The 70,556-nt window shown below is 31.5% G+C and overlaps 10 protein-coding genes and 1 non-coding gene across 15 annotated transcripts in view; 6 read left to right on the forward strand and 5 right to left on the reverse strand.

The window, feature by feature from the left end:
• The first annotated feature begins 2,026 nt into the window (after positions 1-2,026).
• LOC108458319 (BTB/POZ domain-containing protein At3g56230-like) lies at positions 2,027-3,673 on the forward strand. Of its 2 annotated transcripts, none has more exons than XM_017757668.2 (5): positions 2,027-2,216; positions 2,298-2,358; positions 2,637-2,716; positions 2,808-2,954; positions 3,042-3,673. In XM_017757668.2, exons 1-5 carry the CDS (start codon positions 2,103-2,105, stop codon positions 3,486-3,488), a joined length of 849 nt encoding a protein of 282 aa, XP_017613157.1. In that variant the 5' UTR covers positions 2,027-2,102; the 3' UTR covers positions 3,489-3,673. The 2 variants fall into 2 exon arrangements, with proteins under 2 accessions (XP_017613157.1, XP_017613158.1); XM_017757669.2 differs by having other exon boundaries at positions 2,683-2,716.
• A 3,288-nt stretch (positions 3,674-6,961) lies between these two features.
• On the forward strand, positions 6,962-8,122 carry LOC128291817 (uncharacterized). The gene is made up of 2 exons (XM_053027238.1): positions 6,962-7,276; positions 7,377-8,122. Exons 1-2 carry the CDS (start codon positions 7,241-7,243, stop codon positions 7,905-7,907), a joined length of 567 nt encoding a protein of 188 aa, XP_052883198.1. The 5' UTR covers positions 6,962-7,240; the 3' UTR covers positions 7,908-8,122.
• Positions 8,123-18,354: 10,232 nt separating this feature from the next.
• LOC108458413 (U3 small nucleolar RNA-associated protein 18 homolog) lies at positions 18,355-20,701 on the reverse strand. The gene has a single exon (XM_017757802.2). It carries the CDS (start codon positions 20,334-20,336, stop codon positions 18,660-18,662), a length of 1,677 nt encoding a protein of 558 aa, XP_017613291.1. The 5' UTR covers positions 20,337-20,701; the 3' UTR covers positions 18,355-18,659.
• A 1,161-nt stretch (positions 20,702-21,862) lies between these two features.
• Positions 21,863-21,935, forward strand: TRNAR-ACG (transfer RNA arginine (anticodon ACG)). The gene has a single exon. It is a non-coding gene; the product is annotated as a tRNA-Arg (tRNA).
• A 4,392-nt stretch (positions 21,936-26,327) lies between these two features.
• On the reverse strand, positions 26,328-26,714 carry LOC128291895 (protein CYSTEINE-RICH TRANSMEMBRANE MODULE 11-like). Its single transcript, XM_053027389.1, has one exon. It carries the CDS (start codon positions 26,636-26,638, stop codon positions 26,396-26,398), a length of 243 nt encoding a protein of 80 aa, XP_052883349.1. The 5' UTR covers positions 26,639-26,714; the 3' UTR covers positions 26,328-26,395.
• Positions 26,715-33,747: 7,033 nt separating this feature from the next.
• LOC108457954 (protein CYSTEINE-RICH TRANSMEMBRANE MODULE 11-like) lies at positions 33,748-34,289 on the reverse strand. Its single transcript, XM_017757174.2, has one exon. The coding sequence runs from the start codon at positions 34,216-34,218 to the stop codon at positions 33,982-33,984; it is 237 nt and encodes a 78-aa protein (XP_017612663.1). The 5' UTR covers positions 34,219-34,289; the 3' UTR covers positions 33,748-33,981.
• A 1,789-nt stretch (positions 34,290-36,078) lies between these two features.
• On the forward strand, positions 36,079-39,480 carry LOC108457953 (F-box protein SKIP5). 2 transcript variants are annotated; one of them, XM_053027296.1, is made up of 5 exons: positions 36,079-36,360; positions 37,272-37,416; positions 37,502-37,580; positions 38,670-38,728; positions 39,040-39,480. In XM_053027296.1, exons 1-5 carry the CDS (start codon positions 36,222-36,224, stop codon positions 39,428-39,430), a joined length of 813 nt encoding a protein of 270 aa, XP_052883256.1. In that variant the 5' UTR covers positions 36,079-36,221; the 3' UTR covers positions 39,431-39,480. The 2 variants fall into 2 exon arrangements, with proteins under 2 accessions (XP_052883256.1, XP_017612662.1); XM_017757173.2 differs by having other exon boundaries at positions 36,080-36,360; positions 39,085-39,480.
• Positions 39,481-40,567: 1,087 nt separating this feature from the next.
• Positions 40,568-41,201, forward strand: LOC108460048 (protein CYSTEINE-RICH TRANSMEMBRANE MODULE 11-like). Its single transcript, XM_017759428.2, has one exon. It carries the CDS (start codon positions 40,706-40,708, stop codon positions 41,009-41,011), a length of 306 nt encoding a protein of 101 aa, XP_017614917.1. The 5' UTR covers positions 40,568-40,705; the 3' UTR covers positions 41,012-41,201.
• A 553-nt stretch (positions 41,202-41,754) lies between these two features.
• LOC108460567 (probable mediator of RNA polymerase II transcription subunit 26c) lies at positions 41,755-46,871 on the reverse strand. 3 transcript variants are annotated; one of them, XM_017760099.2, is made up of 10 exons: positions 46,142-46,871; positions 45,988-46,056; positions 45,816-45,898; positions 45,614-45,687; positions 45,443-45,492; positions 45,321-45,354; positions 45,092-45,213; positions 44,648-44,741; positions 43,096-44,545; positions 41,755-42,291 (listed from the first exon to the last, which is right to left on the reverse strand). In XM_017760099.2, exons 1-9 carry the CDS (start codon positions 46,514-46,516, stop codon positions 44,436-44,438), a joined length of 1,011 nt encoding a protein of 336 aa, XP_017615588.1. In that variant the 5' UTR covers positions 46,517-46,871; the 3' UTR covers positions 41,755-42,291; positions 43,096-44,435. The 3 variants fall into 3 exon arrangements, with proteins under 3 accessions (XP_017615588.1, XP_052882993.1, XP_017615585.1); XM_053027033.1 differs by having other exon boundaries at positions 44,648-44,735; positions 45,443-45,495; XM_017760096.2 differs by having other exon boundaries at positions 45,443-45,495.
• A 15,817-nt stretch (positions 46,872-62,688) lies between these two features.
• On the reverse strand, positions 62,689-63,953 carry LOC108459929 (uncharacterized protein At5g39865-like). Its single transcript, XM_017759326.2, has one exon. It carries the CDS (start codon positions 63,718-63,720, stop codon positions 62,923-62,925), a length of 798 nt encoding a protein of 265 aa, XP_017614815.1. The 5' UTR covers positions 63,721-63,953; the 3' UTR covers positions 62,689-62,922.
• Positions 63,954-65,718: 1,765 nt separating this feature from the next.
• The window catches only part of LOC108460782 (protein ACTIVITY OF BC1 COMPLEX KINASE 3, chloroplastic-like), a 7,679-nt gene continuing 2,841 nt past the window's right edge, over positions 65,719-70,556 (forward strand). Inside the window, exons 1-5 of the mRNA XM_017760428.2 lie at positions 65,719-66,430; positions 66,534-66,761; positions 66,980-67,315; positions 67,653-68,208; positions 68,666-68,852. Coding sequence (XP_017615917.1) covers positions 66,149-66,430; positions 66,534-66,761; positions 66,980-67,315; positions 67,653-68,208; positions 68,666-68,852 — 1,589 coding nt within the window. The 5' untranslated portion in view covers positions 65,719-66,148. The remainder of the gene's footprint in view (positions 66,431-66,533; positions 66,762-66,979; positions 67,316-67,652; positions 68,209-68,665; positions 68,853-70,556) is intronic.

Genomic DNA, 70,556 nt, shown 5'->3' on the forward strand with positions numbered 1-70,556 from the left:
TATATTCATCAACCTCGTGATCAGAAGAATCATTATTATCATATTCATTTTCACCATCTACATCGATCTCAATCAACGCTCTCGGAATCTTTGTACACGGATCTTAAACTTTATATTCTTCACTTCATTGAGTGAAATCTTCACCTGGCCCCACATTAGTTAACTCAGCAAACAACTAAATTAGTTCAATATGGCCACTTCGATTCTAGCAATAAAGTGCGACCATTGTCTTCACATCTTCATCGTCTATAAGTTTCATTTCGATAAATTTGATGGGATTTGACGAAACTGAGAATTTGTAGAATAGTTTTGAGATACTTCTCCCACAACGTCTAACAATTTTTGCATTGATCATTTCTTTTATATCATCAACCAACACATTTCTATTAAGTCTTATTGCTATTTGTTGGCGACATTCAAATATACAATCAACTGTTGTTGTTAAAATTACTTAATTGAAATAAACACATATGAAGAATTGATTATCCATATTCCATACTAAATCAGTAAAAATTATTAAATTTCTCAATAATTATTTGAAAAACAAGATTCTACTATAAAAATTATAATAAAATAAAATTAATGTTATACTAACCTTGTGAATTCTTCTTTGTTTTCTCCTTTTCTACAAAAAAAATTTCTCCTTTTTCTTATCAAGAACTGCTAAACCATTAAAAGACATCATTCAAAATTGAAAATAATAATTATTTAATATTAAAATTGTCTTTGATATACTCACGATTGAAGAAATACTAATTTTTTAGTAAAAAATTCCTTTTGAACTCCATCAAGTTGAATGTCACTAAAATTTAAATTAGGTCTTGATAGACACAAATTAATTATTTTATAATGAAATACTTAAAAATATTTAAATTGAAACAAAAATATTAATTTAAATTTAAAAATACCTTCTTCAAACCCAAACCTAAATTACCACATAGACAACACTACTTTTAACAAATCCCCTTTCTTTTCTTTTCCTGCCTCTTTCCAAAGAAAATGTACGAAAAAGCAATTCCACTAACTTTCTTAGCAAGGAAGGAAATGTCTGAGGCACGTGACAGCGTTGCCGCGGTTCAACCCAAACGGTCCGGTTTTAAATCAAGGTTTATGTAATTTTTTACCCTAAAAATTAAACCTAAACTCAACTTTCATATATATATATATATATATATATATACATACGGGCTAAACTATTAAAATAATTAATTTTGTTTGTCTCAGATTATATTTTAGTTATTTATGTTTAAAATGTTACGTTTTAGTTATTTACATTATTACATTATAACATTTTAACCACTAAGCCGTTAATTTTGTTGATTTTTGTTAATAGCATGCAAATTAGTTCTTTAACATGATTAAAATTTTAAAAGTTACATTAAAATTAGAAAATAATATAAATTACTCAGGATATATTTGATTAAAAAATTAATTGTATTTATGAAACTAAAATTATGATAAATATATGTATTCTAATTTAAATATGAAACTAAAGCTATTAAAAGATGGTGTTGAGTATCATTTTGGGTAAAATGTATAATTGAAATTAATCCAATCCAAATATATATAACGTGATCAAATTTCAAATTCGTGAAGAGTGCATTATTGTTAAGTATCTGCATTAATGTGCTTCAGCGTATTCAAACTCACGTTCTCCTATACGAATAATAATGATGATATCAATTATGCTCAACACCCATTAAGGTGACTCAATTGGCATCAACATTATCGTTAGTATAAGAGAATGTGAACTTGAATGCGTTGAAGCACATTATGCTTCTTTTTATATAAGGTGAGTAAATTTTAAATTTGTGAAGATTACATGCACTTTAAGACATATTTTTAGTTTCAATATAAAATCAAACAAAAGAGGTTAATAGTTTAACCTAAATTTTGAAATCTGAAAAGTAATGGGAATAAATTTTTAAAATTAAAAGCATAATGACTAAATTCTAAATTTATGAAAAATACAAAGACTTATTTTATATTTTAACCGTTTAGGAGTTTCACCTATAAAACCCCCCACCACCGCAGTAGCCACTGCAAAGATTATTGTTTTTTAATCTAAAGCGATCAGAAGGGAGTAGGAAATAAAAAAGAGAATGAAATGTTTTCTCCTCAATTATTCGGCTCTTCATCTTCTGCCTGCTCCGGAGCAAGCATATTCAGTTCAGCATTCGCCTCTGGACCCCCTTCATCAACTTCAAGCTTTTCTGGTTTTGCCTTACAACCTTATAACATGTCTTGCAAAAATTTTCATCAACTTCTATTTTAGCTAATGTTGTCTATGTCTGTAGGAACAACTGATACTTTTGGGTTTGGGTTTCGAGATTCTTCCCAATCATCACCCAGTAGAAGGTATTTATACCCTTCTTCTTTCTAACTTTCTGCTGCTGCATTTTGTAACCCTTCGCTGCTGCTTTAGTCACCCTCTTCTTGTTGCCTTTTTTTTTTTTTTGAAAGAAATAGAGAATTACATGCATATAAGGGGTTAATAAGCTTATGTTTGTTGAATTATCCATGTCTGTTGTCTGTTTTTTTTGTTGTTGCTATATTTGATAGTCCCCATGTGTTGCTTGTTAGCTAACACAAATGTTAACTAATTGCCTCATGACGTCCAAAAATGTGTGTTTAAGGGATTTCCCTCCTCGATTCACTGTTTTCTTTCTTTGCTTATATCAGCGCAAAGTCAACTGTCACTACACCCGTGAACGAGGTAATAATGTCTTCTTCTCTTTTCCAAATTTTGCGACATTATTAATATCCTTGTCAATCTTGTTTTACTCTGTTTCTGTCTATATTTCAAGAAACCATTGACGGATACTGAAGATGATTTGATAAAGAGAATAAGTTTCTTAAGTGGATTTATGATGGCTTTCAAGGACCAAATTCACACTGATATAAAGCTTAAGCCTAACAATGGCCCCTGCATTTCAGCGCACAAATCTTTACTGGTAAACACTAAACAGGCCCTAACTATTTCTTTCTCAGATTATGTTACTTTGACTCTGAACACTGATCATGGATTGACCGATGTGTAGGCAGCAAGATCAGAAATCTTTAAGAACATACTAAGCTCAGACAACTGCAAGGCTCCACCGACCGATACTGATACGATCACTCTATCAGAGTTAAGCACCGAAGAGCTCAAGTCCTTCCTAGAGTTTCTTTACACTGGGGATTTGCCTGCCGATAAGTTTAAGAAGCATGTTTATGCGTTATATGTTGCAGCTGATAAGTATGAGATTCCGTACTTACAAGAGTCGTGCGAGCGATACATGCTGAATTCCTTGAATGCATCAAACGCTCTCGATACTTTAGATATATCGAATTTGCATTCGAAGAAGAAACTGAAGGAAACAACTTTGAACTTCATCGTCCGGAACATGAAGAGCATAGTTTCGTCGCAGAAGTATGAAGAATTTGCATCCAGCAACCCCCATCTTTCTGTTGAGGTTACAAGGGCGTTTGTTGAGGCCAAATTTTGATGGAAGAGATGGGAACGGTAATAACATGCAGCCAATGGTATGGAAACAATGTCTAAACATCAATGTAACTATGACTTTTAGAACAAATTTTCCTTTTCGATGAATCGCAGTATTAGTATGTATGTCTATATTGACCAAATACTTTCATAAACTTGGTATATATACAAAAAGGAATGTTGTTGGAACTCTACTATAAACAACTAAGGTAGGGATTATACTAGTAGTTACATATATGGTTGGATTTGGATGGGAGAAGTAATGATTACATCTTTTACTTGGTAATTAAAAGAACAAGTAGATGTCTTCTCCTTTAAATTTAAATATAAAGCAAGTGCGGGGATGGTTGACAGAGAGCATGAAAAGAAGAGCAGAGCAGTTTAAGGCGGCATGCATGCATCAAAACGAGAGCACCGTAAATCCTATGGTAGCAGAGGCGATGGCCTATCTACAACCGTAAGTGTGATTAAGCACTCGCAGAGCAATCATTCTTGCTTCATTAGTCAGTTACTCCTCCCTCTTCAGTTCTCAGCATAATAATTACAATTCTCGCCCTCTTTCTTTTCCTCGGCCTCCGGCGTTGTGACTAGGGTAGTTTTTATCTTTTCAAGCTTTGGTTCTGACCTGTGTAGATTCCCAGTTTCGGCTATTAACATTTTGTTTTTTATAAGATAATAATATTATATTTCAGGAAAGTATGCTATCTAAAATTACTAGTATTTTCATTTCATTTAATATATCTTCCGATAGGCGTACAATTGTTGTTCGAGAATAGCTATGTTTAGAACAAGGCTTTAGTTAAAACGATTGTCATCCAATGTAGTTGTTATTTGAAAACACCTCTTGTTGAGAACAACTGAAATTTGAAACAACCTCTACATAAAAAACAACTATGTTGAAAACAATTCACTTTTGGAACAAATCATAATAACCGTTATTTAAGAACAACTCTCATCTAAGACAATCATTATTTTGTGTTTCAAGAGATGTTCCACGAAAGATGTTTCATATGGTATGTTTCACCAAAGTGGTTTCAGGGAAGACAGAAGTTCGGATTTATAGATTTTTTAATGCTCCTTCACAAATAAACCATTTTAGGTTCAGAAACTAGGACTAATAGCATCTAGCCACTTGCATAGTGTTAGATACTCCTCATCATGGTTATTCTTCCCCAAAACTTTGCATTTATGATAGTTATTCTAGAAGGAATGTAACGCTTCTTCATCTTCTCCAGTGGGGCAAACCTTCTCCCATCATCAAAATTCAGACCACGTCTCACAGAAAGTCACTTTATAACCTCATGTTCGACTTGAGAGGGGGGCTATTGTTATACCTCTCTATCACTAGGACATGTGTCAGCACCAAACACATCGTTGACCTCATCATTGACTCCATCTAAAGTAATACCTCGGTAGGCCACTTGCCCTTAACGCATTTGGGTAAGATCACTCGTTCTTCTCAAAGGGAGCCATCCACCTGCTTTTAGGTATAAACACTCTCCAAGTGTAAAGGCACTCTTGATATGATAAGGAGTCCATTTAGGCATAACAACCTCGTACTGATAAGGTCTCGTGAATATCATTTATGCATTTGGTAGGATTGAATGCTTATCCTACAACGTTATACCAGTGAATAAGAGGACCTCTCTTATAAATACCTCGAGGAACAATGAAAAAGGGATTGATCTTTCAGCATCCTAAAATTACTTTGAGCAATTTTCTTAACCGTTCTGTCTTATTGTCCTTATTCCAACTCTCGACCTCTTTAAATAAATCAACCTCCACTGCAGCACCATGATCTTTTCCCTATCTGTCTCCCTTATTTTACATTATATCAACCCTTAGCATTTAATCAACGTCACTCTCAATATATAGCAACCTAGCCCTTTAGAGGCTTGGATAGAATTAAAAGCTTAGCATGTCAAGATTGAAATTTAAAAAACCAATAGTCCTACAATGTTTATAAATTGCCAACTTTTTAAGTCGGTGGAAGCTGACCAATAGATAAGTTTTATGGAATTTTCTTTCTATAAAGTCAAACAATAAAAAGAGCAAGTTCGTTCGATGAAAGAAAAGATGTCTACATTAAGACCTTGTTCAAGTGTTGAATTTGGGATTTTGATGGTCAACCTTGGCATTAACTCCTATTTTTCTTTTTAATTTTTAATACCCTTTAAAAATAAATACACCATCCATGGGTAAGTAGGAAACTGAAAGCACCGAACACCAGTCTACTTGAATTAAATAATAACGTGGAAGTGAGAAGTAGGTCAACCAAATGGGGGTGTAGTCAAAATATGAGTTCCAGTGGAGGCGTCGGCTACAAGTCAAACAGGCCAACCTTCCAATCTTCTTTCTCCCTATGTATATACTATAAATCCACCCTTCCTTTCCATTTTATCTTCACCTTTTCCAACTCTAAACACCTTGTAAAACATCCCAATTCCACATCACCACAAATCCTATTAAGTTGTTGAAGAAACCATGGAAGTAGAGGTGTCAATGGCAGATTCATCATCACTCAAGGTTCTCATGTTCCTCATTGTTCAAGCGCTGGTCTATCTCATCCTTTCTAAATCCTCCAATGTTTTCTCCAATAACAAGTTGATGATGACATCATTAAGCTTCAAGCCCCCTCGTTCCTTGTCCATTCGTCGTCTTCTCGCCTCCATTTCCGATTTACCTCAAGGTGTTGAGCCATCCCCATCTTCGTCTTCATCGCCATCCTCAAGGGGCTTGTAATCATCACCCATTCTACAACAACTCGCTCAACACTATCAAACTTAGATCTATTTGCTTAGTTTGTTTAACTATTCTTTTATTCTTTGGGTATTTGTAATCCCCATGAAAAATCTTTCTTTGTAATTCCTTATCATGTGACAAATTTATAAATGATTTTAGATTTGTTCGAAGACTAATAAAAAAAAAATCAAATACTAATTTTTTATTACACACAAATAACCAGAATACAAATTCTTTTTTTTTTTCTCTATACCAGCTATGGCTAGTTTTTCCTTTTATAACTCATAATTTTTTTTTTCATCCTCATTAATATTTTTAGTGCGCACACACACACTTTTCATAAGACTCTACTTACATATTTATAAACATAGTAAATCGATAAATTTTATCATGCCTTGTCTTAATTTGTAAAGTTGTAGGTCACTTTGTAATTTAATGTCAAGTCACGTTTCTATGAGATGAAAGATAATTTGGATAGAAATTCTTTGGTTGCAATTTTTGACTTTGAAAAGTTCAGTTTGATGGAGAGTGTTAGAAAATAAACTGACTTTTCAAAGTTAAAAATTGTAGCCAAAGAATTTCTATCCAAATTGGCTTTCACCTCATGGAAACTGGCTTAACATTGAATTGTAAAGTGGCTTACAAATTTGCAAATTGGATCATGCTGGAAATTTCATGAAAAATCAAGGACAAAAGATAATGATGATGACAGGGCAAGGTATGATAAAGTTTGTCGGTTTACTATGCTTATAAATATGTAAGTAGAGTCTTATGGAAAGTGTGTATGTGCGCGCTAAAAATGTTAATGAGCTTGAAAAAAAAAAGTGTTGTGAGTTATAAAAAGAAAAACTAGCAGCAGCTAGTATAGGGAGAAAAAAAGAGTTTGTATTGTGTTTATTTATGTGTAATAAAAAATTAATGAAATGGTTACTTTTTCTCTTATCAAAAAAAATTGTTAGAAGATAAATTGACTTTTCAAAATTAAAGATTGCAACCAAAGAAGGCTTTCACCTTATGGAAACGTGGCTTGACATTGAATTTGTTTCCATGGTAAAAGCCAATTTGGATAGAAATTTTTTGGCTGCAATTTTTTACTTTGAAAAGTTTGGTTTGTTTTCTAACACGAGTTTGGTTTGTTTTGTAACACGAGGAACTAGCCATTTCCAAAATTGATGAGCATTTACTTGAAGCAAAATCAAACAACGGTGTACAGGATGAGAAAGAAGTAGAGATCAGCCAGAAGGAGGTGGACGATTATGACAACAAATGCAGAATGTTCTTTAAACCGGAGGAAATCCACTCAACAATAGGTGAAGAAAATAATGAGGAACTGCAACGACATGAGGATGATTCAGGTGTGATTCCTGTTGATCATATGGCATCATCAGAATCAGAAGCAGGAAGCGAAGCAACGCAGGAGAAACTAGTATTGTTTGAGGAGATGAAAGCTGCAGAGCAGCCAGTAGGAAGTGAAGAGAAGGAAGAAGCAAAGCTGGAAAAGGAAATGAACATGCTGCTTCAAGCCGATGCTCCTTGGAAACCAAATGTAGCGAAGATTGGAGAAGATAATAAGGTGGTTGAAGAGAACAAGAAATTGAACGAAATGATGGAGAAACTCATGGAAGCTGGAAAAGATCAACTCACTGTCATATCCTACTTGACTGAGAGTGAAGGAGCTTGAAGAAAAGTTGGGTAAGACCAAAAAGTCAAGCAAAGCAAAGTATAGAAAAGTAAGATATGCACCTTCTTATTACAAGCTTGGGAAAATCAAAAGGAAGGCTAGTGAAGTTGCAATGTGAAATTTAATGTTGATTAGGCCTAAAAGTGAGGTTTAATGTTGTGTTTATGTTTAAAAAAAATCAATAATAAAGTTGGTTTTTCTCTTCATAAAAAAAATTGTTAGAAAACAAATCGATTTTTTAAAGTCAAAAATTACAACCAAGAATTTCTATCTAAATTAGCTTTTGAAACGTGGCTGACATTAAATTTGTAAAGTTGTAGGCCCATTTGCAATTCAATGTTAAGCCACTTCTCCACGAGGTGAAAGCTAATTTAGATAGAAATTTTTTGGCTGTAACTTTTTACTTTGAAAAATTAGTTTGTTTTCGAAATTTCAATATGATCCAATTCGTAAAGTTGTAAATCACTTTACAATTCAATGTCAAGCCACGTTTTTACGGGGTGAAAGCCAATTTAGATAGAAATTCTTTGATTGCAATTTTTGACTTTGAAAAATATGTGTTTTCTAACAAGATTTTTCTAAATAAATTCCTCATCATAAATATTGTATGATAGCAAGAAAATAGGGCACCCACTTTGATGACGCATGCTCATGGATGCTTAGCAGCAATGTCTATGGTTGTACGTGGCATAGGGTATCCTATCACAAACAAAGGATCACAAATCCTTTTTTTTTTTTTCTTTTGACATAAGAACATCTCCATTAATAGGTTAGAAACAAGAGCATCTCTTTCCAGCAAACTAGAAAGAAAAGACGGTACAAAAAGAAACTCAGTCTAGAGGGCAAATTCCTTCTCTAGTACATTGAGCAATCCAATCTGTCCGAAATTATTTTTTTGAAAAACGGGAATCGACTTTGTTTGAAAGTGAAAATTAAAATGGGAGTCGCCACCGATCTTTATTTGGTGTGATCAGATCACATTTGTTTTAATAAAACAATTTTAGCTTACTAAAACGACATTTTGGTCTACGAAATTCAAGAGAACAAGTTCGGGAGTCGGTTACGTGTGAAGAAGGATTAGCACCCTCGACACGCCTAAAAATTGGTATCGAGTTGATTAGTTAGTGTCTTAATGTCGAAAATTAAAAATCGGGAATGGATTTGAAATACGATCTTTTTTATTAACATCGACTTTAAAATTCTTGAATTAGCTCAAAACTATTGCTTAAAGATTTCCTTATCCCGAGATATCGGAGTATCACATCCCGTAAGTTAGGACACAATACCATGAATTCCCGAGTGCAAGGTTGTCTTTAATTTAAATTGAAATCCCATTTATTTTAAAACTCGAAAAGAATATTTAGCTATTTAGAAACAACGAGAAAATCGAAACCCCGTAAATTAGGGTACAATTTCTCGATTTTTAAAATGCAAAACATTGCCTTATTTAGAAATTTTCATTTTTGAATAATAGCGAATACAATATTTAAAAGACGTGTATTATTTATTTAGGTTAAAATAAAGCGATTTGTTGGATAAATGTATTGGGGTCTAATTTGAGGCAATGATATGAAATGAAGTATAGTGCGACATGGAACAATAATTCATGCATAAAATATTCCACAAGCACATGGCAATAATATGAACACGAGTAAGCAGATTAACATACACGCAATAGCAATAATTTCACAACATACATTATTTAACATTAAGCTTAATAAACATAGAAATGAAGTAATAGCATAAAACAACTTAAATCAAATAATAAGATAATCTTAAATATAAAATATATATGTAAAGGGTTTAAAAATACTTGTAAAAGCAACTTAAAGTGAATGATAAAGCATAATTTAAAATCATTAAAGAAAAGTCTAAAGTAAATGATACGTAAAAGAAATTTACAACAAATAATATCGTAGTATATAAAAAACAACTTCACATAAATATATATATTTATAAAAAAATAATGTGTAAAGAGTTTAAAATAAAAACATATGAAAATCTGAAAATAAATAATCCATACAAAAGAAAGTTTAAGACTAAACATTCTATAAACTTAAAATAATAAGCTATTCAAAAATAATATATAAAAAGGGTTTAAAATAAATAAATAAAAAGAAAATGTAAAGTGATTAATATATATATAATAATTCAAAATGACTTATGTAAAAAGGGTTTAAAATAAATGATATGTAAGGTAATTTAAGATAAATAATGAAAATAAGTTTAAAATGAATATTATGTAGTGAGAAATTTAAAATAAGTAATATACAAAACATCTTAAAAATAAATGGTATATAAAAATAGATAATACATATAAAAAATTTGAAATTGATAATATATGAAAAAAAATTAAAGTAAATAATAAAACAATTTAAAATGAATAATACATAAAACAAGTTTAAATAAATAATGTATAAAGCATTTTAAAATCTATAATACACAAAGCAAATTTAAAAATGACGATATGAATCACTTTAAAATAAATAATATATAAGTTAATTTAAAAATAATAAATAAGAAGTTTAAAATATATAATACGTAAAAAGAATTAAAAATAGACAATATAAATATACTTTATAGTAGTAACAATTCAAAGGTAATACAAAGAGAGTCATTTGAAATATATAATATACAATAACTTAAAATATAAAATAATTTGAAATAAATATATAACAAAACAATTTTTAAAGAATTATAAAGATATAAAAAGCTTGAAATAAACTATATGAATACATATATATAATGGGCAAGAAATAAAAAATAAATGATACATATAAAATAGATTAAAGTGATATATATACATAAAGTAAGTTAAAATAAATAATAAGAATTTGAATAATCAGTACATTAAAATAAGTTAAAATAGATGTAAATAAGTAACATGTAAAATATTTGAAGTAATATGTAAATGAAACATTTAAAAAAGGTTAATAAGTGAATTAAATAGATTTAGGTCATGGCTAAAAATAAATTAAAATTCGAGGTATAAAAGTATAAATACTGAAAAGTTAATTAGGGATCAAAACGAAAACCAAATAGGATCTGAGAGCTAAATTTAAAAAAACAAAAGAAGACAGAAAATGGGGCTGATTGAATGGGGGTTGAAAAGAGGAAGGACTAATTGCATAAATCTCCCTTTTACCAACAACATCATCATTTAAACCAAAAACCTTTTTTTTTATTTCATTTCCAGCTTTTTTTTTTTTTAACAGAAAGCTTTTTGCTTTCTCTTCTTCCCCTTTTCTCCCCCCATTTCTCTCTTTTTGGCTAGGGTTTTAAGACCCATCCTCGCCGCCCCCATCCTGACTCCACCATGGGTGGTGGTTAAAACTGCAAGGGATGTTTTTTAGCCCCGTTTCGGAGCCATTCAAAGGCCACATTTCCTTTAGCCCGAAGACGAGAAGGAAGGAGATTCTTTTACCCCTTTTGGAATCGACTCTATCGACGAAGATGAGGCTCCGACGGCGCGACTCCGATGCGGTCCAGGTAAGTGTTTCCTTCCTTTTTGTTTAGAGAATAAATGTCTATAAAAAAATATTGTAAGACCCAAATTTTGCCGGGCCCAATAAAATCACAGCCCAAATACCAAAACTCAACTAAAACCCAAAATACCCCAAGCCCAAATATAACCCAAAATAAAAAATAAAAAAAAGAAAAAAATGAAGAAAAAGAAAAAAAACCTAACCTCTTCACCTTATGTGCCGCCCTAAGCGCCGCCCTAGTCCTCTTTTGTCTACCAAAAAATGTTGTAACAATGCTATAAAAGCCATCATAAAACCAAATGTAAAGGAGAATGAGGGATAAAAAAAAACATTATATTTTCACATAGAGATCAAAAATCCAAAGCATAAAAAGGTTGATTTTAATTTCTTGTATTCCCTTTGTTCATTTTTCATTTTTGTTATTTTATTTTATTTTCTTTATTATATATATATATATATATATATATATATATATAATTTAATTGAATTACTTATTTGAATTCCTTTGCAAACATGTTTATATTTTTCCCTTTAAATCTATTTATGTATACTATTTATTCCCCAATTTTAAATTATACATTGTTTATTTCAAACACTTGCCTATATTACTATTTTTTTATATATAATGTTTATATTAAGTTTTATGCTTTATGTATCTTGTTAATTATTGGTAAGTAAATCTTGTTTCAAATTATTTTATATAATTATTGATTTATATTATATAGTATGTCATTCTTATATTCTTTTGTATATTCTTACATGGTTGCATTTATATAATTCATCTATGTTACAACTTGTTAATATGTATATTATTCGTTTTAAAATTTTATATAAGTACACATTACTATTGCTATGCACATAATATATATTATATACATATATACATTTTTGAATCTTGGTTTTAAATTATTTTGCATAACACTAACTTTAAATTTCCTATTATAATACTTATTTTGAAGCTCATTTATATGTTAAACTTTATATACTTTATGTATTATTTATTTTTATTTTTATTTATTTTACGATCTATTGTAAATTTTTACATGTATTATCTGTTTATGTATATATATATATATATATATATATATATAATTTAGCTACTTTTAAATTGTTCATTCCAAGTTTATTTGTTTTAACATTTTTATTACCTTTTAAAATATTTTTCTTAAAATAGATTTTTATTTAACCATTAGTTAGAAACGTTAAATAGTGTATGTGGTAAGATTATTATCATTGGGCATGTTTCAATTTTCGTGTTTGTACTTTTCAAAAAATTGTATAATATATTATTGATATATGTTTTCCATATTTGTTACTTTATTTTGCATCCCCATGTATTATATTATGATTGAGATTGCCAACCTATTTGCCTGAAATTATTCATTTCATTTTCTTTGCTTCAAATGAATCGAATAAATACATTGCAAGTTTGTTTCCATAATCACTCCCTTTTAAAAAAAATAAAAAAATAAAATTTCAAAGCGAGGTAATATTTCGTGTTTGGTAATTCGAGAAATTGTGCCCTAACGTGTTGGGTTTCGATTTTCTGTTTGACCAAATAAATATTCTCTCGAGATTTAAATCCATGTTTTTTCAAATTAAAAATAAGGCAATATTTGAATTTAGGAAATTCAAGAAAATAGTACCCTAACTTACTAGGTTTCAATTTTTCTTGTTTAACCTAAATAACTAAATATCCTTTTGAAATTTCAAAATCATAAGTTTTGGAAATTATAAAATGATCTTGTATCGAGGATTTGAAATGTTGTGTCCTATCGTCTTTGGGTTGCGCTTTTCATTTGCTCAAAACAATCGAAGATCCTTTGGAATTTCACTCACGTTTCTAAAACTCTTTAAAATGAAAGAAATATTCGATGTTTGGCAATTAGGGAATAGTGCCCTATCGTGTTGGGTTGCAATCTCCCATTTGTTCAAAATAATCGAATGTCTCTTCGGAATTTCACTCATATCTTCCAAGGTGAGGCAATGGTCAATATTTGGAAATTCGAGAATCGTGCCCTCTTGAAATGGGTATCGATTTTTCGTTGGACCAAATAGTTGGGCATCCTTTTGTTATTTTCAAATTATAAATTTTGAACGTCGAAACAAGAATATTTTGGCAAAGGACTCGGGTTATTCAAATGTTATTAACAAGAACCACATTTCAAAAACATTTTTAATTTTAGACAAAAGGACATGATTTAATCGATTTGGTACCAATTTTGGGCGTAATGAGGGTGCTAATCCTTCCTCATACGTAACCGACTCCCGAGCCTATTTTCTCATATTTTCGTAGACCAAAATCATTGTTTTAGTAAACCAAAATGTTTTATTAAAACAACCCAAATTTCTAGGTGATCCGATCACACCTAAACAAGAAAAGATTGGTGGCGACTCCATTTTCGCTTTCCAAAAAGTTGATCCATCATTTTTAAATCGAAAAAAAAACGAAAAAAAAATGGTTTCGACAAATATGATATAAAATGTAAAAATACAAAAAGAACATAAAAATAGAAATCGAAATCAACCTTTTCTTTTTGCTTCTATTTTTCTTTTTGATTGCTTAATATGCGTAAAAAAAACTACAAAGGGATGTTTCGGTTTTTATAACCGAATTACATAGATCCATTTTGTTTTTTTGCTTGTTGTCTGCTACTACTTCTTTTGTTTTTTTCTTCCTTGTTTCCTTGTATTTTGCGTGTTAGTCTCTCTTTGCAGGTGTGTCAGAGGCATGCGAGGCCGGTGGTTGGTGCCCCGAAAGGTAGTGGTGGCGCGCGTGATGGCCAAGGGCAGAGGGAGGAGTGACGGCTGAACTTTGGTGGCTGCATCTTGGGGAAGGGTTTGCTGCTGAAAAACCTTAAGCAAGTGGGCTATTATTTGGGCTAGAGTTTGATGTAAATTGGGCTGTTTAATATTGTAAATGGGCTATTTATTTTGGAGTCTTTTTTATTGTTTTCGGTTTTATTATTTTTTTGTTTATTTGTCTGGGCCAAAATTGGCTACTACACAATCCACTGCTTTATTAGCAGTCCATGGAATGAAAGACAAGCAAGCAGAAACAGAATTTATCAAAGAGACAATATCTTGTTCAATGATGAGTGATCCCCAACAATTAAAAGATTTGTTCTTCACAGAGTGATCCCCAACTGTTATTGTCATCTTTTTGCAAGAACCGAACCAAGCCTTAAAGCCAAGGCCTCAGGTACTTGTACAGATTTAGTTCGAACAAGTGCGTTGATTCCGTCAAGAATTTTTCCATTAGAATCTCTTACAATTGCTGCAATAACAGTCATTTGAGAACTCGAATCCCATTCCAAGTCACAACCGGATAGCAAGCACAGTTGTCAAAGATCAACTCATTTCATGCTTTATAAAGGGACCAACAAGTTTTAGCAATCAAACCAACTTCAGATCACAACCCATTTTCCCAACCAATTAATCCTTTAAACCCCTCTTTACTTGGACTGTAACCCAACGTTGAAACTCTCCAAACAGCTTATGCGTAAGGGGAAAAAAACATAACATGTTCAAGTATCTCATTCTCCGACGGGTAGACCACGGAGTCGACTCCATGTCTCTTCCTTAAGTTCTCTGGAAAATTTCCCAACCAATGATGTATTACAACAGGAGCAACTACTATGGCCTAAACCGATTCTCAAAATTTTTTAGCTAGTATCAAATGCATGCAAAAATATAATTAATTGTTATCAAAAGATCAAAATTAGCATTTATTTAAACATGCAAATACCATCCTTTTGTTAAAAGAAAAAATCAAAAGAGAACTTTCTCTAAAGTTTCAAATTGGATAGCTACAAAAGGAATTGATGTTTCAAATTTAGAGAGTGGAGGAACAGCATATAAAAGAAGTCAAGCGTTTAGAGGAGCAAAATAAAAGTAATTTGAAATCATGAGATATTTTGATAGGTTTACATATTTTGGGAGACCTTTAAAAAATTGGAAATTTGAAAGATAGGAGATAGAGAGGAAGCTTCAAGAGGTGTTTTCTGAGTTTGGGATGGACGACAGACAACGGATCACAATGAGGTCACGGCGGCTGGCGGCAAATAACTTGGTTAATGGCTACTTTTGGTTTTTTTTTTTTTTAATGAAGCTATTTCTAGGTTTGTTCTTCAATTTGATGGAGAACAAAGGAAGAAGATGAAAAGATAGGAAGACGTGAGGTAAGTAGAGAGAAGTAAAGGATTAATGAGAACAAAGAATTTTGTAGGTGTTATACACAATTTACATCAAGACATGTGCTAAGCCATAAAGGCACCCAAACAATAAGCTTGTCACCAATGAATCTGGAGGTCACCTACAAGTTTTCCCTCTTAGGATGATCATCTGAACAAGTGTAGACTATTTCAAGTTTTAAATTAAGTCTTCATCAGGAACTTGCAGTTGTTGGTTACCAAACACCACGTAAGCTCAACTGTATTATTTCATCAAGTCAAAATGAATGACATGATTTGTCCCGTCATAGATATCCTCGTCCCATCAAAGACATCTCCACGTGTTTCGTAATGATGACTAAATAACAAGTTTGACACATTAACACCATCTTACACAGAACCCTCAACTAGAAATACTTTCAAGAATGATGAAGAAGAGATTGACTTTCTAGGATACCGAGCCTATATTCTTGCAACTTGCCTTTAGTTCTCAGCTTTCATACTCTCTCGGACTTTGTTACAGTAGCCCAGTTAAACTTTGTTGATGTTGTTTTTTTGGCTTTTCCTCACCTCTCCGCAAAGCACGACCAATATGATCATTATCCTTACCTTAGGTTTTGCCAGACCATTCATCTCCCCTAATTATTTTTTTCCTACAAAAAAGTAAAAAATAACTCTAACGATGGCAAAGAAGAAGCACCGCAAGGCGAATCGAAGCAAACAAACCCTTGAAATGCAGAAATTGTTGCAGAAAAGCAGCAAAAAAAAAACAATTCATGTAGTTGTAGAAATTTCAAAATAAAAGGAGGCAAAATAAGCTCGAAGAAGAAAACCCAAAGAATATATAGACATGCCTCCTAAAACGCATCATTTCGAAGAATAAGCAACGTTCGATGGCAACTCACCACATGTTCCAAAAGGTTGTTGTTTATCATTATCACGACTCATTAGAAACGCTGTCTTCAAAATACATTTATTGCAAAATCTAAAAGGTTTTGATATAACATTTCACTGTAAAACAATGTCACTATCCGAAACATCCTATAAAGGAGTAAGTTAATGGATTAAAGCGTCTCGAGGAAGGCCACTTTATAACTCTCCTCTCGACTTGAAAAGGGGAAATATTGTTATATCCTCATCCGCGTTAAGACATTTGGCAAGCCAAAAAGGCCCAAAAAAGTAAGTCCGCCACTAATGAACCAAAAGGTCACCTACAAATTTTCCCTCTCGGGATGACCATCTGGACAAGTACAAGTCATATGTTGTCTGAGTCTTAGAGTCTTCATAAAAAACGTGAAGTCTTTAGTCACTAAACACCACGTAAGATCTACTGCCCTATTCCATCTAGTCAAAATGAATGACAGGATTTGTCTCATTATAAACATCATCATCTTATCGAAAACACCCCCTATGTGTTCCATAATGATAATTAAATATTAAGTTTGACACATTAACACTATCTTACACGAAACCCAAGCCTATAAATACTTCTAAGAATGATGAAGAAGGAATCGACTCTCTAAAATACCAAGCCTATACTCTACGAACTTACCTTTACTCTCTTCATCTCCACTTGGGTGAACTAACCTCTATTGCTATCACCACTCTCTCCTCCATATCTTTTTGTCTTATCACTACGTCAACCGTGAGAATTTATTTAAAATATAAAATAAAATAAATATTATGTTATAGTTATTATATAATTTTAATATTTTATATTAATTAAAAGATGAAAAAGTAAAAATAATTTATATTAATTAAAATTAAAAGATTATTTAATTTAAAGGCAAATTTTATATTTTATATTTTTAATTTATTATTCAATATAATTAAATCAAATTTATATAATTGAAAAAATAAACAAATATCATTTATTTAAGGGTAATAATGTATTTCTATACTTATTATTTACTTATTCCTTTAACTTTACATTATCCGACTATTCTATTCAATCAACCAAACCATGTAATCCATATTATCTCTCTATTCCATTTTTATCGAATAATTATTTAATTTAGAGTTTTTATTTACCCTATTTGGGGATATTTTTATTCTATTACTTTTTATTTAAATTATTTTATAAAAATATAATTAAAATTAAAAATCAATATAGTCAATCATTTCTTTTAATCAAATAAAATTGTATTAATTTTATCTATTCAAACAAAATAAATATACACATTTTTAAACCTTCATTAGTTTTTCTTCAGTCTTGCTTTATATAATTATTTGCCCAAGTATAGAAAAGCACAGGTTACCTTTGCATAAGCATTGGAGCAATGTTGAGTTCTGTATGTATTGGATATCACATGTTAAGAGTCACTACATAAACCATTTTTCTCCACAGAAAGAAAGAAATTTACTTTTATGCTCGGGGAACTCCCAAATGTCATCTTGGATGAAGATTTTGGCTTTTCTTTTTACTAAACAATACATATCCTAATCAATTATAATCAAAATAAATTCGTTTATCCATACTCGAGAGCATGGTTTGATCCGCAACTCCACCTGTATAGTAGTGTAGTGTATGTATGATTGTGTATTATATTACAGAGAACAATCATATTAGTAAGCAAGAACATAGCTGATATATGTGAAGTTTAGACATCAAAAACCCAATATTAGATGATTCCAAAAAAAAAGATTATCAGGCAGATTAAGCAAAAAAAGTAATCTCCAAATCTTGCCAAAACTTGCTTGGAATAATGATTAGAGCTTTAAACCCTGTCATCCCCCTCCTCGTTATGACCCCAATATCGTAACGATAAAAAAAAAAGAGTAGTCTCCAAATATTCAATAAAGCAAGGCAAAATTGTTAAATAAGATATCACTGAGAGAAATTACAACAAAGATCAGAAAAAAACTAGAACAACCAAAAAGTTCACACTAAGAACATGTTTGAAGCTACTGTATCCAAAACTTAAGCTCTTTGATCATTCCTTATAAGTAAAGGCAAAACTCAAAAGATCGAATTAAAGAAAAGAAAGGTTGTTCACCCACCAGAGAGGACGATTGAAACTATACTGCAGCTGAATGAACTCACCTTACAAGAATACATGATGCTTCAAACAAGTTAAGAGGGGTAAAGATCCACTCTATGCATGATTGTAGTGATGCAACTTGTATAGTAGCACTTTGCCGGCGGCATTTCCAACAGCCATGAAACCACCACCAGGGCTGAAATCCTGACAGCGGGGATGCTGTAAGTTCTTATTCAGTGGAGGCCAATTAGAGTAGACTGTAAATGATGGGACATGTATCAGCTTTAAACTGTTTTTCTTCATGGTAGAACAGATAGCTAGTATTTGAGCATCACTATTAAACTTCATAAAATCGACTTTGGTGGTTAGATTCTCGACTGTCTTGATTGGTTTCCTTTTACCTCCCAAAAATTCATCCCTATTGTAAACGTTTACTATCCCGCTATCAGAACCAGCGGCAAACATTCTTCCATTTGGTGATGTACAAAGAGACGTACCATTAATGCAGCCTTCATCAACGGCCTTATGGATGCATGTTGTAGTTCTCAAGTCCCAATGGTAGACTTCTCCATCCCCTCCAGAGCTCAATAATTGGTTCCCATTATCAGCAAAAGCTAGAGAGCGGACTGTTCCGTTCATTTTAAGTGTTCCAATCAGCTCCTTTGTTTTGGATGAAACCAACAAGATATAACCTTCATTTCCCAAAAATGCAATAGTGCTAGAATCGGGGGAAATCTCAAAAACTTCCAAGCTTTTTTCCTCCCTACCAACCAGTGGTCCTATTTTATCGACTTTTGCTTTCACTAAATCAAAACAGTAGAAGAACTTCCTCCTCCCTGCTATAATGACCTGGGAACCATCAGGCAAGAAAGATGCCTTACGAATCGGACAATCTTCAAGAAAAACACTTTGTATTTTGGTATTCCGTTTACCATCGATCTGGAAAAACCTGATCCTTCGATCCAATCCAGCAGCAAGTAGTAACTGAGCATTCCTGTGGAACTGAACTGAATTTATTGGGCCATTGGAAGGTTCCTCAGCATTTGCATCCACGAGTCTCGAATACTCAAGAAGCCCTGGCAACAATTTAACCCTACTCTTCACCACAAGATCTTCATTTGTTCTAAGAATATCATCAACAACTTCACCGTTTCCATAACCAGAAGCTGCCACTACACCCTTTTCTTCATCAGATGATTCATCATCATAACCATGATCGTTCCTTAACCCTGAATCTAGCTTGGCCCATTCTGTCCCAGGGTTCAGCTTAGCATGTTGAGCCCTCAATCTCGAAACATATTCCAAACCAGAAATCACACTCTCATCCTCTTCTTTCCTCAACTTCCTCAACCTATTGACCTTAGCTATGTTTATCACGGTTCTTTCCTCCTCCTCATCCACCCAAACAGCTTTCCTTTCCTTACAAGTCTTCTGTTCATAATCACTTTCCTCGGACAATTCCACATCGTTCGTGGAACTGTCCAAGAAGAACAAAGCAGAACCGTCTTGAGCAAAAACATCGTGAGCTTTTTCCTCCACTTGTTTGCCAAATTCAAGGGGGGAATAAATCGACCCAAAAAGAAAACTTTCAAGCTTTTTAATTTCTTTCTCCTGCTCAACCTCAATCTGATTTTCTTTTTCTTTCTTTCTCTTTTTCAACTTAGAGATTTCAGAATCAGATTCCAACCCATTCTCAGTATCATTGATATCTCCATTAATCGAAACCACTTCATCATCCCTTTTAAACTTCACCTTGTTTCTAGACACTGGGTTTTGAGATATCAAACTCATGTTTTCCCTCTTTCAAAGGTTCAGAATAAAAAACCAAACAAAAACCTGATGAATAAAGGTCGACAAACCAAATTCCTGAGCAGCATATAAATAATTATTAAATCAAAATACGAAAAACAACACAAACACCATATCGTAGATACACCACCATGTCAAACTCAAAATTAGATGAAAACAATAACAAACATATATAAAATTTAAAAACAAATTAAACCCAAGTTGAGAAAAGTGATACGGATCAAGAAGAAGGGAAAGACAGTATTTCCCGGAAAATCTTAAGGCGGGAGGGGGCGGCAGCTGAGAAAATAAGGTCAGTTCGAAGTTAAAATCCATTGGGTTACAATTTTTCTTCGTTGGCCCATTTAACAATTATCGGATTTTATTAACATATCACTCGTATATATTTTATTAACATTTTTATATTTTTAAATTCTTTATAATTATAATTTTATATATTTTCTAATAATTTTAAATTTTTTTTGTAATATTTTAATCATTTTTAGGCTTAAATATTAAAAAATCATCCTAAAATAATTTAAGAAATCAATTAAGGTTTTCTAAAACAATTAAAATGTTTAATTTAAGCCATCATATCATCACTTAACGATCCATCAAAGGCATGATAGAAAACTTTATTTTGAAGTCTTAACGAAGTGCAATTCATAATTTGAAGGATTCAATTAGATATTTAGCTTAGGTGTCCAATTGATTTTTTAAAATTATTTTATGATGGATCTTTTGGCACTTAAGCCAAGTATTTACTATATTATGGCGTATACACTATGTGAGTAAAAAAATTACATAAAATATATATTATTAATACCGTTATAATTTTTATTAAATTCATATGTTACCACCGTTGTAATCCTTTTATTAAATTCACTTATTTAATATTTTAAAATTAAAAAATATTCACCGTAATGTGTAATGATAACAATCACGTTAAAAATATTGATATAGAATTTTTTTTTTAAATCTCATTAAAACTCTTCATGAAAAATATTTTTTGTTAGAATAATGTTCTTATGAAAAATTGATGTGAACATTAATATTAATTATTTAGAATAATTAATGATGTTACAAAAATAGAGGAACCAAATTATGTAAAATATATATAAAAACTTAAATTATAAAATGTTATTTAAATTATACTCTTTTTCTCAAGCTGGTACCTCAATTATATTTTGATACTCAAATTACCTTAAGTCATCAAAAAATTTATTAACCAATCATTTTATGACACGTGATACTTTTAAATTAAAATTAAAATTAAAATAAAAGAATTAAATTACCTTGAGTTTTGTTGCCAAAAATTAGGTTTGGATGAGTTTTAAATATTTTATTATCAGAGTTCTTGGTGAAAAGTAAGAGCGATAAATATGTATATAATTAAAAAAACCGTAAAAGAAAATAATATTAAACATTATTTTTTTAGTTAAAAGCTGGGTAAGAATTCTAGTTTCTTTGGTTTGCCTTGTCTCAATATATTTAATAAAGACTAGTATAGTCGTCTTAGGTGTTACAAGGACTCCATGGCCCAATGGATAAGGCGCTGGTCTACGGAACCAGAGATTCTGGGTTCGATCCCCAGTGGAGTCGCTGTTTATCTAAATTTTTGGGCAGTTCCCAATAGACGACGACAAGCGCCGGGCCTTAAGGTGTCACATTGGCAGTTCCCTAGTCCAGCCCCCTCTCCACATACTTCTAGGCCGACAGCCATCAAAACTGAAGCCTAGAACTTATTTTTTGCAAATTTCATACAAGTCTTGATGTTTTGAATTAATCATCATATAAATCCTTTTAATAAGCAGTGGCGAATACAGGGGCTGCCAGTGGCCCTGGCCCCCCTAAATTGGAAAATTTATGTTTAGGCCCTTGAATTTTTCTTAAAATTTTAAATTAGTAAAGGTAAAATTGTACTTTGGCCCCCCAAAATTATAAAAATTCTATTTAGTCCTTTAAAAATTATAAATATATAGACTATAAAAATTTAAAATTTCATTTGGCCCCCCCTAAAATTTTTTTCTGGCTTCGCCCCTGTTAATAAGCATTTTAACTCTATCATATAAACAATGTAATTAGAATTTTTACGTTTAGGTAATTGTTATTAACAATATAAAGTAGAAATAATGGAATAATATTTTTAGCACCGTCGGTGTAATAATTTCATATACCATCAGTAAATAATAACATGACACATCATTATTAAATAAAACAAAAATAATAGAGAACTTATAAATAAATATTAAAACTCTCAATTTAGGATCTTAAGTTTAAGAGTTTAGATTTAGAGTCTCAAATTGAGGGTTAGCATTTATTTATAATTAATAATTATTAAAGTATGTTTAAATAAAATTATCAGTATTTATTTAAAAAAATTACTATTTTTGTTTTATTTAATAATGAAATGTCATATTATTATTAAACCAATATTCTCCCAGTTAAAATATATAACATAGCTAGCAAGTAGCCATAGAAGCACTTACAGTAGCAAAGACAGTTGCAAAAGCTTAATGAAGGTGGTAAATGTTCTCAAAGGAATGAAAATAAATATTATTTAAATGTAATATCATTAAATTTGCATAATTGAAACAGAAATAAAATTATTTTTCATGCAAAGCACATGCAATCATTTAAGTTTTTGTGAGTTTTTTTTTTTTTTTAAATAAGCAAATACACGAATTTATCATTATATATATTTTTGGCAGAAAAAATTATCATTTAATGTTATATAGAGTTACTTTTTTTGGGGGGAGGGTGGGGCAGTGAACTTAAATTTTACATCTTCCTCTGGTTTTCTCACGCTGAAAGATTCATGGAATGATTATTTGGTGTGCTTCTATTGATTCAACCTATTTGTTCAAGATGCTATAATTTAAGCTGTGGCTGTCGGCTTGGTTATGTTTAGTATTTACTCGGTTAAATTAGATTTCATGAAGTCACTGATACTCAAGTGACAAAGTGGATGTTGAGCAAAGGACAAGGAGGCTATGATGTGAACATGTGACACCCTTCTACTTGCATTTGATATGGATAACAGAGTGGATGAGGCTGGATCGTTGTGGAACATGTTTTTACATACACACAATCGTTCTATCTCAAAGCGGTTGTTTTCTAGGAACTATAGGTCCATGCAATATAGGGCTGCTTCAGTTATCTCCTTTTTATATTTTACTTTGTAGTGTACCACTATTCTGGGCAGGTTTGTCTTTCTATTTTCAAGTACTTCCTTTTTTTTCATCTGACATCATGAAGGTTATATCTCGAGATAAATGTAGGGACAATGTGTGCTTCCAGAGTTCGGATAAAGAAAAGAAAGATATAAAGAAAAAAACGTTTAAATTATCTTTAATATTATGTATCAGGAGTTTGATGTATTCTTTTGCATACGGATCACTATATGTTCTTATACTTTTAGAAGAATAGATATAAACTACATTTCTCGTGTTTGCATACAGAGACTGAGCAGGGGGTGGCACAAGCATTTATTGGCTCTGTTATTGACTTTAAGAGAGACCCATGACTTAAGGTTTCGGACACTGCAAAGGACCTTGTAAAGAAAATGCTTAATCCTGATCCAAAGTAGCGTCTTACAGCCAGAAAGTGCTTGGTAACCTTCTGTACATGTTACATGCTTTATTTATGTGGATATATATTTTCTATGCGTGAAAAATCATCCCAACTATTGTATGCAGAACATCCATGGCTACGAAATTCCAATAAAGCACCCAATGTTCCATTGGGTGAGACTGAAAGCTAGGCTCAAACAATTTTCAGTAATGAACAAGCTGAAGAAGAGAGCTCTATGGATAATAATCCAAATAACTGTTGTAGTTTATCTGCTTTTAAGTTGCATGGACCTATATTTTCTACATTTAAGACAAGCAGAAGTTGGTTCTTAGAAGATACATGAGCAAATGAAAATACATCTATTTTAATGGTGAACAGGTTAGACTGAAAAGATATACATAAGATGAAGATTGATGTTCAATTCAGTGACTGCATTCTCTTGGCATCAATGGCATAATATGAGTATGTCTCTGTTGACTGTTGAGTTGGACCTTGCCAAATCAAGTATTGCAGTAACAAGGCATCTTATTCACTTTCCTTGAGATAGGCAGCATACACTTGAATACTAAATGAATAGTTTATCATTTTTGGGGGTTGTTCCCCATATATAACTGATAACTGTTGCTTGGATGTTGCAAACCTCTTCTTTAATTTGTGGGATATATATATGTAAGAGTGAGCGTTCGATCGAATCGAATGAAAAATTTCGACTTAATCGAATTGACGAAACATATTTTATTTTTTTAATTTGATTTTAAATTTTCTCGAATCAAGTCGAGTGAGATGGAATTCGAATTGAATCGAATATATTTGTTCGAGTTAAATTTTAAAAAATAATTTTGGGTCCTTATAACTACTGTCACTCATCGTAATAAAATTTATTCAACCGTAATCAAATTTTTTATTAATTTTCATCACCTCATAATTTATTTATTAATCTTTTATGTTAGATTTTTTCCTTGCTTAGTTGTTTCAATTATCTTTAGATTTTTGTCATTATGTATCTTGGAATTAAAAATATATTAAATGTAAAATGTGATTTTTTAATAAAATTTATTTTAAAGATAAAATGTGAAATTAATATCAATATAAAATATTAACACGAATATTTTATGACATCATTATTAATTCAATTTTAATGTAAATATTTAATATGACTAAACAATTCAATAATATAAATAGTAGATATAAATAAAAATTATTATTATTTATGTTTAGAGATTTTTTGGGGATAATTTTGATTTTTAGATATAAGTAAAATTTTAGAGGACAAATATTAAAAAAATTTTTGGGGGGTCGATTCGGGGTAGATGGGGGTGGGATGGGAAGAGTAAAAGTTTTGGAGGGAAAGTGGTAGGGAAAAAAAATTTGGGGGGGAAATAAAAAATTTTGAGGGTTTTTGAGAGTAAAATTTTGAGGAAAAGTAAGTGGAAGAGTAAAATTTTGGTGGGAAATAGATTTTGGGTAGATAGGGGTTGGGATGAGAGAGGAGTAAAAGTTTTGGGGGGAAGTGGGAAGAAGTAAAAATTTGAGGAAAAAATAAAAAAGTTTAGGAGTTTGGGGTAAAAATATAAAATATTATAATTGGATATTTGATTTATTCGAATTATTCGAATTCAAAAACTTAATTAGATTCGAACTTGAAATTTAAAAAAAAAAATTCGAGTTGGCTTGAATAACTCGATTCGTTTAACTTAAAATTTGAATTTTTTTATTTTGTCCTTATAAAACTCTTATGTCTCCAAATCATTGGTTCAATTGAAATATTAAATAGTTTTTGAAGAAGTCTCCGATATGATTTATTAGTTATTTTCCGAGTGCCATCACAGTAATTTTAGAGTGATATAACACAAATTGATGAATATAATGTGTGCTTGTAATGCAATTGTTGAATGTAAAACATAATTATTTTATAAAAATAAAAACATGATGCTTTTAAAAATATAACTATATTAAAAATTTTATTACAAAAATAAAAACATAATTATGAAATTATATATTTTATTAAATTATATTTAATAATTATTATATTAAGATATGATTTACAATTTTATTTCATTATAGCATTGTTTTATTTCAGTGAATCAAACGAATGCATCATTAATCAAACGTATGTTTCATCGAAAGATCCGTAGGCTCTAAGGCGCTTGCTAAGAAAGCCCGTTAAGAAAATGGAAAAAACACAGAAACCCCAAGTTGTAATAAAAAATGGTCAAATTATGAAGAACATGTGGACCCCACCAAATATGGTCAACACAAGTCCATTCTAAAAGAAACGTAATTACCCATTAATTAAAATCTTTTTTCTTATGGAAATACAATAAATATATTTCATCAGATAAAATTTTGGGCTTTGATCTTGTTTTTAACATTGTTCTGTTCTTTCGATTAAAAGAAAAAAAGGACACATCAACAACAAAATAAAACAAAAACCACTGATATTTATAAATTATAAAAAATATTTTCTCCATTATACATTACAGAGATGATCAGCTCACAGGGAATATGGAAGAATCAGAGCAGCACTCACCAATTAGACAGCAGCAACGCAAAGCCGTGAGACAGCCCTCAAGGAAACCAGGCCTTGGAGGTGGAGCAGCATACTGTGGAGGTGGTGCCATGACTGGGGGACCTTGATGATAATAAAATTGAGCAGGGTAAGGATAAGCAACTGGGGGACCTTGATAATAACCTTGAGCAGCGTAAGAAAAAGCATACTTGGGATCACTCATATTTGGAAATTAAAACTCAAAGATCTAATACCACTGACAAGAGGTTGAATGTTGGAGGAGTATAGATTTTCGAAAAGCTGCTAGTTGGTTTTTATAGAGAAAAAAAGTGGAGGCGTTGGTGGGGCCCATGGCTGGCCTACTTGAGTTATATTAAGCGTTGGTGAGGCTCAACATTGTGGCCTACTTGAGTTATATTAGGCGTTGGTGAGGCTCACTATTTTATGACACGTGATATTTTAAAATTAAAATAATTTTTTTAATTAATTGTACTTATAAAAATAAATTAAATTAAATTAAAACTTTTCAATTTTTTTACACACTCACTCTCCTCAGGATTCTTTCTTTTCTTTTAATGCATTTTTTAGTTGTTAGATAATTTTTCTTAACAATTCTCTTCCTATTTTTCTTCTACTCACTTTCTTCCTAATATTCAGATTTCATATTTGTTTTTCGTTATAAAAGTTAACTCAAGATTAATTATTTTATGCAAAAAAAAAAGAAACTATAGTTTTATGGACAAAAAAGAATGGCTGAGGTAAATTATAGTAGGCGTTAACCCACCAACCCCCACGCAGCGGGCCCCAGCCCCATAACATCTCATATTAGAGCGTAATGATTTAGGGGTCGGTAGAAATGGCAGAGAATTAATGTTCAAGTCCCAATGATTATATTTTAAATCCCATTTTATTTTTCCCCACACTTCCAAAAGTATCCAATTCACGGTCATCCTACAACAACTCAAAACTTCCAATCAAACCAATTCTCTAGAAGTCCCTTACTAATTCAACTAAAATTCCTATTAGTTATTTTAGCAAATAAAAACCCTACCTCTACCCTCATATTCATATAATCTCAAAAGAATCTCCTGTTTCAATTTTACTCTAAAATCTTGTTGTCAGAAATTTCTTGGGTCGATTTCTCATCAAATTCCTGTCAAAATCAGTAAGTATTCTACTACATGTCAATTAGGACCTTTTAATTTTAGGTGACAACCAGCTTAAACCTATTAATCAATTTAATAAAAATAAAATTTCTTGTGTAAAATTAAACTAAAACTAAAGTTGCATGTATCATATGATATATTAAATCAATTTCATACATAATTTTAAGATTTATAATATTTTATATTAATATTGACATATTTTACAACTAAGTTTGAATAAAAAATACTTTTATTAATAAAGTAATGGATTTTAGAAGCATTTAATTTATATTATAAATCTATTTGATATATTAGTAAAAATTAAGCAATGACTGTAATTATTTTGTTTGATTAATGGTAAATTTTGATTTTGAAAATTTATAATTTTATAAATTTAATTGATTATTTATTTTAGGGTAAACTATTAAAATAGTCACTTTTATTTTACTAAGGTTACATTTTAGTTACTTATATTTGAGACGTTATATTTTAATCACTTACGTTATTATTTTGTTACATGCAATGGCATGTAACTGCATGCACAGGTAAGAACATAACAAGCCCTAACCGATAATAAGTGCTAAAAATAATATTTTTTAACCTCATTTTTAAGATATTTTAGGTGATTATTCGATGTTAATTGTGATACTCTTAATCCTTTATATTTATGTTTTAATGCTTAATAGAGTATTTGAAAATAAAATGAGTGAAAATTAGAGTATTAGAGCAAACTGAAAGAGCCACACGAGTTGTACTTTTTCACACTGCCAATCTACTCGAGTTGTATCGATTTCACGAGATTATGCATTAAACAACAAAAAAAATCACAATTTTCTTAGATTTTTTAAATATTCTAAGGTATATATATATATATAACAAAAATTAGAAGATAAGGAGCCGCCAAAGAATAATTAAAAAAATTGCTCAAAAAATACCTTTAAAACCAACGTTGAAACAGATTTCCGTCAAAGATTCATACTTGATTCATTAAGAAATTACAGTTGGTTATAAAGTATCTTTTGACTTTTCTCATTTCATCTCCAACATCTGCCATCCACGTCAACAAAACGAGTAATAAAGCCATTAGGATCATGGGTTTTTTCAACAACATGCCAGCTTGCTAAGCTGCTTTATAAAAAGTTGGGTTTAAGACCCTGAAATCTTTGTCCAAATTTCGGCCTATAAATCCCGATTGGGTTTAACTAAGCAGTTCAACTTAACTCAAAGAGCCAACCGAAGTACTAACTCGTGTCCGACTGTCGTGTCGGTTTATTGTTCATTGCATACCATAGTTAATATCTTAGAAAAAAATAAATTTCTTTTCGTAAGGTAAAGACCGGCCATGGAGGTGGAAGAGCTAGCGAACAGAGGCGTAGTCAGGGGGGCTGGCATATTCCGACTCCTCTAAAATAAAAAATTTATTTGAGACCTTTGAAATTTTTAAAAAATTTTAAATTAATAAAAGTAAAATTACACTTTAGTCTTCCTTAAAATTATAAAAATTCAATTTAATCCTTTACAAATTATAAAAATATAAACTATAAAAAATTAAAATTTCATCCACCACTTGAAAAATTTTTCTGCCTTCGCCCCTGCTAGAGAAGAGAAAGTTCAGAAAGATTAAGTCTTCTTCTCCTTCTTCAGCTTTTATAAATAATCTTGATGATGGTTGCCTTATGCATATTTTCAGCTTCTTATCTCCCATTCCAGGTTGGGTATTTTTCCCCTTATAAACCATTTTCTTAATGAATATTTTTCATTTGATTGATCTCTGCAAATATTAGTTCATTTGGTGCTACGGTTCTTTATTTATCTTCAGTTTTGTATTTGTTCATCTGGGTATTAAGCAAGGTATGTTAATTTTCACTCAGTCATTGGTTTTGGTTTCATAGGAAGTTGTCTTAGTGTCAATTGTATTTTTTTAGGTAATGATGGAATTGGATTTTTGTTAGGCATTTTATATTGGTGTTTAGAAATATGGAAGGTAATTGAATTCCCCAATCAGATCTTTTAATCAGGTTGCCTAATATGTACCGGTGGCTCATTATGATATACTATATAGATAAACTATAGTTGTTTGCCTTGTTTCTTGTCTTGTTCTTCAGCTAATGATATACTATATGGCCGGCAATGGCTACAATTTATTTCTAATAGTCGATTGAATTTTGTCTTGGTCTGGAACTTATACTTTCTTTAGTGATTTCAATATGTTTGAAGTTTGTGTAGCTGATGTATTATTTTGAGGGATCCATTTATAATTTTATCTTTAGCTTCAAGCTTTGTAAATGTGTATCAGGGATATAACATTGAATTTTTGAAGGAATTGTTCCAAAGGACAAGGAGGCTATGATGTGAACATATGACACCCTTCTACTTGCATTTGATATGGATAACAGAGTGGATGAGGCTAGATCGTTGTGGAACATGGTTTTACATACACACAATCGTTCTATCTCAAAGCGGTTGTTTTCTAGGAACTATAGGTCCATGCAATATAGGGCTGCTTCAGTTATCTCCTTTTTATATTTTACTTTGTAGTGTGCCACTATTCTGGGCATGTTTGTCTTTCTATTTTCAAGTACTTCCTTTTTTTCATCTGACATCATGAAGGTTATATCTCGAGATAAGTGTAGGGACAATGTGTGCTTCCAGAGTTCAGATAAAGAAAAGAGAGATATAAAGAAAAAAACTTTTAAATTATCTTTAATATTATGTATCAGGAATTTGATGTATTCTTTTGCATACGGTTCACTATATGCTCTTTTACTTTTAGAAAAATAGACATAAACTACATTTCTCGTATTTGCATACAGAGACTAAGCAGGGGGTGGCACAAGCATTTCTTCGCTCTGCTATTGACTTTAAGAGGGACCCATGGCCTAAGGTTTCGGACAATGCAAAGGACCTTGTAAAGAAAATGCTTAATCCTAATCCAAAGTAGCGTCTTACAACACAGGAAGTGCTAGGTAACTTCTGTACATGTTACATGCTTTATTTATGTTGATATATATTTTTATGCATGAAAAATCATCCCAACTATTGTATGTAGAACATCCATGGCTACAAAATGCCAAGAAAGCACCCAATGTTCCAGTGGGTGAGACTGAAAGCTAGGCTCAAACAATTTTCAGTAATGAACAAGTTGAAGAGAGCTCTAAGGGTGATAATCCAAATAATTGTTGTAGTTTATCTGCTTTTAAGTTGCATGGACCTATATTTATATTTTCTACATTTAAGACAAGCGGAAGTTGGTTCTTAGAAGATACATGAGCAAATAAAAATACATCCATTTTAATGGCGAACAGGTTCGAGTGAAAAGATATAACATAAGATGAAGATTGATGTTCAATTCAATGAGTGCATTTTCTTGGCGCCACTGGCATAATATGATTATGTATGTGTTGAGTTGGACCTTGCCAAATCAAGTATTGCAACAACAAGGCATCTTATTCACTTTCCTTGAGATAGGCAGCATACACTTGAGTACTATATGAATAGTTTATCATTTTTGGAGGTTGTTCCCCGTAGCTTGGATGTTGCAAACCTCTTCTTTAATTTGTGGGGGATATATATGCTGTGAGAAGGCCGAAAAGGGTTTTTACTGTTAATGTAGGACATTGTTTTAAGATTTTGTCCTTACAAAACTCTTACGCCCCCGATATGAATTATTAGTTTTTGAAGAAGTCCCCGATACGAATTATTAGTTATTTTCTGAGTGTCATCGCAGTGTTTCTAGAGTGATATAATACAAATTGATGAATGTAATATGTGCTTGTAATGCAATTGTTGGATGTAAAACATAATTATTTGTATAAAAATAGAAACATAATGCTTTTAAAAATATAACTATATTAAAAATTTATTACAAAATAAAACATAATGATGAAATTATATATTTTATTAAATTATATTTAATAATAATTATACAATTCTATTTCATTATAGTTGTCGAAACTATTTTTTGAAAAAAAAGACTCAACTTCTTATTTTGAAAATGAAAAGAAAAAATGGGAGTCGCCACCAATACTTTTTATTTAGATGTGATCGGATCACCTCGTAATTCAATCATTTTAATAAAAAAATAGGTTTATTAAAACGATGATTATTGGTCTACAAAGTCCAAAGGAAGGGTTCGGGAGTCGGTCACGCACGAGGAGGGATTACCACCCTCGATATGCCCAAAATTGGTACCTAGTTGATTAATTAATGTCTTAGTGTCGAGAATTAAGAATTTGAAAATATTTTTTTAAAAAAATACGATCCTTTGTTAAAATATAATTTAATTGAAAATTTTTCGAGAAAAGAGCATATTTCAAGTTAATCGAGAAGAAGAATTACGTCCCGTAAGTTAGGACACAATGTCTTAAATTCTCGAAATGAAAAGAAACCCCGAAAATTTTATTTATTTTGAAAGAAATTTGACTATCTCGGTTTTAGAAAGAAATCATATTCCGTAAGTTAGAACACGATGTTTTTCTAATTCCCGAGAATATTAAAATTTTTTAAAAAGTTTGTTTGGTTTGGATTTATCGAGCAAATCGAAACCCCGAAAATTTTATTTATTTTGAAAGAAATTTGACTATCTCGGTTTTAGAAAGAAATCATATTCCGTAAGTTAGAACACGATGTTTTTCTAATTCCCGAGAATATTAAAATTTTTTAAAAAGTTTGTTTGGTTTGGATTTATCGAGCAAATCGAAACCCCATAAGTTAGGGAACGACTTTTCGAATCTCGAAATACGAAAAATTCGCTTATTTAAAAAAAACAAAATTTTCAATGTATCAGGTAAAATGTAATGCAACTTTGTGGTAAAATGTGAAGACAATTGCAGTGCCAATATGTGTAATAAAATAATAATAACGAAGATGATAATATAAATACAATAATAATAATGAATAACATAAACTTGCGGTATATAAAGACATAAATGAATAAATAAATATATAATAAGATAATAATAATGAGAACAAAAACAAAATAAAAATGAAATAAATAAATAAATAAAATAAAGGAATAATAAATGAAATAATAAAGAAAATTCTAGTGAAAATTTAATTTAAATTGAGAACAAGCAAATAAACATAGAATGAAATGGTTTAAAAATAATAATGATAATAATGATAATAATAATAATAATAATAATAATAATAATAATAGAAATCGTAATAGTAATAATAACAATAATAATAATAATAGCAAAATAATAATAATAATAATAATAATAATAATAATAATAATAATAATAATAATAATAATTATAATAATAGAAAATAATAGTAATAGTAAAAAATAATAATAGTAATAATAATGATGATAATAAATAATAGTAAAATAATAATAAAATGAATTAATTTAATAAAATAGTCGAAATAACAAAAAAACTTAATTGAACTTAAAACAACAGTTTGGGGCAAATCTGGAAATAAATAAAAGAGAAAAGGACCGAATCAAGTGTGCGAATAACAAGGAGGGACTAAAGGAGAATATATCCCCGCCTTCCAAAACACAGCACTTTACACGGGGCTAAAATGAAATCAAAGCAAAACTTCATGGAAAAGTTAGAAATAAAAAAAAAAACTTAATTGCAAAACCGTAAAAACTTGGAAGGGCTAAAAGTGCAATTAGCCCTTCTACTTAAAAACACGCGAATCCTGAGGCGGGTCTGGTCAGATCGGGTCAGATGAGGGCAAAACGACGTCGTTTTAAGGCTTATGAGAAAGAAAATAAAAAAAATTGAAATCACCTATTTGCTTTAGATTTTTTCTTTTGTATTGGTTGCGTGTATATTTGAATTCAAAGATCCGAATATTTTTAATATTGATTGTGTGTTTTTTGTATTGAGTTCGTAACCTTTTACAATGAATATTTGTAGCTTTTTGTAGCCATATTTACAACTGTATACTGCTTCTATTGTAATGGGTTAGTGGTTAGGTTTAGGTTTTAATGGGCACGGGAAGAATTGGACTTGTACAATAGTTTTATTCCAGTATAACATTGAATCAAACGTTTGGATAATTAATTTTATGCGAGATAATGTTCCATCAAAAGATCCGTAGGCTCCAAGGCACTTACAAAGAAAGGCCGTTAAGGAACAGGAAAAAACAAAGGTAGCGTCATAACTAATAAAAATTGGTCAAACTAGGAAGAACGTGTGGACCCCACCATAGATGATCAAACACAAATCCATTCTAAAACAAACGCAATTACACATTAATTAAAATCTTTTTCCTACGGAAATACAAGGAATATATTTCATCAGATCACATTTTCGACTTTCCTCTTATTTTTAACATTGTTCTGTTCTCTGGATGAAAAAAATAAAAGAAAAGAAAGACACATCGACAACAAAATAAATAAATAAAACCACTGATATTTATAAATTATTAAAAACATTTTCTCCATTATACATTACAGAGATGATCAGCTCGCAGGGATAATGGAAGAACCATCGCAGCACTCACCAATCAGACAGCAGCAACGCAAAGCCGCGAGACAGCCCTCAAGGAAACCAGGCCTTAGAGGCGGAGCAGCATTCTGTGGAGGTGGAGCAGCATACTGTGGAGGTGCAGCAGCATAATGTGGAGGTGGTGCCATCACTGGTGGACCTTGGTAATAACCTTGAGCAGGGTAAGGATAAGCATATTTGGGATCACTCATATTTGGAAACTAAAACTCAGAAATCAAAATCTAGTCCCACTGACAAGTAATTGAATGTAGGCGGAATAAAATCTATGAAAATGGCAGTTAGTGGGGAATGTTTTATAGTAAAAAAGGGTAGTCAAAGGGTAGTCAACCCCCCCTCCCGGGTGGGCGAGTAAATTAACACACAACAGAAGGTCATAACTACCAGTATTCCCCCCTCCCCAACAAAGTCTAACATCCAAAATTAGATTTTTAGAAATCGACAAGAATCAAATCTTAGCCGACTGGTTAAGAGCTTGGTAGAAAGTGTAGAGAGTCAGGGTTCCAGTCCCAAAGATTACATTTTAAATCCCATTTTAGTTTTTCCCACACACTATCCACGGTCATCCTACAAAAAAAATTTTCTTTACAAATGCGCTATTTGCCCATTAAACCTCAAGCTCCTAATCAAACCAATTCTCTAAAAGTCCCTCACTAATTCAACTAAAATTCCTTTTAGTTATTTAAGCAAATGAGAACCCTACCTCTACTCTCATCTTCACATAATCTCAAAAGAATCTCCTGTTACAACTTTACTATAAAATCTTGTTGTTGGAAATTTCTTGAGATTCTTGAAGCTTTGCAATCAAGTCCCAATCCATCTTCTTCATCAAATCATTGGATCTTGCGTCGATTTCTCATGAAATCCCTGTCAAAATCAGTAAGTATTATGTTACCTGTCAATTAGGACTTTTCAATTTTAGGTGACAACTAATTTAATAAAAATAAAATTCCTTGTGTAAAATTCAACTAAAGTTAAAGTTGCATGTAGCATATGATATATTAAATCAAATTTCATATATAATTTTAAGATAATATTAATATTGACATATATTACAACTAAATTTGAATAAAAAAACATGCTTTTATTAATAAATTTTAAGATGTGTTTGATAAAAGAAAAACTAAGTAATGAATTTTATAAGCATTATAAATCTATTTGATATATTAGTAAAAATTAAGCAATTTATTTTGTTTGATAATGGTAAATTTTGATTTTTAAAATTCATAATTTCATAAATTTAATCGATTATTTATTTTAGGATAAATTATCAAAATAATCACTTTTATTTACCTCAGGTTACATTTTAGTCATTTATGTTTGAGATATTACATTTTAGCCACTTATGTTATCATGGGTTGTTAGTAACAACCATGCAATGACGTGTAATTGCATGCATAGGTAAAAACATAACAAACCCTAACCAATAATAAGTGCTAAAAATAATGTTTTTTAACCTCATTTTTAATACGTTTTGGGTGATTATTTGATGTTAATTGTGATACTCCTAATCTTTTAAATTCATGTTTTAATGCTTAATAGAGCGCTTGAGAACAAATTGAGCGAAAACCAAAGCATCAGAGCAAACTGAAGGAGCCACATGAGCTACACCTTTTCACATGGCTAGTCCATTCAGGTGTGTAGTATGCTGTGTCGATTTTACGGGATTGTACACTAAACAGCAAAAAATCACGATTTTTATTTTTATTTTTTAGATATTTTAAGACGTATATATAACAAAAATAATAATATAGAAAAATACCATCAAAGAATATTCAAGAAAATTTGAAACAGATTTCCTTTCGCTATTAAAGATTCATAATTGATATATTAGGAAATTATCTTTTGTTTTATTCTTATGGTTATAAAGTATCTTTGACTTTTCTCTTTTCATCTCCAACAATCTGCTATCCACTTTAACAAAAATGTGTAATAAAGCCATTAGGATCATGGGCTTTTTCAACAACATGTTCGCTTGCTAAGCAGTTTTATAAAACGTTGGGTTTAAGACCCCGAAATCTTTGTCCAAATTTCGGCCTATAAATCCCGATTGGGTTTAATTAAGCAGTTTAACTCAACTCAAAGAACCAACCGAAGTACAAACTGGGGTCTGACTGTCGTGTCGGTTTATTGTTCATTGCATACCATAGTTAATATCTTAGAAAAAAAATTTCTTTTCGTAAGGCAAAGGCCGGCCATGGAGGTAGAAGAGCTAGAGAAGAGAAAGTCCAGAAAGATTCCGTCTTCTTCTCCTTCTTCTCCTTCTTCAGCTCTTATAAATAACCTTGATGATGGCTGCCTTATGCATATTTTCAGCTTCTTATCTCCCATTCCAGGTTGGGTATTTTTCCCCTTATAAACCCTTTTCTTAATGAATATTTTTCATTTGATTGATCTCTGCAAATTTTAGTTCATTTGGTGCTACGGTTCTTTATTTATCTTCGATTTTGTATTTGTTCATCTGGGTATTAAGCAAGTTATGTTAATTTTCACTCAGTCATTGGTTTTGGTTTCATAGGAAGTTGGCTTACGGTTAATTGTATTTTTTTAGGTAACGATGCAATTGGATTTTTTGTAGGCATTTTATATTGGTGTTTAGAAATTTATTTTATTTTTAGATTTATAGGAAGTGAGGTAATGGTTAATTCAAGTTATTTTAGGTTAATTGTATTTGTTGGGAATTTCTCTTCAAGTTTTTATGATGGAGTGAGAAAGTATATGTAAGATATTTGGCCCAGATTTTTCTTATTTTAGAAGAAATGAACGTGGATATTCTTCGTGAAATGCATGGAATGATATATCTTTACACTCTTTGTTCTGCTTGTATTTGGTGGATGTCTCCCGGTTTTTGAGGCTTTGACTACTTATGCTAAGGCGGAGGCGAGCAAAACTTTACAAATGTTGGGATTTATGTAATGTTATCGAAAGATTTCTTTTATTGAATGCTTCCAAATTAGTGGGTATTCTTGTAACTTTGGTTATGTGGTGCTAATGATAGGATGTTTAGTTGTTTCCTAAGAGAACTTGATGCTAATGAGGTAAAAAAGTCTGAAAAGAACCCATTCAAGTAATTTGCTTTGCAATAGCTTCCTATTTTGTCTTTTCCTTTGTTTTCTTTTTCCATTGGCGTTTGGAAGTTCCACATTTTAGCAACATTGAAAGCATTTTAGTAGGCACCGTCATTTCTGATGCTTTTTAATCCTTGTACCAAGTGCGATCTCTTTTACATATTGCTATTGAGTTGCAGATCGGTATAACACCGCCCTCGTTTGCCACAGATGGTGTTATTTGGCATGTCACCCTCGACTGTGGCTGCGAGTCGATAGATCCGTTCAGGATTTTTCTGAACCTGGTGTTTTCCCCAATATTGAAGAAGCTGTGTCTGCAGCTAGGTACATAAAACTACTTTTTTCTAATTTGTGGTTTGGGATTATATGGTATATTACTGAGACCCTATCTCCAAACTCTCCCTTTTAGACCTGGCGACACTATTTTAATTGCAGCTGGCGGCAGTCATCTTGCCTCTAATATTCAGATTAAAAAACCTCTCTGCCTGGTATGTCCTTAGGATTCTGCAAAAGTCAATTTACAGATAAATTGCTTCCTTGGTATGTATTTACTATTTGAAATACAAATTTCTTAGAAAAAAACTTGGATCCGACACCCATGGCTGGTGCATATTCTTACATAGCATGGGAATGTAACCCTTCAAGTACCCTTTGGGTGATCTATTGTAGATATCTCAACGTGGATGCCTCTTAATTATGGTCATGGGTGTTAAACCTGAAGTTGGGCATACCTGTCTCAGACACATTTCTGTATCAGACATTAACACTCAAAATCGAAATAATGTAGGGAACTTCCACAAGCATTGACTTTGAATGTGCTGTCCTATACATTCTGCCACCCTTTTTTTTAATGCGATACCATTATATTTGATAATGGAGATGCTTTAAGTTCTTTCTCATTTTATTGTTTTAGTTTCTCTTTAGTTATCATTTATGTTGGTACACTTTTTCGTCTTATTTTAATGCATATGATATTTTTTTCTGTAAAATGCACGCAAAGATGTTTCTTATTAGTATTATTTGAAATACAAGACATGTTTATGCCAAATATTTTGGTATGAGATATATATGATCATGGATCTTTCAATGGGTGATTACTTTAGAGCTTTACTTATGTTTTCAAAAGATGTATGGAGTCAATATATAGGCCTAGAACCCCTACTATTTGGCCTGAGATGATTTAAAACTGCATTTAAGTAATAGCAACTTATTCGATTCAATTATCGGGCTGTGGGTGACCTCTGCCTAGTGCTACCTACATTTGTTCCATCCCTCTTGCACTAAATTATAACCTATTCTCGTTTTTTGTGGTTAGGAGTTTTTGAGTTTAGGATTATGTTATAGATAACTCAACATAGATGACTTGAGACCATGCTCAAAAGATGTTTGAACCACTCGTAATGAGCTGTAGGACATGATTCTCTTAAAAGTCTCTTTCCCCATCCCCTACTCAGCTCTCTTATTTATCTCCTGATAAAGAGATCAAGGCCTAAAGTTGAGAACGAAGATAATCTTTTTGTAATATTTGTTTAAAAAGTTTGTTTTTGCCTCACTTCTATCTCAACTACTTTCTTCAGATCGGCGGAGGTGAGCTTCCTGATGAAACAAATGTCATCTGTTTGCGAGGTTCAGACAGGTTTGCAAATTTTCTGACTATGTTTTTGCTTCGTATGTTGAATGTGGTAATTTGTTGAGAGGTTTCTCCATGTTATATCTAGAAATCTTGTGTCGAGCCACCTCCATATTGTTTGAAATTGGCAGCTTCACGATTAAAGGCCTGGATGATGTTTTCAGCATGCGATTTGCTTGAAATGTTCTCTTTTATTTGTTGTTGTGATTTATGATAAAACGAAAGGAGCAGGTTGCATGCTACCTGCTATGAAAGAACATGGATATTCAACAGTCTGGAGATGGCTCCATAAGGTCACAATTATTATTTTTTAATAGAGAGAAACAACCTGCACGTTTGTGCTGTTCGTTTTGGTGGAGCAGTGCATTGGAGTTTCTATCAACCTGCAAGCTGACAAACTTAACGGTGAAGGCGGAGCTAGGTTGCTGCTTGCTTCATAGGAGTGGAAGGCTAATTATAGATGAATGCATACTTCAGTGTGAATCAAACCCGTTGGACTATCTGTCATGCCCGATCGTGAGTACAGCCGGAAGTGGGGTGTTTCCCTCCAACCTGAAGAGTGATGGTGATAGCATTTCTGTATCGCACACTCGGATTGAAGGAGGTGCAAAGGCTGTTTTGACGAGTGGAGATCTAGCACTACAGCAAGTTCGTGTCATTTATGCTCGAACTTGTCTCTATTTCTGGTTCGACGTTGATTGTAGATAATTGGATTAGGGAATTCAATTTAATTCCTGAATGTTGTTTTGTTTTCTGTAGGATCAATATCTAATGTAGCCATAGCCATAGCCATAGCCATAGCCATAGCCAAAGGCATTGTATGTTATCAGACCATTTGCAACAAACGTTCCTTTTCTATTTTTTGGTAGATTTGTTCATGAATTTGGTCCAATGCAGATTGAGCTTTGGACATGAGATGGTTAAGGTCTAGATCTGGAATTGCGACTATCATATTATGATACATATAATGTATATAATGTTGGAAAAAAAATTCCTAATTAATTCATTGAAACTTTTACCTAATAACTACCTGACGGAAAAGGACATTAACTTGCATCAGTTTTGCTCGGACAGCGAGCATCATGTGAATTAAATTTGATAATTCGTATTTTTATTTATCGTTTTTGGTTGATATGTTAAAAATTACATAATATAAAATTTTAAAATATTTATAACTTTAAACATTAATGTTTTAATCATATATATGTGTGTATATGTATTGTGCATCAAATTTCGTGCAACTGATACAATGCTTGGAATAGTACAATTCCAGAATCCCCCCATAAGAGACATGGAGCATAGCACTTTTTGTATACAGACAGTGGATTGGGACTTGATTGCAAAGCTTCAAGAATCTCAAGAAATTTCCAACAACAAGATTTTAGAGTAAAATTGTAACAGGAGATTCTTTTGAGATTATGTGAAGATAAGGGTAGAGGTAGGGTTTTTATTTGCTAAAATAACTAATAGGAATTTTAGTTGAATTAGTGAGGGACTTCTAGAGAGTTGGTTTGATTAGAAGTTTTGAGGTTTAATGGACAAATAGCCCATTTGTAAAGAAAAATTTTGTTGTAGGATGACTAAAATGGGATTTAAAATGTAATCATTGGGACTTGAACCTTAATTCTCTACAATTTCTACCAAGCTCTTAATCAAGAGGCTAAGTTTTGATTCTTGTCAATTTTTTATAGTCTATATCTTTATAATTTTTAAAAGATTGAATCAAATTTTTATAGTTTTAGAGGGGCTAAAGTAGAATTTTACCTTTAGTAATTTAAAATTTTCATTTTGCCAACAACCCCCCCTCTCGCGCGTCCGTCACCTCACTTTTGTAAGTAGGGGGGGAAGGGGTGCGCGGGGGCGTGAGGACAGGCTACCATTTTTACTATAAAACACTTCCCACTAACTTGCCATTTTTATCGATCTATATTTCTTCAATCTCTTGTCAGTGGGACTAGATCTTTAGAGTTTTAGTTTCCAAAAATGAGTGATCCCAAGTATGCTTATCCTTACCCTGCTCAAGGTCATTATGAAGGTCCTCCAGTTCCAAAAATGAGTGATCCCAAGTATGCTTATCCTTACCCTGCTCAAGGTCATTATGAAGGTCCTCCAGTCATGGCTCCACCTCCACAATATGCTGCTCCACCTCCACAATATGCTGCTCCACCTCCGCAGTATGCTGCTCCACCTCCAAGACCTGGTTTCCTTGAGGGTTGTCTCGCGGCTTTGCGTTGCTGCTGTCTAATTGGTGAGTGCTGCTCTGATTCTTCCATACTCCCTGAGAGCTGATCATCTCTGTAGTGTAATGTATAATGGAGAAAACGTTTTTTATTATAACTAAATATCAGGGGTTTTTATTTTATTTTGTTGTTGATGTGTCTTACTCTAAAATCTTCTTGATGGAAATTTCTTGAGATATATTTCTTGTATTTCCATAAGAAAAAGATTTGATTAATGAATAGTTACGTTTCTTTTAGAATGGATTTGCGTTGATCATCTTTTGATGGGGTTGACATGTTCTTCATAATTTGACCATTTTTTATTACAGCTTAGGGTTTCCTTTGTTATGGCGCTTCCTTTGTTATTTCCTTTTTCTTAACGGCCTTTCTTTGTAAGTACCTTGGAGCCTACGGATCTTTCGATGGAACATTATCTCCTCTCCTCTGCATAAATTTAATTATCCATGCCTAAAATGAAACAATGTTATAATGTAATAAAACTATAATGAAATAGAAATGTAAATCATATCTTAATATAATTATTATTAAATATAATTTAATAAAATACATAAAATTATTATTAAATATAATTTAATAAAATACATAATTTCATAATTATGTTTTTATTTTTGTAATAAAATTTTTAATAGTTATATTTTAAAAGCATCATGTTTCTATTTTTGTAAAAATAATTATGTTTTACATCCAACAATTACATTACAAGCACACATTACATTCATCAATTTGTGTTATATCACTCTAGAAATACTGTGATTGACACTCGGAAAATAACTAATAATTCATATCGGGGACTTCTTCAAAAACTATTTAATATTTCAATTAAACCAATGATGATTTGGAGACATAAGAGTTTTATAAGTACAAAATCTTAAAACAATGTCCTACATTAACAATAAAAACCCTTTTAGGCCTTCTCACAACATATATATCCCCACAAATTAAAGAAGAGGTTTGCAAACAGTGAGGTTGATCTATCATATGTAACTTAGGGCCTAACAAGTTAGTTCAGCATCTGCATATGCATCCCCTTATCTTCAAGGTTCGACATCTTTTGCGGGTGTGTGAACTGTGAATACATGTGTCTAAGATGATTCCATAACGAAAACAATGTAGCCATGGTTCTCCTCAAAGCTTCCCACTAATGCTAATTGTTTAACACAATTCCGTGATATCTAGAAATTTTATCCAAGTAGAATGCCATCTAGCTTCCTAAAACATCGAAAACGAAGCACTGCACATATTCGACCAAGCTCTTTCATATGCTCTTTCAGGTTCAACAATCTTCAATGCTAAGCTCAAAGGTTTACCTTTGGTTTGTTGATTGCATCACTGCAAGCCAAGAAAAACTCAAGTTACAAAAAACATGCTATTTTTTTGAACACATTCCGCTTTTGGTCAAAGAAATGTGAAATAAACATGCTTCAAAGCCGGACTATGACAATTGTACCTGCATCTATCAAATATTCATGAATCAGTACTAGTACTTTATAATGTCAAAAAAGTTGTATTTATCATGCATCTAGAGCAAACCAATACATATCAAGACCTGATTATCAGGATATAAGCCTCAAAGGACTCTCCAAATACATAAAAATCTTGGAGACAATTGACTATACTTTTATCAGTCTGAGTCATGTAAATTGATAAATATATATATTTGTCAACAAGAAAATTATATTTATATAACTTTACTTGACAATGGATACCTGCATAAGTAAATATGTAGGAAATAAGGAAAGAAAAAAACAAAATAACAGGGAAAAGTATTGAGTAATATTTCTGGTAAAAGAACATGAGAACTTGATATTATATAACATTAAATTTTTTGAAAAGTCAACATTTTGTTCATTAAGCAAAAACATAAGGAATGCATGTTGCAGTCATCAAAACCTGAACGGTTATACAAAAGGCAATCCGGAGTTCATGTAGCAACAGAACTAAGTTCACGGTTATCAACATTTTTATGCAGTAGAACTTTTACAAAAGCTATGAATCAAGGATGTCATCCACAGGTTCCCTAACATACCTTGCTCATGCATGTTCAGTTTAAGCAAAATGTAGTATTAAGTTGCTGCCTTCAACATATATAGAACTCGTATAATAATGAGTCTATTGAGGTTATAGTGAGAATACCTGCAAAGTCCAATAGATTACATCCACCAACCAGCATAACAAGCTGAAGGCCACTTCATCTTGTTGGTTATGGTCATAGCATAAAGGCCAAAGTGCAATTGATCACTTCATAAAGATGAATACCAGTTAAAGAGAGCCTTATTACTCTCTTGCTCGACTCAAAACATAGTTTCATATAGCCATTTAATCCACACCACCTGCAAGCAAAAATGACAAGAAAAATGGTTAACTAAACATCATGTTAGAGAAGACAGAAAGGTGGAGAGAGGTGGATGTAAGTTTGATATTTTCTTCTTGTTCTTTTCTTTTTGCTCCTGGAGCGAATTATGGTTTGGAGTTTGCTGGTGAAGGGAGTCTTGTTTTCCTAAGCATTCAGCTTTGAGTGAGAAGTCCCACAAAATGAAATCACTGAGCAAAAGCTTGCGACATAGGGGAAAGCAAGTACTAGGACTACTGCATAAGAAGCTGCATTGAAAGAGTTAATAAGAAACTTCATTCAAGCATCCTTTGAAGTACAAGCAACTACCCTAAACAAATAATCTAGAAGTCATCAACCACAATGCATGAACCACAAAAGAGCAGTTACATATGATATATCAACCTCACTGTTTGTATACATCTGTATTAGCCGTGCAGAGTCCCCTTGACCCTCTCAACAGATGCAATAAGTTGAGAAGCCTTATCATATAACCCGAAAATGTGGAGGCAGAAAACTTTTTGAAATTAAAAAAGGGTTTCTCTGCACACCTCATCAATGTTTCAAAAGACAGATGGTATCTACCAAATGAAACAAAATCCACATGGCTGGCTTCTTGCATAATCTTTAAAAAAGTAGTGCACAAAAGAATTTTAAGGAAAAAAATGAAAAGAAAAAGAGTAAATTTTCGTTATAACCATATCCCACAAAGTACTGCTACCCTTAGTATGCATTAAGTTAAACTATCAGTTCGCCTAGTATATCAACTATTATCTTCAAGGTAGAGTCAGCTTGCATTGATAAAAAATGAAAGATTGTAACATACTTCCAAAACAAGGAGTTATCTTTTAAGAAAACTCACATATATTACAAATTAAAAACATCGCACAGTTGGGGGTGGGGGAAGGTAACATGTCGCAAACAAAGAAGTACAGTTCACCCCCAATAGAACGGTTATGGATGTCCACGGCCCTCAAGAATTTCAAATGATCGATAATAGTTCAGTACATATCCATGAAAGAACATGGAAAGATAACCTATAAAAGATATGAAGAGTACTCCTATCTTATACAACGATCACAGCAGAAAAATAGAAATGAAATCCTAAATTGGGATGTCGTTTAATCCCAACTCATTCACCCAATCACCAGTGCCTCCCTTGAGAACCACCTCCCTTGTTTTTGGCAAAGAAGGCATTCTTGGGTTTTGGTAGCTCATGAATGTCCATCACTTGTACCGTTCTTTGCTTTTTGGCTTCAAAAAGCACACAAAAATCGCAGACAGTCACATTTAGTATGAACCCAAAATGAGGGATTCAAGATTAAGTAAACTGTGGAAGAAGAGAAGAAAGCAAACCATTTTCAGCTTCCTTGTAACTTTCTTGAAGCCTTTTCCTCGCAGAAGCCAGCCTTTCAGAGTCAAAATTGCTTTCCTTTTGTTCTCTCTGTCTCTACGAAATCCCCAGAAAGGCGATTCAACAAATAGAAATGCCAAAGTTTATACCAATGATAAATTCATCAAACTGAATCCTTAGGACAACCGGCAATGCTAAAATTGCTAAGTTAAGTTGAACTTTCCCTTGGCCTTTTGCTAAGATAAACTATTAGGGTGTGGCGAGTAACTATAACTTCTCATTCCTTGAGAATCGAAAGCCTCAAAATTACAGGAATTTGTCAAAACAGCGGTTTCGCATCAACAATTATTTTGAAAGCATTTCTTTCTAAATTTGGTATCAGACATCTATGTCCATCAACAAAGTAATGATGCAATTAGATGCTCCCATTTGGTATGTACTAATACCTGTACATTTTGTGGAGGAGTTGAGTGAGTATGTCTTGGTGGAGGATCTTTTCGGGAAGGAGGGATTGGCTTTGGCTTCCTTTCAGGTTCTGAATTATTCTTCTCCGAACCAAAACTCCCATCTGTCAATTGTTGTACGGTAAAGCATTAAAAAGGAGGTTGATTAATTAAAAGCACAAATGAAAGATACAAAGATTATATCCAACTTTGAATCAGATTCTATACTCACTGTGGGGATTAGGAGAGTATGCAAAATCAGGAACCTATAACAGAACAGAATCTTAGAATGATAAAAAATAAACAAAGCAGAATTTTAAAACAACTTTCACAGGGAAAAAGAACTCCTTTCACCTGTTGCCGACCATTTTGAGGAAGTTTTTGCTGTGGTGAATCTCCATCGGCTGCTAGACAATATTCATAGTCATTTTAACTTTACTGACATGTCAATTTCCATTCACCTTTGAAATATTTTCTGACAAAAACAAAAAATTCTTCATATTACAGTTAAGATAATAAATTTACCCATAAGTCCAGCAGGTTCTGGTTCTCCAGGTTGATTCACCCTTACCCATTCATCTACAATTTCTTTCCACTTCCTGAAGAAACAAGGAATCAAATCATATAACACTCTTTCTTTGATAATTGCTTCCTTAGTTTGTTCACACACTCACATACATACATATATATTTTACATATATGTAAATTTCAGCAAGTTCATTAAAACCTGACAAGTTGCTTCACTAATCTCCTAACATCATTTGATGAATGTTTCCTCAATTTGTTAACATGTCTCCCAATATCAGTCTCCTGAAGATAGTATCATAACGAGGCAATTGACATAAATCAAACTAAACAGGAAATTAAACCGAAAAAAAATTGTTCCACATAATTATTACCTTGAGAGCTTGAAATGTTATATCCATGTCTGCCAAGCTTTGAAGTAAATCAACTAAAGAATCCTCAGACTGTAAAAACAAATTATTCAAATCAAAATCAAAATCCAAAACAAATGATCAAATCAACGATACAATAGCAAAAAGATTCAAAGACCTGATCAGGTAGTTCAAGACGCTCCTTAATCTCAAGAACCCTTTTTTGTTCATCATCAAACAAGCCTCCATAAGGGTCCATATCATCATCTTCATTATCAGAATGAGGTGTAAAAGGAGACCCTTTTCCTCCTCCTTTACCTTCATGGGGGCTATCTTCTTTATTAACTTGATATACATTTGACCTCTCACCAAAATCACAGCTTTTACACCTGGTAACCATGGAAGTAGCATAAAGCCTCTCCACAATCCCATCTCTCCTTTGCTTAAACTCTTGGCCATAATCCAAAGAAGCTACCAGGATTGCGGTATCTATAAAAGTCCACACATCAACACCAGCTGTTTCAAGAACTGATCTGAAATCATCCAAATCCATTACAATTAAAACCAAAAGTTGATGATTATGTTGCAAATTCCAACGCCTGTTTTTTCCAGGTATCAAATCAAAGATTTGACCTTCAACATAATCAGATCTGATTGAAAACAAAAACGCCCAAAGATTGAAATTTACAATTTTTTTCAGCTGACAAAAGAAAAACAATTCTTTCAAGTCAAAGCTGAAATGGGTTTTTTTTTTTTTTTTTTCTGAACAACTTGATGATTTTGAGTTTGTTAATGGAATTGGATTTTTGTGTGGGAATTGGAATAAACCAAATGAACAGATAAAACTCTTTTCCTTTTTTTTTTCTTTTTGAAATGAAATATGATTATGATATTTCTTTATTTGGAAGAGAATCTTAGATAAGTGTATTCTTTTCGTTATAATTACACAAACGTATGTAAATAAAAGTAATTACATTACAGTGAAACTGAAATTATCTTTTCACCTATTTTATTATAAGGGTAAACTACACTTTTGGTCATTACATTATAGATAAGTTTTCATTTTGATCAATTAATTAAAAAGTTACAATTTGGTCACTAAATTTTTAAAATTGTTCTTTTGTCACCCAATTGTGAAGTAACACCTTTTAGTTGGTATAATAACAACTTTACTCCTCAATTTTTATACTTTTTGTCAGTTTGACAATGATTATATATAAAATAATAAAATTGACATTCTTTTTTGAAAAATTAGAAAATTCTAAAAACTAAATTAAAATAAAAGTTAATAAGACAGTTTAAATAGATAAACTGAGAGAAAATGAGGAAAACTATTTTTAAACCTCTAATTTTTTCTCTGCATTATTCATATAAAATATCAAATATTCATTCTTTAAAAACCAAAAAAAATATAAAAATTAAGCAAATTTTTGGTTTTTGTCTTACCTCTTTTGTTTTTTAATATGACTTTTCATTATAAGAAAAGAAAAATTGAAATATAATTTTTTACAACTTAAATTTTGAAAAATAATTTAAATGAATTGAAAATTTGCATTGAGTTTGAAAAAATTGTGGCATATTTAGTTTTTTTACTAAAAATAACATTAAAGTCAATTTTACAAACTTTTGTAGAATGTTCTTTAAGACTTCATAATATTTGAATCAATTTCTTTTTCACTCACATAATAAATATATTAAAATCTAATAAGTTATAATACAAAAATTACAACTATCTGCACTAATATTAGTTGTTAAATTTACTAAAAACATAGTAGGTCATTTTATTTGATTGTTAATTATTGCCTTTTTATAATGTTTATTTTGAAAATATGATGATAAAGACAATTTGGTTATATGGACAAGATTGAGGTTTTGAGATTTTAGTGTTTTGATTTGAACTTCACTTTGATAAGTTATTTTAAAGTTACTCGGTTTGGTACTTATAATGAGGGTTGAAACTATGAATTATATTAAATCATTTGATTTAATGCTTATAAAAATTGATTATGACTATTGATATAATTAATTATTTGTAACTTCAAATTTAAAAAAAATTAAATACTAAACAAATACAATTTATAATTATGACATATCTTACGATTTCAAGTTTTCCAACACTTTTATTATCTTGCAACGACAGATTTTAGAAATACTAAAGATTTCAACTATTATAAATCCAAGAGTTTACTTAGGTATGCTTGCTCTATAAGGAAATCTAAAACTATGAGGCAGGTGAGAGGCTGAGTTATCCACAAACTTAAGGAGTGGAAGAAGATGACCTTTTCACTAGGAGGTAAGGAGATCCTGATTAAGGTAGTTGCCACAGCCATACCAACTTATACGATGCCTTGTTCTAAATTTTCAAAGAGGTTGTGTTCTTAAATGAATTCGACTGTGGCCAACTACTGATGGAGACAAAAGGGGAACGAAAACATAACTCATTAGAGGCCATGGCAGAGGTTTACTAAAGGAAAGGATATTGGGGCCTTGGTTTTAAGGACTTGGAATTATTCAATTTAGCGCTTCTTGCGAAAAAGTGTTGGAGGTTATTGCAAGAACCAAATTCTTTCTAGGTAAAACTATTTAAAAGTTTATACTTCCCAAATGACAATTTTCTTAATACTAGGAAGAGATATCGAGCCTCATGGGTGTGGAGCAATTTGTAGAAGGGCAAGAATTTATGAAGAAAACCTTATTGTAGTGAATTTGGAATAGTGGAAGTGTGTGAATCTGGGATGATCGATGGTTGGTAAACTGTAAGGATGGAAAGCCTTTGTTCCCTGGGCCTATTGGTACTTCTACCTTTAAAAGTTGGTGAGATAATGAACAAAGGAGTTTGGGATCTTTCGAGTATTGAATGTTGATTGTCAAAAGATGTTAAAAGGGATATTCTTGGAATTCCGATTAACAATTCTGATAAAGGTGATAAATTGGTTTGGCCTTTTACTTCCAATGGCCTATATTCAGTTAAATTAGGGTATAAGGAGCTCAAAAAAAAAGAAGAAGAAGAAAGAGGAATGATTCAAATTCAGTGCCTTTTGCTTCTCATATTATTGATAAGAAAACATAGAAAATGGTTTGGGGTCTCAATCTGTCTAAGAAAATCAAATTTTTTTCTATGGAAACTATATGAAAATGTATTTCCCACATCGGGGAATCTTTTCAAAAGGAAATGTTGTTAAAGTTTCATTTGTAGAATTTGTCAAAGAGAGGAAGAACTATGGAGCACTTAATTATGGGCTCCAAATGGGTTCAGGGAGTATGGTTTATTGCAATAGATGGTTTGTGGATTATTAAAGAAGAAATCAACACTTTTGATAAATTGCTTGAGGATATTACAAAAGGCATTGGCAGGGATGATAACTTGTTGACTAAAATTGCCTTTTCTTGTTGGATGGTCTAAAAAGTCAAGTGTAAGGCGTTGATGGAAGGAAGGACTATTGACATTGATGCCATTATTAGGAGAATAAAGTTTGCTTCCAAAGAATACATGGATTCATATGAGCTTGATTTTAGGGAGGTTGAAATAAAGCAGGAAACATCTGACGTTGTTTGGAAAAAGCCCTTGGATAGTTGGGTTAAAATCAATGTTGATGGTGCTTATGATCACAAAACTAAAAATGTTGGGATTGGGGGTCATATGCCAAAATAGTGAAGGTAAAATTATTGATGAATTTGGAGAAAATATCATTGTTGAATCACTAGAAATGGAAGAAACATTTTCAACATGTAAAAGAGAAGAGTTGGTTATGTAAAAAAAATGGGAGAAAGTGAACTTAAAGTTAAATTCTCAATTTATAGTAAATGAGGTTAAAAAAAGGAGCATAATCACAGATAGAAGTTGAGACCCATTTTGAGTAAGTTAGATCTCTTAGAGCGGCAAATTCATTCATTTAAGATTTTTCCAGTTAAACGAGGAGCTAAACAAGCAGTAGTCTGGGTTTCTACCCATGCTATACAAGAGATGTTTTGTAAAGGTTGGCTCAAGGCAACCACCATTTCTTTGGTTCTCATTTTAGATAAGGATGACCTACCAGATCTTTCATGTTTTTGATAATTTTTGCACTTTGAGCAAGTTCCTCCCAATTGGATATTGAATCTATAGCATGCGAATCTAACCACATGAACACGTCATCACATAATGAAAAGGGGAAGAGCCAAAGACGAATAGCTTCAACAGATACATCATTATATCTAAAAGTATCACACAGAGTTAATAATCACTTGAAATGTAAGTTCGGGTTTTCATTGACCGATCCTCGAAACTGTAAATCACTTTGAATTATCTAGACCATGGCCTATTTTATTTCAAAATTATTTGCATTGATTGTCGACCTGTTGATGTTGCCTCATACAACATCCAAGTTGGGCCTAACATAATCCCTCAATGTACAGTTTGCCATTTGCTCTTTGATTTGTGGAATTCAAACTTGCTTTCCTTAAAAAGCGTATTTTCTTCCATTTGATCAATGTATGGTAAATCTTCGCTCAAAAATATTCCCCTTCTTGCATTGTGCAAAGTTCTCTCAAGTTTAGGATCAAATGAAAGTAACTCATTTCTATTTTGAGCCATACACTATGAAACACCACTACCAAGAAAGTAACCAAATTAAACAGTAAAAATTAAATAAAAATTACAAATGAAAATAACTAAAATGCCATATCTATAGTATCAAAATTGAATTACTACTAACAACTCAATCCTAAGAACCGAAACCCTCCCCGGCAACGACGTCAACAACTTGACCGCTCTTTGGTGTGTGTGCACCAAGGCAAATAAATTTTACTAATAGATATGGAAATGTGGTGTATTGCAAGTATAAGGTCAAATTGTAATATAGTTTTTTTATTACAACAAAATATAGAAGTATTTCGAGGATTGTACCTAAGGGAGGTATGAACTAAAATCGAATTGGACAGAAGGAAAACATGCAATAAGAAGTCTAGACAACTACTTATTTATTAACTATAATATTGTAGCACCCCTTACCCGGTCTAGTCACCAGGCTCGAGCAATAAGATGTTATGGCAAGTAATAGAATAGTACACGTAATTCATAAATAAAAAATTCAATTATATAATAAATAATCGTATACATTCACATATATCATGTTTTGCAAACATAATCGAGTTTAAATTGAGCTTAAGAAAGCTCTAAGAACAACCAAGGATTAAATTGTAACATTTTCAAAAGATAAAGGCAATTATGCGAAACAAGGGTCACATGACTATGTGCCCAGGCCGAGTGGCAAGCTGTAACTGTGTAGAATTGGAGTCACAAACCATGTATCTAGACTATGTAACTTATTGAAGCTCTGTAGGTCAAATTGCAAATATTCAACAAAAGTTACACAGCCATGTGGCTGAGCCATGTAACAAACTGAGGCTGCATGAAAACTAAATAAACAAATCTATAGTATTCACACGGGCATGCAACTAGCCCATGTGGCAACCAGGAATTGTGTGCTTCTTATACATTCTATATTTCTGTGGCACACGGTCGTGTCACTAACCCGTGTGTGTATTACACGACCGTGTGGCTAGAGCGTGTGACACAAAATATGATATTTAGGGCTTGCTTCATGCCAACCATGTCCAAGGCCAAATCTATGTTCATTAGCACAAATATACCAACTTAAAAACCTATATAAATTCAATAGATCATCTATCAATTTACCACATTCATACCACATTCAAACCAAAACCAATATGCCTCAAATGGAACCCCAAAACAATCAACATGTCATGAATCAATTTCACCATTCAAGCATCACAACTAATTAGTTTACTAAATCCATTTCATAGTGTATCATCTATCCACCATTTAAGAAATTAACCATACATGTCTAATCCACTCAACAAGAACGTCATTAGCAAAGATCATCGCCAACATATATATACATATGATATTCAAAATGCCAAAACATCATCCAAAATACAACATTGTATAACCAAAAGACTCTTTTAAGTACATGCCATTAACTAACAAAAGACATCACCAACTTATTAAGTTCGGGATCGCAACTGGATGCTGATATTGACGAGTGTAAAAGATTGAAACCTAACCTGCGTACAAAAAACAAAATTGTACGTTGAGTATAACTTAGTGGTATTTCTATATTCGAGCACTAGAACATAATATAAATCATGTAATACAATGAACAAACGAAAAATTCAAATGCAATTTAATATGCCAATCTACAAGTCCTAATAATATCTTAAATTGAGTTATCACAATTGCAGCACATACTTTTTTTTTCCATATATCAGTCAGATTGATTAAATCGTGCAATATCAAATTCACATTTTCAGACTTATAATATGATATCCACTATTCACCCTTATTTCAATTTCATTTATAATTAATTTCTCAATTCCACATATGTAACAACTTATTTAAGCACAAAACAGATTCAATTGCACATTTACAACATACAAATTTTCAAAACTATTGAATTTAGTCCTTATTGCTAACAATCAATCCAAGTCAGGTTGTTTTATCATTTTAAACTTACCTTATGGTCTTACCATGCAACACAATTCATAAATGTAGCAATTGAAAAGGTTCGGATTATAGAAATACAAAGCGTACACTACGAGCTATTCGCTAACGACTTTATCATTTCCTTCCTTTTTGAGGAATCCAGTTTAACGTTAGCTATGGATTAATATAAACACATAACGCTATCGAAATACAACCAATTTAAAAATCAATCATCAATTTATACAAATTTTATGTTTTATTCAATTTAGTCCCTAAAACTGAGACTAACATAACTTTCAATCTGGAATTCATATTTTTAATCCATTTTCACTATAGTTTATTTAAGACTTCCTATTTTTCAATTCTAACACTAATTTAAAATTTTATATATATTAGTCCCTATTGTACAAAACTATAAATTAACTTCATAATTTAGTCCTTTTCACTCTTAAGCTTAAAATATATCTATTTAACATCTAAAACTTTAAGAATCCATCAATAGCATCTTTACAAAATGTTAATAGTTTCAGAAAATAACACACAGTTCAGCTAGATTAAGCTCTTGGGATTTCAAAAATATAAAAATTACAAGAAAATGACTAAATTGAACTAATCAATTGAAGATTCAAAATTCAAAACTCAAAACCCCATGGCCAAAAGTTTTTTCTCCCTTGTGTTTTCGACGGAAAATGAGAAAGATAAAGCTTCTTTCTCTTTCTTTCCCACTTTCATTTATTTTTATTTTATTTGTTTTATTTATTATTATTTCTTTAAATTTTTAAACCAAGTTATGAAGAAAACACCTACTTACCATCCACTATTATTTATAAATTGGTATAATTGCCAATTTAGCCTTTATTCCATCTCTAATTAATAAAATGTCATAATAATTGAAATTTTACCTATTTTATAATTTAATCATTGTACCTTACTTAATCACTAATTCAACAAAATTACCAATCCAAAATTCAATTCACCGATAATATTTACATGTACAATTTTCAAAAACAAGGTCCCAAAATAGCATTTTTTGTCACCACTAACTTTCGAGTCGTTACACTTGTCACGTCCCAAAATGTGGGTAAATTTTTCTAGGATTAAATTGATAAATGTTGAATTTATTTATTCTGCTTAGCCACACAATTGGTCCTCTGTTTGAAACTGTTAGTTTGGGTTACTAAAATCCTAATTTCTTCCTCATATTTTTTTCTCCTTGGTGCCGCATATGCCAGGGTGCGCCCAACCAAGTATAAATATATACTTATGTTGGCCAACCACTCTTTTCACTTCCTTCCCTACTCTAGTGCCTCCCTAACCCTCAAATTTTCAAGTCATTTACTCATTTCTCTCTACCATCGCATCTTACATTTCCCCCTTTGCTCCCTTCTTTTATTTTTTCTTTATTTTCTCCCTAAGTGCTGCTATTTTCCCCACCATCATAGGGTCATCGTCCTCTTTTCTTTCCTCTTTCCACTGCCACACCTTGCACCACCATTAAGCCGTCGTTTTCTTTTCTTTTCTCTCTAAAGCTGCCACACTTTAAACCGTCAATCTCTTCTTATTTCTTTTTATCATTGTCGCAACTACCTCCTTGGTATACTATTGTGTTTCTTCCTTTTTTCTTGTTGTCGCTCACCACACTCTTGGTAACCCCAGATCTAATTTGAAAATAAACTTTGATCTGGTATCAGAAAATCATCAATTCAATTTAGTGGGTAATGAAATTTTGTATGGAAGATCTAATTTTTGTATGCTACCATTTTTCTGAATTGTTATGTTAATCATGTGTGTTATGTCAAATCTGTGTTTAATCTACCATTGCTACTAATGCATATTTACTGCTACTGTTAAAATTACAAACCGTTACTGAATGCATGAAAGTTGGATGTCAATACTGCTATCGTTATTGTTTTCTGATTTGTAAAAGCATGTCATACTATTACATTGGGATTGGGATATTGAAGGTGAAAATACAAGCTCTAAATGTCAGATTGGTTCATCGATCAAAACTTCTGTTATACTAGCAGTCCATCCACAAAATATTATTTTGGCGTGTAGGGATGGATGAGTTATGGGGGAACTCTTACTGTGAAGTGTAGCAGATGGTTAGGTTGGAAATTAGACTGTTATCCATGCATATTGTGTTTTTACTGAAAATTACCATGATATTGGTATTCTGACATGATCTATTTCTGCGTGCTTTTATGAATAATTTATTCTTATATGTTTATTTGTTCCTATGTTAATACTACATTAAGCTTCATAACTCACTTTTTAGTTTTTCCCAACTTTCCAAATAACTCGTGAGGTTAGGGCTTAGACTTAACATTCGGAGCACTATCATCACTTTTCCCTTAAGAACATATTTCTAAATTATTTTATTAGTTCTTTTGGGTTTTGCATTGTTTTAAACAGATTGTGGCATGGACTTTATTAATTATTTGGGTGTTTAATTTGGGGATTTGGTATTATATATTTTTTATGATAAACTCGAATGTCAATAAGGTTTTCAAAATTTTATTTTAAATTATTTTAAAATGGTGCAAATATGATTTTTCCTATCAACTTTGGAACTAAAATCAAGACGAACAAGATAATTAATATAAACTAATGTTTTCTTAAAACAGATTTGATTTTAAATGTGGTTTTGAGACTAAAAACAAAATTATTTTTCTAAAAGCGTTTCTCATCAATTTTATAAAGTAGTGGATTTAATATATATATATGTTTACCATAATTTTACTATAGTGATTTCACAATTTAAAAGAGTACCCAAATTGTATTGATACCTCAACAAGTATCGGTAACTTTTTAACAAAGTAAAGATTATTTCTACGTGAACTTGAGATTTTTCTACAAGAATCCATTTTAATGAACCTAAATGTTTTTCTGGGTCATCACGGTGACTAATGTGACTTTCATGATTTGGCTATAATGTTTGGGCTAGGTTGGGGGTTACAACAATTCACCCCTCCTTAAGAAATTTCGTCCCCAAAATTTAGATGAGAAAATATTTGAGTACTGAAATTTTATTTCTGAATCAAATTAATTCCTTTGTTATCCTTTCTTATCAGCCGTCAGACTCATTTAGCTGTATCACATGGTCTTTCACATGCTATCGACATTTATATATCGCAATTTGTATTCGAGTCATCAGATCTCGATATCAATCCAATTCATATTCCCTTTAACCCATTCATATTTTATAACTTTATTAACCTAGTTTGGACTCAACTAAATGCATAGATTAACCTATTTTTATCCAGATCTAGAACTGAAACAATAATACTAGCACATAAGTGTATCATCGAATGAACCGACGTACATATACTGGCACATAAGTGTATCATCAGGTAAATCGAAGCAACTATACTAGCACACACAATGCATCATCGAATAAACCGAAGCAACTATATTTTAACCCAACACGAAACGTGATCGAGAAATAAACTAGAATGGAAAAAAAGAATGTGACAAATAATCCAAATTAATATCTAAAAATGAAATCATCTAACGAAATAAAATAGAAATGGAACCAAATGAATGAATTTAATGGCTTAGTTTGGGAAGTCGAGATTCTATCTAAATTCCCTTGATTTAAAATAAGAATGTGAAAGTAACCTAAAGTGTGATTAGTTTTAAGAGAGGGGATGAAGGTGATATTGTTTTGGTGGAGGGAAGATTTTGGTCCCGCGTGCATCCCCGTAGGATTTTGCGCCTTATCATGTAATCTTTTTGTAAATATTTAAATTATGCAATTTCCTCTTCTTCTTCTTTTTTTTCTTTATAAATCAATTTGCTCCGATTCGAATCCGATTTATAATTCAGTTGATTATATAAAATAGTAAATAATAATAATAAATTTATTTTAAGTATAAATACATATCTAAATAACCGTAAATATCAAACTATTACAACGAAATAAAATTTAAGCATTACAAGACGATAAAATTAAAATTGATACAATCAAAATTAAAATTAACAAATTAAATTTACTATGCTAAACCCATATATGGTGGAACTTCAAGATCCACACTTATAATTACACTTATTATGTTAGCTTGTTATTTACACATAATATTCACAAAAAATCACGTTATTTTAGTTAATAAATTTAGCAATTGTTGTTTAAATATGAACTGAATTTAAAAAGCATAAGGATTAAAAATGATTAAATTAAAGAATATGAGCTAAATTTATAACTTAAGCATACTACATAACTAATAGCATATTTTAAATTAATGAATTTAACTGCTATACTAAATTTGTAACTTAAGCATAGTATAGGGACTCATAGCAAAATTTGACCTTTTAGGTACAATATAATGAAATTTTAATTGGTTTCAAATTATATTAAAGTATTGTAAAATTAAATTCTAATTAAATTATATTTGACTTCAAATAAAATTAAATATTTTATACTTATATTCAATTCAATTCAATTATATATTTATCTTAATATGAATTCATTAATTTTTATTTAAAATTAATTAATTATAAATTTTAATAGAAAATGAATTAAAATATAAAAATTTGAATTTGAATTTAAAAATTAATCTCAAATTTAATATATATAATTGAATTAAAAGTAGCATAAAATTATGAAAAATAAAACAAAAAGTAAAAGAGAGGAAAAATGAAAATATCATTATAATTTCCTGACACTTTTTTAAAATAAACTTACATTTGATAATTGAGAAAGAAATAATTTATAGATATGCTAATATTAGAATCTAATGTAATTTATAATTTAATATTTATAAATAAATTTAAATAGTTTTATAAATAATTAAATTTTTATTATTTTAAATTAAAATTACTGAATAAAAATAAAAATAAACTAAATAAAATATAAGTGATTAATAGAGGATAAGTTCATTTTTTATTTAAAATTCAGTTAGTAAATAAATTAATATATTTTTCATTAAAACTTAAAAAATTAGGTAAATTTTTATATCATATTCAAATATAAATTATAAAACATATAAATGTCTCAAATAACACATAATATATTTACGGTAAAATTATAATTTTTATTCATGAATTTAGTCTTTTACTTTAATTTGGCCAAATCACTAACATCATTAAATATACTAAATTACGGCACTTGAGTAGAAAAAAATGTAACAAATTTATTTATAAAAATATGTTAAAAAATGAGTTTTCAATTAAAATGATAAAGCTAAAATGTTAAAAAAACATGTTGTCTTATGTTTTAATCCATTACGAGTGAATTTTATATAAAAATATAAAAGATGTAAACACATTTATGGTAATATTTTTGCTTTTGAAAAATAACGAATTTTTGGTAATTTTACAATTAAATTAGAATTTAATTAATGTGTAGCATCAACTCAATCGAACATTTAAATAATATATGTAATTAGTCTCTGATAAAAGTAGTCTAAATCACAATGATTTCATTTTTAAATAATATATGAAATTTTAAATTTTGTATTCTTTAAATAATATAACTATCCATAGCTCTTACTTAACCCATAAATAGTAAGATAATATACTTCAGTGCATTCAAACTCATATCCTCGTGCATTAGCAACATGCCTATACCAATCGAGCTAAGACTAAATCGATTTAAATTTTACATAAGTCAATTAACAAAAATTTTAACAAATTACTACTTTTTTTTATTAGGAAAATGCATTATCATTAAACCAAATACCCAAAGAAAATAAACAAAACCAAGCGAATAACCTTACCCCATACACTCGCTTTTACTCCCCTTGTCGATATTAGAAACACTAGAAACAAAACCAACATTTAACAAATTATGAAGAAAAGATGGGCAAGAATCTCAATAAATGCCAGATACATAGGATAAAGCGGCCTTAGCAAAAGTATGAGTTGCTTTATTAGCACTCCGACCAACGGAAGGAAAAACGTTGGCAAAGAGATTTTCAACCACAAACAATCGCCCACCAAAAGACCAAATTCCTTTATGTTTAGTGATGATTGATTAAGAGCCATAGTGACGTCCTAACAGTCGGATTCATGAATGACAAAATCCTGTTGCAGTGAACGGAGCCAAGAAAGGGCCTCCCTCACCGCTATTATCTCAGTCAATCAGGACTCTTGACACACCCATGTAAAAGCCCAACATACCTTTGATAAAATCACCATTCGAGCCACGGAGAACAGCCCCATATCCACACGCGTCGTGCGTCGGGAATACAGCCCCATCGACATTACACTTAACCCAACAACTCCATCCTTTACTTGCTTTAGAAGCAAACTTGGTGTTATGTCTCCAGCAAGGCTACAAGAGTTAGCAGAACTTCAACAAACCAGATAAATGTTACGAGGCTCCACAGAAGCCAAACAAGCTGGGTGAATGTTATAAGGGTTAGCAGAAGCTAAACCAGTTGGGTGAATGTTAGTGATTGATGAGTGATTGTAATCAAATAGTTAGCTAAAGGTTATAGTTAAGAAGTATGCTGCTGTATTTGATTCAAGAATCAGTTAGCTGTTATTTTTCAATTCACTCTTCATCTTTGTGTATAAATATGACTCATCCCCATTGCTGAGGTTTTAGAGTCTTTTGAATAAAATACTAAAATATTTTCATGCTAATTTCTTTATCTTTTCAGTTCTTCTTTGTCTCTTTTAAGTTTTTGTTTTCTTCTTTGTTTGTTGCATACTGGTTCGCGAGGTGAAGGGGGAAGAGGGGAGAAAAGGGAGAGAAAGAGATAAGAAAAGAAAGAAAAGGCGAGGAAAGGAAAAAAAGAGAATATTTTGTCCATTCTATATTATTTTTGTATAGTTTGTGATAATAATTCAACTTTAATCTAAATTTTTACTTAAAATATATTTAAATTAATTTTATAATTATTCAATTTAAAAAGTTTATTTTATTGTTAAATGGTGTATTTAAAATAATTAATCTGTAATTGAAATTAGGGTCAATTTTAGGATTCAGTATTCAATTAATAAATTTTTTAAAAAAATAAACACTATTTTTATATTATTTTTAAATATTTTATTTAAAGGGTTTGATTCACAATTTTTATATAATTATAAAATTATAATTAATAATATAAAATATAGTAATATTATTACTATAATCTAAAATAGGAATTTAAAAAACTAATATTGATTTTAATATTTTATTTTAAAAGTTATTAAATAAAAAATAAAAAAATTGAGAGGGTGTTGTTTGATGTTCTAAGTCAAAAGTTGGAATTGAAAATAAGGATTAAAAGGCATCTTTCCATAAAAATTAAAAAAAAGGAATAAAATGTAATTAGTATATAAAACACACACAGTCCAAATACTGGAAGTTATAAAGCACAAAAGAATATATAAAGATGGTTTTGGCTTTAAACTTGGAATTTCTTTTGAATTTCTTTTTAGAAAATGCCACATTCCTTTTCACTAACTATTTCACCTAAAAGCTGAAAAAAAATATTAACCTAACCCAAATTACACCTCATCATGGTCAATCTAGATCAGGTCTGAAAGTTTGTCTAAAAAAGGTTTGGACAAAAATATAGGTTTGAAATATAGATTTGGATAAAACATAATGCCCATTTTATAAATAGGTTAGGCTTTGGACATAATTTTCTTAGCTTGAGCTTGGCTTAGCCTGAATCACATGCTGATATTTTTTTTGTATTTTCAATTTATTGAGAAACATTTATTTTAATATTTTTAGTGTGTTTGATATATTATATATTTTTTTAATTACAGTCAAGGAGGGTCGAGCTCGTGTTTAGCATTTTTACTATGAGCTAGGCTTGACCAAATTTTTAAGCTTATTTTTTTAGTTGAGCCGAGCCTGAACCTAGAAAATAGGCCTAAAATATTATATGGGTCCGATCGATGATTATGTCTAACCAAACTTTAGAGAAGCCCGTATTCAAAAGTTCATTCTTTTAGATGATTAATAATTAAATCTTACGTTGGGTGAATAAAAAAATGACAAAAAATAATGTCTTAGCTCAATTCCCATGGGTATTATTACCAATGCATAAAGACATGGGTTTGAGTGCGCTAAAGCACATTATCCCTCTATTTATGGGTTAGGGGGATATGGGTAGTTCTAATAATTATGTCAAAAAGAAAATATATTATTAGAACTTATAATGAGATTGTTAAAAAAAATCAAAACAAAGATAACGATTTGGACAACTCAAACTTCTCACTCCCAAAATTGAAGAAATCGTAGCGCTAGTTGCAAAATTGAAATTAGAACTAAAAAGGAGAGAGGACTTTATCATATCAACACACTATCTAGAACAAATAGCGTACTCCGAAATTATATCCCATATTACCATGGCCTTTGTGGATGACCCTCTGTGCAGACCAAGAAAAGATACGGGCTCAAAGGATCACTTTAACATAGCCCACGTAAGGGTGTAATACAACTATATATCACCTTAACATAGCCCACGTAAGGGTGTAATACAACTATATTACGACACATTGGCACTATTCAAGAATATGAGATTACTCAATGACTAAAAGATTGAAAATCCAAACATTATAATCTCATTTCAAAATATAACATTATAGACCATAATATAAAATTCGACGAATGAAATGCGTTAAATGCGTAACTTACAAAAATAAAACGTTTTAGACCCTGTTACAGTTTAACAGAAAGAAAAGGGTTTCTTCATGCATGTTTTCAAATTAACTTAAATATTTTGAACAAGTTTAATATCATACACTCCAATGAATGATCATAAACACCCTTAAATAGTTCAACCTAATTTGAAGCCAATTACACAGGAAAAAAATATTGTTTCGTGTATTCATCCCGTTAAGGAAAATAGTAAAAAAGAACACTTTAAAATTGTCAAATCATCATCAAAGAAATTGCAATAAAATAGATTTATTAGTTCAGAAAATGTCAAAAAATAAAAAAATAAATTCAGTCCTCAGCAAATTAACACCCAAGTAAAATGAAGATTAATCAATCAAGTTCATCCGATTAACGATGATTAAGTTTGACCATTAATTTTGTTGAGGTGGTTTATCTTGATAAACTAATTGAATGACGACATGTGACGGCCACGTGTACATCATGTAAACTTGACAAAATGCCACATCAAAAAATATTTTTAAAATATAAAAATACTAAAAAAGAATAAATAATTATTTAAAAAATCACATCCAAAATAAATCTAGACAAGCAACTGTCTTGAACAAATGGTTATCTAGATTCATTTAAATCTGAATAACCACTTGTCCAAATTCTTCATGCATTTAGTTCCTTAAATAATTACTAAGAATTACAAAAAAAAAAGAAAAAAGAAAAAAAGGAGAAGTTATAAATAAAAACTGTGGAAGATTATTGATAATTATAATAAACCTGGACAATTAGTTGTTCAGTTGCATTTGAACCCTGAATAATTTCAATGGTTTTAATATTTTTAAATATTTTTTATTTTTAATATATTTTATAATTTTTATGATTCTTATAGTTTTTAAAGAATTTACTATTTTTATAATTTTTCTATAATTTTATAAATAATTATTTATAAAATCACATTTAAGATGAATCTGGACAAATAATTGTCTAAGTTCAAATAAATCTGGACACGACTATGTCCAAATTCATCCTAGATTTTTTAAAATTATTTATTTATTAGGATTTTTATTTTTTTAAAAATATTAACATGATGTACATGTAGCTATCATGTATAGCCATTCGATTGTTCTGTTATTAGCAAAATTCAATGGTCAAATTTGGTCAATGTTAACGAAGAGACTTGATTAATTAATTTATTATCTTTAAAATCTCAATTGGATATTAAATTTAGTTGAGGGCTTAATTTTTTTTTTGTCTTTTTTTCACTTTTTCCTATAGAAATATCATCACGAGATAAAAGAAAAACTTGTGGAGGTTTGAAGTTAGGATCTATTATTATTGGAAGTCACCCCTTAAAAGATAATTCTATAAACTAACTAAACTAAATTCCAACCTCATCCTTTCTTAACCATAGTGGGATTTCTTTCTAGCTTTACCAAGCAATTCCAAGAGTTATAAGGCGGTTTATATTAAAGGAATTGTGAGTTACAAGTTAGGTCATAAATTTGAGATGTATTCGAGAAATTGAATTTAGAGAAACAAATATATTATTAAAGGAATTTATTCGAGTCTCGAGAAAGAGGTATAATGTAAGATTAATAAGAACATCAATCTATGTAAAACAGCACATGCATGGATTGAAAATAAAAAATGCAAGTAGGTGGGTAGAAATATGGATAGATTAGAAAAGTAAAAGCATAAATGATAGTCTATTCTCATTGCAGCCCACCAGTTACAAGACCTTAAGTAAAGTAGATGACCATGACACTAAATATTTACAATACCATAGGCATAAAAGGAGAATCCCATCCCCTTACGAATCAAGATGCTATTGCATTATACTATTATTGACAATATGGGGTGGACATCGAATGATCATTTCGATACCATTATACACATCGTCAATATATGTAGAAAAACACCTTCAATCGCAGCAACCAGGGCATCGAATCAAGCCGTTTTCGTTGCATTCGAAGCATCGCTTAAGCGACCCTTCGTCGTCATCGAACACCTTTCGACTCCCACTGCAATTCCCACAAGGCACAAACCTGACATCCCCACAAGCATTGCAAGCAAACCCAGGTTGTCTCCTTGGAAAATCATCGAGAATCTTAGCCAATTCACCCATTTCAAACATGCTTTTGATCACATCAGCACCACCAATATACTTCCCCTTTATGAAAACCTGAGGCAATGTCACATTTTTCACTTTCAATATGTTTTGCAACTCTTTCTTATAAGCAGCATCCATGGAGATATCTCTTTCATCAACCCAAAGCCTGAACCCTCTAAATATCATCTTAACAGCATAACAATCCTCAAAAGTCCTTCGAATCCCTCGTAAACTCGTTAAATAAACAACAATTCGATCTTCAGTTCCGGGTAATCTTATGGTAGGATTAATAAAGCCGGAACCAATTGATTTTGTCGGTCTCAAAACAGGCTTAGGACAAGATTCTTTAGGACTGGGTGAGGTGGGTGAAGATGATGCAGGTTTAGATTCGAATAAACTCCTAAGCTTTTTAACTTTACCTTTGACACTATCGATTGAATTGTGGAATTTGGAAAGCGGAGCAGCTCGATTGTGAGACAACGGAGGTGGATTCTTGAAGAAAAGATGAACTTTAGATTCCGCCATTGAGGCGTGCATTGTAAATGAACGATTTAAGAACCCAGATGAGGGTGACGATGATTTCGTCTTGTTCTTCCCTGATTCCGCCATCAACCCAAATCTCACAAAAAGAAAAAACTCAAATCAGAAACTTTTTTTGCTTTGACGATGAATAAAGATTGAAGATTTTCTAAATCTACAAATTGGGGTTTAATGGATTGTTTTGTTCCTTCTTCTGTTCTGCCTTCCAAAGACAAATCCTTGAGAAAGAAATGGAGGGAAATAACCTCAATCCAAGATTTTCGCTTTTTAACTGCTTTTATATTTTAATTTTATTTAATTAAATTATTTTATACAAATTAAAAAGTTTACAGATTTGAAATTATTTGTATAATTTATTTATTTTCATTTTTTTTGTGTTGGAATAATTTTCACCCTATGATTTTTAAACCAAAATTTGTTTTTTCACAATAAATAGAAAAAAAGTTTTAAAAGGGTTTACAGTTAAACCAAAATTTGTTAATCATGTTTTATTAAATACAAAAAACTAAATAAAAGATTAAAAATTTTAATAAATTACTCTCTAAAAAGTCCGAAAAAGTTTAAGGCTTCACAGAAAAATTGAACTCATTTAAAATATATGTTGGGTTTGGCTTTAAACATTCAAGGTCCAAGTTCGATTCATTTTTAAGTTTACAATACTGTATAAAATAAACTATTAAAATAGTTATTTTTATTTATCTCAGGTTATATTTTAATAATTTATATTTGAAATATTACTTTTTAGTCATTTACATTATCGAGAATTGGTCAATGGACCGGTTCGAAAAGTGACTTTGAACTGATTAGACTGAAAAATGGTATGAACTTGTTAAAAAGACCGGTTGAACCGATTAAAAATCGATTGGATCAACAGTTGAACTGAATTTTTTATTATTATTTTTATTAATAGAATCAATGGTTTGACCAACTTGACCATCTATCTTATTTTAAAAACATTTGTTAAAATTAGAATTATTTGAAAGAAAAACAAAATTTGTAAGTTGAAATCCTTTTAAGCACCAAGAAAAACAAAAAAAAAAATATAAAATGAAAGCTTGTATTTTGTATTTTTATAATTTATAATTTTTTCTATTTAGGATCAAGTTAAAATAATGTGTAAATATTGAGGGTTATTTTTAAAAAGAAATTATGATTAAATTAACATAAAAGTTGAGACCTACAATTGTTATTATGCCAATGAAGAACAGGCACGTCTTCTCTCCATCACAAAGTTAATGGAAGGCAATGGAATGGGACAAAAAAGGATAAATGGGATTAGTTGAATGATCATGCTGCAATTTACCTTAAATTAGGGTAAATTATACTACAAGTCACTTAACTATTTCCTATTTTCTGTTTTGGTCACTCAATTATCATTTTTTAATTTGATCACCCAACTATTGTCCCTTTTATTTTTTGGTCACCCAATTATCAATTCTTCTAATTTAGTCATCCAACTAATCAAGATTGTTTTTTTAGTCCATTTCCAATAAGTGGCATTAAACATGGCAGTTAAAAAATTAGTATAATGACAAATTTATCTCTTAATTTTTACATATCATATTGATTTAGTTATAATTTTAAAAAATTAACTCTCAAAATTTACAAATAATTTTTTTTGAGAGAATTGAAAATAGCAGTATTGATGCGAGAAGGAGCCATACGAGGTGTAAGGGGAACCACATCCATTCCAATGAAAAGCTTGAGTTCAGGGTCGGATTGTAGATTATCTAGGAACAACAACCATAACCCAATTTTTAGTAATGCAAGAAAGTTACAATTCCACCATTGTATAGAATTATCATATGCATATATATACACAGAATACTGCTACTGCTAAAAGAAAGAAAGAAAGAAAGAAAGAAAGAGACCGCAGAAGCATGAGCATCAGCTCCAAGAGTACATTCGACAAAAGAGGAGAGAGATTTTGATCACCTTCCCATCAGAGAGAATATTGATTAGTTGAGTAACGAAAATAAAAAAATTAATAGTCAGAGTGAGCAAATTAAAAAAAATTGATAGTTGAATGATAAAAAATATTAATAATTGGATGTAATTTATCCTAAAAATTATAAATATAAATACAAATAGGTAGTTGAAAGAGAAATGGAAGTGGTGGAGAAAAGTGGAAAGTGAGTGGACTGATAAAAATTGGTAGTTGAAAGAGAAAGGAAAGTGCTTGAGAGGGAGGTGATATGAAAAATTATATTTACGTTGTAATTTAATATTATTAACTGTCTAAAGTAAGTTTTTTTTTTTTGAATTTACCCAAAATAACAAAAATGGACTGGAATAGGAGAAATGGGAGTTTTGGATGAGATTTTAAAATAGCAAAAACGAAAGACATCAGAAATTTTACGAGTCTATGGAAAGTCTAAACCACCTTACTGCCCTTTGGTAAAATCTATGAATCAACCAAACGGGTGACACTTTCCACCATTTTTTGGTTTTATTGAATCCATTGGTCGGAGGGGGGAAAGTCGTTGCAGTGGCAGCCATGAGTCTTGTTGTTTCAGCTGGGGTCCATCCCTTCTATTTACAAGCAGGTAAAGGGTTTTCTATATCCAAACCCAAGGGCTACAAAATCTGTCCTCGAGCTGCTTTGGTCGAAGCTACACCCAGAGTCAACGGTTCGCCATCGTCCACCTCTATACAGGTTTTAGCAACTGACCGAGCCGAGGAACTAAAGGCGGAGGCTCGAGCCTTGGCTCGTGCTGCCGATGCCTCCGTTTACAGCCCTCTATTGCTTGCCAAAAAGTATGGGTCTCGTCCCGTCAAGGTGATAATATACTTGTCATTTTCTTCATAAATTCGTTATAAATGAATGGAATTTAGTAGGGTTTTTTTTTTGTTAATGAGGAATGGAAATTGCTATGATTTAGGCAGTGAAAAGGACTTTGGAAATCTTGGTAGCACTGGGTACTTTTGCTTTGAAACTGTTTTTGGACCAAAAGAATGGAACCTTAGATCAAAACAAGAGGAAACGAGCAGCTGAATTGAGGACTATCTTCACCAGACTAGGCCCGACTTTCATAAAATTGGGTCAGGGTTTATCCACCAGACCTGACCTTTGCCCTCCGGAGTATCTCGAGGAGCTGGCTCAGCTGCAGGTATTCCTGTATTTTATGGTGTCGTAATTGATGTTTTTATATTTGTATAAATGTTGATATGTTAATGATATGGGCATTTCAAGACCCTCATGCTCATACTATTTTGTTCTGTTGTGTTTATATCCTATAATTTCGTTGTATTTGATATTTTGAGATCTACTTGCTTGGAGGTTTTCTCCTTGAATAAATTTTACTAAGTTATTTTGACATGTTCCTAGGATGCTTTGCCCACATTTCCTGATGCAGATGCATTCTCATGCATCGAAACAGAGTTGGGGATGCCACTGGAGTCCATTTTCTCCTCCATATCCCCTACTCCTATTGCAGCTGCCAGTTTAGGTCAAGTGTACAAAGCTCGACTTAAGTATTCAGGTAAAACCGTTGCTGTCAAGGTACAACGACCTGGTATTGAAGAAGCCATTGGACTCGATTTTTATCTCATAAGAGGTCTAGGATTTTTCATCAATAAGTATGTTGACATCATCACCACCGATGCTGTTGCTCTCATCGATGAATTTGCCAGTCGAGTTTATCAAGAGCTCAACTATGTGCAGGTTAGTGTTTTTGGTCACCAATTGGTTCCCCTTTTTGTCTTCAAGAGTAGAAACGTCCTAAAAAATCCATCAACTTGCTTTTCTTTTACGCTATGTTCGGGAAGATTAATTTGAGAGATTAGATTTAGATGTAATTTGCTATATAAATTCTGAGAATATAATGCATATGCTAGGTAGGTATTAGTTAAGAAGCAATATACTTAAAAAGTTTCAAAACCTTTGTGAAAACGTTATCTTTTCTGAATTTGTATAAAAAAAAAAGACAAAAAGAAGTGCAATTTCTTATTCTCGGTACCGTTTTTTGGGGTATGAGTGTTAATTTGACAGGTGCCTGCAGGAGGGACAAAATGCCAGGAAATTCAAGATGTTGTATGCTGACAAGGAGGATATCCTTGTTCCCGATATCTTTTGGAATTATACCAGTGGCAAAGTATTGACAATGGAGTGGGTTGATGGAGTGAAACTGAATGAACAGGCCGCAATTGAAAGGCAAGGTTTGAAGCTTTTGGATTTAGTGACCACTGGTATCCAGTGCAGCCTCAGGCAACTACTGGAGTATGGATACTTTCATGCGGATCCTCATCCTGGTAATCTTTTGGCAACACCTGAAGGAAAACTTGCTTTTCTAGATTTTGGAATGATGAGTGAGACCCCGGAGGAAGCAAGATTTGCCATAATTGGTCATGTTGTTCACATGGTCAATCGAGATTATGAAGCTATGGCCCGTGATTACTATGCTCTGGATTTCTTGTCAGCTGATGTAGATGTTTCCCCAATTGTGCCGGCACTTCGGGACTTCTTTGATGATGCTCTTAGCTACACTGTTAGCGAACTAAACTTCAAGACCCTAGTTGATGGTTTGGGTTCTGTTTTATACCAATACCCATTTAACGGTGAGCTGATTCTTTCCATATACTTTTGAGCCCTGTCCTTAAGTTTGGTTAGTGTATGCTTCTATAATGGATTGTTTTATTTAGAGTATACTGCTCCGACTCTTTATTTATTTAGTAACCGTGTTCGAACATAGGCATTGGAATATAATCCTCCAAAGATCCTCCAAAAACATGGAAAACTTAAACATATCCATGTTGCACACAATACTGGTACTCGACACTCACCCCAAAATCTGAGTAAAGTAGATTGTAGTCAGTGGGAGTTCTGGTTCTATGATTTCTTTCTAACCTATTAACTTTTCTTTAGAAATATTTTACCACTATCATCATTTTATATCCTGAAATTCCAATGTCTCAAGGAACAATTTTTTTTTAACATACCTCTGAAGACTGCGGAGGGAGTGGATGATATATATATTTATGCAGTCTAATGTTTCGGTTTTTAATTTGCTTGCAGTACCTCCCTATTATGCACTGATATTGCGGTCCCTTACTGTGCTAGAAGGGTTGGCCCTCTATGCCGATCCGAATTTTAAGGTGCTGGCTGCCTCATACCCATACTTTGCTAAAAGGCTTCTCACAGATCCAAATCCATATTTGAGAGATGCTCTCATAGAGTTGCTTTTCAAGGATGGGAGGTTTAGGTACGAACAATGATTAATACATCTGAAGAATTGAGTGGAAGAATTTTTTTTTTTAAAATTTATTTTCTGTATATTCAGTAGTATATTACACCATAGTACTTATAGGGAAAGACTATACAAAAGAATAGAAACTAAATCTTAAACTTAAGGGGTTTGTCTCCTATATTAAAGGGATCCTAATCTCAAGGGATATTAATTACCTAAAGTTAAAGATTACCAAAGATTTCTTCTAAGCTAGCATTATTTAAATCATTTGATCCCTATTTATTTGAATCTCTGGCTCAATAAGCTTTTCAAGAGAGTTGGAATCTTCCACCAAGAATTTTGAGTCTTCATTATAAGTATCCCCCTGAAGATGAGATCTAAAGAAAAGCTGGAATTCAAAGAAGGTAGCATCCATTGAAACAATCATTCTTTTTGTTTGTGGATCATAACACTTATATCCCTTTTGTGTTGGTGCATATCCTACAAAAACACATTTTCGAGCTCTAGGATCTAGCTTCCCACGGTTTTTATTTTGAATATGAACAAAGGCACTACACCCAAAGACCCTCAAAGGTAAATTACTTGTTATCCTAAACACGGGGTATGATTCTAGTAAAACACTTAAAGGAGTCCTAAAAGTCAAAGTTCGCGTAGGAGTCCTGTTTATAAGAAAGAGCCTCTCCCCAGAGGTACTTTGGTACATTAGAAGTAACAAGTAATGCCATAGTAACCTCTAAATGTGCTTATTTTTTTATCTCAGCTATCTCATTTTGCTGGGGAGTGTCGGGACATGTGCTTTCGTGGATGATAGCCTTTTCATTGAAATAATCTCGTAATATTTCATTGGAATACTCTCTACCATTATCACTTCGAAAAATCTGAATTTTTTCTTGAAATTGTGTCTCATCCATTTTATAAAAGATTCTAAACACTTCTTTCACCTCAGTTTTTTATCCTTAGTAGATAAACCCAACTAACTTGAGTGTGATCATCAACAAAACTCACAAGCCATTTTTTTCCAAACGAGATTGATGTGCTAGATGGTCCCAAACATGGCTATGAATCATTAAGAAAGGTTTTGATGCTTGGTAGGGCCTAGATGGAAAAGAAGAGCGATGGTGCTTAGATAATTCAGAAAACTCACATTTGAAAGAAGATGGATTTTTACTCAAAAATAAACTTGGAATCAAATGTTTTAAAGAATAAAAATTTGGATGTCCTAACCTATAGTGCCATGTGATAACATTATTGAAAATCAAACTATTGTTCAAACAAAGACTTGAAACTTATTGTTCAGATTTGGTTCCATCTTCTAGGAAATAAAAACCTCTGTTTTCTCTAGCACTGCCTATCATCTTCCCTGAAATTATGTCCTCAACTTGCAATAAGATGAGTTAGATATAACATGACAATTTAAAGTGCTTATGATCTTGCTGATAGACAAGATTACAAGAAAGTTTTGGAACATGAAGAACATCATATAAAATTAAGGAAGGGGAAAGTTTAATAGTTCCTATTCTGGCAACTACCGAAAATGAACCATCAGCAATGTGAATCTTTTTGTTTCCTGCACAAGGTGTGTAAGTTGAAAAAATTGGGTGCAACTTGTCATGTGATCAGTTGCACGAGAATCAATGATCCAAGAGCAATCAGGCTTATATTCACTGAGAAAAACTGAAGCAATGTTACCTAATTGAGCAACAGAGCCAGAGGGAGTTG

Source organism: Gossypium arboreum, chromosome 4 (assembly GCF_025698485.1).
Source record: "Gossypium arboreum isolate Shixiya-1 chromosome 4, ASM2569848v2, whole genome shotgun sequence".
In the NCBI taxonomy this organism is placed as follows: Eukaryota; Viridiplantae; Streptophyta; class Magnoliopsida; order Malvales; family Malvaceae; genus Gossypium; species Gossypium arboreum.

Bases quoted from the DNA above. Each gene is read 5' to 3' on its own strand.
- LOC108458319 (XM_017757668.2), top strand. From the start codon at position 2,103: ATGAAATGTTTTCTCCTCAATTATTCGGCTCTTCATCTTCTGCCTGCT. The intron at 2,217-2,297 runs GTTTTGCCTTAC...CTATGTCTGTAG, and splicing joins ATCAACTTCAAGCTTTTCTG to GAACAACTGATACTTTTGGG. The intron at 2,717-2,807 runs GTAATAATGTCT...CTATATTTCAAG, and splicing joins TCACTACACCCGTGAACGAG to AAACCATTGACGGATACTGA.
- LOC128291817 (XM_053027238.1), top strand. From the start codon at position 7,241: ATGGAAACGTGGCTTGACATTGAATTTGTTTCCATG. The intron at 7,277-7,376 runs GTAAAAGCCAAT...TTGTAACACGAG, and splicing joins ACATTGAATTTGTTTCCATG to GAACTAGCCATTTCCAAAAT.
- LOC108458413 (XM_017757802.2), bottom strand. From the start codon at position 20,336: ATGAGTTTGATATCTCAAAACCCAGTGTCTAGAAACAAGGTGAAGTTT.
- LOC128291895 (XM_053027389.1), bottom strand. From the start codon at position 26,638: ATGAGTGATCCCAAGTATGCTTTTTCTTACGCTGCTCAAGGTTATTAT.
- LOC108457954 (XM_017757174.2), bottom strand. From the start codon at position 34,218: ATGAGTGATCCCAAATATGCTTATCCTTACCCTGCTCAAGGTTATTAC.
- LOC108457953 (XM_053027296.1), top strand. From the start codon at position 36,222: ATGGAGGTAGAAGAGCTAGAGAAGAGAAAGTCCAGAAAGATTCCGTCT. The intron at 36,361-37,271 runs GTTGGGTATTTT...ATTGAGTTGCAG, and splicing joins CTTCTTATCTCCCATTCCAG to ATCGGTATAACACCGCCCTC. The intron at 37,417-37,501 runs GTACATAAAACT...TCTCCCTTTTAG, and splicing joins GAAGCTGTGTCTGCAGCTAG to ACCTGGCGACACTATTTTAA.
- LOC108460048 (XM_017759428.2), top strand. From the start codon at position 40,706: ATGAGTGATCCCAAGTATGCTTATCCTTACCCTGCTCAAGGTCATTAT.
- LOC108460567 (XM_017760096.2), bottom strand. From the start codon at position 46,516: ATGGATTTGGATGATTTCAGATCAGTTCTTGAAACAGCTGGTGTTGAT. The intron at 45,899-45,987 runs GTAATAATTATG...TACTATCTTCAG, and splicing joins TAACATTTCAAGCTCTCAAG to GAGACTGATATTGGGAGACA. The intron at 45,355-45,442 runs GTGAAAGGAGTT...GTTCTGTTATAG, and splicing joins CTCAAAATGGTCGGCAACAG to GTTCCTGATTTTGCATACTC.
- LOC108459929 (XM_017759326.2), bottom strand. From the start codon at position 63,720: ATGGCGGAATCAGGGAAGAACAAGACGAAATCATCGTCACCCTCATCT.